At 51.0% G+C, this 69,741-nt stretch overlaps 4 protein-coding genes and 1 non-coding gene across 5 annotated transcripts; 2 read left to right on the top strand and 3 right to left on the bottom strand.

The window, feature by feature from the left end:
• Nucleotides 1-3,267: 3,267 nt before the first annotated feature.
• TMEM256 (transmembrane protein 256) lies at nucleotides 3,268-9,257 on the top strand. Its single transcript, XM_038768879.1, has 4 exons — nucleotides 3,268-3,352; nucleotides 7,084-7,121; nucleotides 8,278-8,358; nucleotides 8,725-9,257. The coding sequence occupies exons 1-4, from the start codon at nucleotides 3,268-3,270 to the stop codon at nucleotides 8,866-8,868; spliced, it is 348 nt and encodes a 115-aa protein (XP_038624807.1). The 3' UTR covers nucleotides 8,869-9,257.
• A 5,424-nt stretch (nucleotides 9,258-14,681) lies between these two features.
• LOC119946768 (extensin-like) lies at nucleotides 14,682-15,603 on the bottom strand. The gene is made up of 2 exons (XM_038768218.1): nucleotides 15,424-15,603; nucleotides 14,682-15,215 (listed from the first exon to the last, which is right to left on the bottom strand). Exons 1-2 carry the CDS (start codon nucleotides 15,601-15,603, stop codon nucleotides 14,682-14,684), a joined length of 714 nt encoding a protein of 237 aa, XP_038624146.1.
• Nucleotides 15,604-16,023: 420 nt separating this feature from the next.
• On the top strand, nucleotides 16,024-25,737 carry PLSCR3 (phospholipid scramblase 3). Its single transcript, XM_038768822.1, has 8 exons — nucleotides 16,024-16,110; nucleotides 19,777-19,817; nucleotides 21,599-21,798; nucleotides 22,559-22,601; nucleotides 23,387-23,607; nucleotides 23,966-24,127; nucleotides 24,210-24,371; nucleotides 25,305-25,737. Exons 2-8 carry the CDS (start codon nucleotides 19,811-19,813, stop codon nucleotides 25,365-25,367), a joined length of 858 nt encoding a protein of 285 aa, XP_038624750.1. The 5' UTR covers nucleotides 16,024-16,110; nucleotides 19,777-19,810; the 3' UTR covers nucleotides 25,368-25,737.
• A 46-nt stretch (nucleotides 25,738-25,783) lies between these two features.
• TNK1 (tyrosine kinase non receptor 1) lies at nucleotides 25,784-66,583 on the bottom strand. Its single transcript, XM_038768836.1, has 15 exons — nucleotides 66,569-66,583; nucleotides 65,189-65,209; nucleotides 61,891-61,978; nucleotides 50,030-50,297; nucleotides 47,835-47,905; nucleotides 42,736-42,936; nucleotides 39,899-40,066; nucleotides 34,160-34,434; nucleotides 32,556-32,829; nucleotides 30,976-31,070; nucleotides 29,547-29,756; nucleotides 28,553-28,623; nucleotides 28,172-28,452; nucleotides 27,984-28,079; nucleotides 25,784-27,337 (listed from the first exon to the last, which is right to left on the bottom strand). Exons 3-15 carry the CDS (start codon nucleotides 61,963-61,965, stop codon nucleotides 27,224-27,226), a joined length of 2,199 nt encoding a protein of 732 aa, XP_038624764.1. The 5' UTR covers nucleotides 61,966-61,978; nucleotides 65,189-65,209; nucleotides 66,569-66,583; the 3' UTR covers nucleotides 25,784-27,223.
• On the bottom strand, nucleotides 35,986-36,058 carry TRNAK-CUU. Its single transcript has one exon. It is a non-coding gene; the product is annotated as a tRNA-Lys (tRNA).
• Nucleotides 66,584-69,741: the final 3,158 nt, after the last annotated feature.

The raw sequence follows: 69,741 nt of genomic DNA, 5'->3' as shown, positions 1-69,741 counted from the left end.
GGAAAGAGCCCGGGCTTGAGAGTCAGAGGTCGTGGGTTCTAATCCCGACTCCGCCACTTGTCAGCGTGTGACCTTGGGCAAGTCACTTAACCTCTCTGGGCCTCAGTGACCTCATCTGGAAAATGGGGATAATAATAATGATGGCATTTCGTAGGCGCTTACTATGTGCCAAGCACTGTTCTAAGCGCTGGGGGAGATACAATAATAATAATAATAATGTTGGTATTTATTAAGCGCTTACTATGTGCCAAGCACTATTCTAAGCGCTGGGGAGGTTACAAGATGATCAGGTTGTCCCATGGGGGGCTCACAGTCTTCATCCCCATTTTTACAGATTTTACAGATTAAGACTGTGAGCCCCCCGTGGGACAACCTGATTACCTTGTATCTACCCCAGCGCTTAGAACAGTGCTTGACATACAGTAAGCGCTTAACAAATACCAACATTACCTACTGAGAGCTCACCTCCTCCAGGACACCTTCCCAGACTGAGCCCCCTCCTTCCTCTCCTCCTCCCCCATCCCCCCCGCCTTACCTCCTTCCCCTCCCCACAGTACCTGTATATATGTATATATCTTTGTATGTATTTATTACTCTATTTATTAATTTATTTATTTAATTTGTACATATTTATTTTATTTACTTCAATACATTCTGTGCTCTGCACCCAGTAAGCACTCAATAAATACGATTGAATGAATGATTATTATTAGTGTATCTCCTCCAGCGCTTAGAACAGTGCTTGGCACATAGTAAGCATTTAACAAATACCAACATTATTATTATTATTAAAACAAAACAAGTATGTATTACTCTATTTATTTAATTTGTACATATTTATTCTATTTCTTTTATTTTGTTAATATGCTTTGTTTTGTTCTCTGTCTCCCCCTTCTAGACTGTGAGCCCACTGGTGGGTAGGGACTGTCTCTCTATGTGCTCTGCACATAGTAAGCGCTCAGTAAATACGATTGAATGAATGAATGAATGATTACTATTATTGTATCTCCCCCAACGCTTAGAACAGTGCTTGGCACATAGTAAGCGTTTAACAAATACCAACATTATTATTATTAAAATAAAACAAGTATTCATTGCTCTATTTAATTTGTACCTATTTATTCTATTTATTTTATTTTGTTAATATGTTTTGTTTTGTTCTCTGTCTTCCCCCTTCTAGACTGTGAGCCCACTGTTGGATAGGGAACCGTCTCTATATGTTGCCAACTTGTACTTCCCAAGCACTTAGTCCAGTGCTCTGCACACAGTAAGTGCTCAATAAATACGATTGAATGAATGATTATTATTAGTGTATCTCCCCCAGCGCTTAGAACAGTGCTTGGCACATAGTAAGCGTTTAACAAATACCAACATTATTATTATTATTAAAACAAAACAAGTATTCATTACTCCAATTTGTACATATTTATTCTATTTATTTTATTTTGTTAATATGTTTTGTTTTGTTCTCTGTCTCCCCCTTCTAGACTGTGAGCTCACTGGTGGGTAGGGACCGTCTCTATATGTTGCCAACTTGGACTTCCCAAGCGCTTAGTTCAGTGCTCTGCACACAGTAAGCGCTCAATAAATACGATTGAATGAATGATTATTATTAGTGTATCTCCCCCAGCGCTTAGAACAGTGCTTGGCACATAGTAAGCGTTTAACAAATACCAACATTATCATTATTATTAAAACAAAACAAGTATTTATTACTCTATTTATTTACTTATTTTATTTGTACATATTTATTCTATTTATTTTATTTTGTTAATATGTTTTGTTTTGTTCCTTGTCTCCCCCTTCTAGACTGTGAGCCCACTGGTGGGTAGGGACCGTCTCTATATGTTGCCAACTTGGACTTCCCAAGCGCTTAGTCCAGTGCTCTGCACACAGTAAACGCTCAATAAATACGATTGAATGAATGAATGAATTATTATTATTGTATCTCCCCCAGCGCTTAGAACAGTGCTTGGCACATGGTAAGCGTTTAACAAATACCAACATTATTATTATTATTAAAACAAAACAAGTAGGGAGGTCTCCTGCCACCCCTGGCTGTATTAAGCGCTTAGTATAGTGTTTCTAGACTGTAGGGACTGTCTCTACATGTTGCCAACTTGGACTTCCCAAGCGCTTAGTCCAGTGCTCTGCACACAGTACGCGCTCAATAAATACGATTGATTGATTGATTAGTTGATTGATTGAGGATGGGCGAGGAGAGGGAGGGGGAGCAAATCGGGATTCCCACTGTTGGGTAGGGACTGCCTCTATATGTTGCCAGCTTGTACTTCCAAAGCGCTTAGTACAGTACTCTGCACACAGTAAGCGCTCAATAAATACGATTGATTGATTGATTGATTGATTGACTGAGGATGGGCGAGGAGGGGGAGGGGGAGCAAATCGGGATTCCCACTGTTGGATAGGGACTGTCTCTATATGTTGCCAGCTTGTACTTCCCAAGCGCTTAGTACAGTGCTCTGCACGCAGTAAGCGCTCAGTAAATACGATTGATTGATTGATTGATTGATTGATTCCCCGGGTTGGAGGCGGGGCTGGTGGGGGGGAAAGAGGCGGGAGCCTTTCAGGGCGGCGGCCCAATCGCTGAGCTCCGATTGGCTTTCCTTGGTCCCGCCCCCCCGGCGCGCCGTTCCTATTGGTCCCTCCTGTTCCGCCGCGCTTCTTCACCAATCGGCAGCCAGTCCCTAAAGTAGCACGTCACGTGGCCAACGGACGGGGTCAAGAGACAGCAGAGCCGGGGGTAGGAGCGTCTGTACGTCTGGGGAAACCGGGGGAATTTAAGGGAAGGGGTTGAAGACGGCATTTTGTTGGTTAGGAATATAAACTGCGGTGGTGGTAGGCGGGGTGTTTGGGGGATAATAGCCCCGTCGAAAACCGATTTTAGCCTGTGAGCCCACTGTTGGGTAGGGACTGTCTCTATATGTTGCCAGTTTGTACTTCCCAAGCGTTTAGTACAGTGCTGTGCACATAGTAAGTGCTCAATAAATACGATTGATGATGATCTTCCTTCCGCCCCCCCCCCCTCCTAGTGGGACCGTCCGCCGGGCGCCTCCTCCAATCGCCAGCCGCCTCCCAAAGAGGGCGCCCCACCCGGGCCCTCGGAAGAAACGGCGCCTCGGATTGGCCGCATTTGCGTACGAGGCCCGGATTGGCGGGCCGCCCGGAGGGGGCGGGGCATCGCTGCATTATTCATGAGGGCGCCGCCGCCGTCATGAATATGCAGGAGGGGCCGGCACTTCCGCCGTCATGGCCGGCCTGGCGCTCGCCTTCCGCCGCCTGGGCGCCCTGTCGGGGGTCGGGGCGATGGGGCTGGCCACCTACGGGGCGCACGGTCTGCGGGACGGGACGGGACGGGGGAGGAGGAGGAGGGCGAGGATGTGTGTGTGGGGGTGTGTGTGGTTGTAGAGAGGGTTAGCCCCCTCCCCCAGTGGATTCTGGGTAATTCAGCCTCCCCAGTGGATTCTGGGTAATTCAGCCTCCCCACTGGATTCTGGGTAACCCAGCCTCCGCACTGGATTCTGGGTAACTCGGCCTCCCCACTGCATTCTGGGTAACTCAGCCTCCCCACTGCATCCTGGGTAATCCAGGCTGATTAGGGCCCAATCATTCATTCATTCAATTGTATTTATTGAGCGCTTACTATTTATTTTATTTTGTTAATATGTTTGGTTTTGTTCTCTGTCTCCCCCTTTTAGACTGTGAGCCCACTGTTGGGTAGGGACCGTCTCTAGATGTTGCCAACTTGGACTTCCCAAGCGCTCAGTCCAGTGCTCTGCACACAGTAAGCGCTCAATAAATAGGATTCCCCCTCTCCACCCCCTCATCTTACCTCCTTCCCTTCCCAACAGCACCTGTATATATGTATATATGTTTGTACCTATTTATTACTCTATTTATTTTACTTGTACATATCTATTTATTTTATTTTGTTAGTATGTTTGGTTTTGTTCTCTGTCTCCCCCTTCTAGACTGTGAGCCCACTGGTGGGTAGGGACCGTCTCTCTATGTTGCCAACTTGGACTTCCCAAGCGCTTAGTACAGTGCTCTGCACAAAGTAAGCGCTCAATAAATACGATTCCCCCTCTCCACCCCCCCATCTTACCTCCTTCCCTTCCCCACATCACCTGTATATATGTTTGTACATATTTATTGCTCTATTTATTTTACTTGTACATATCTATTCTATTTATTTTATTTTGTTAGTATGTTCGGTTTTGTTCTCTGTCTCCCCCTTTCAGACTGTGAGCCCACTTGGGTAGGGACTGTCTCTATATGTTGCCAACTTGGACTTCCCAAGGGCTTCGTACAGTGCTCTGCACACAGGAAGCGCTCAATAAATACGATTGATTACCGTGTGCAGAGCACTGGACTAAGCGCTTGGGAAGTCCAAGTTGGCAACATAGACGGTCCCTACCCAGCAGCGGGCTCACAGTCCAGAACCTAATCGGTTCAGGAATCAAGCAGTGGCCTTTATGGAGCGCTTACCAGGTGCATTCAAGGATAATAATAATAATAATAACGGCATTTATTAAGCGCTTACTATGTGCAAAGCACTGTTCTATGCACCGGGGAGGTTACAAGGCGATCAGGTTGGCCCACGGGGGGCTCACAGTCTTCATCCCCAGTTGACAGATGAGGTCACTGAGGCCCAGATAAGTTAAGTAATAACAATAATAATGGCATTTATTAAGCGCTTACTATGTGCAAAGCACTGTTGTAAGTGCTGGGGAGGTTACAAGGTTATCAGGTGGTCCCACAGGGGGCTCACAGTCTTCATCCCCAGTTGACAGATGAGGTCACTGAGGCCCAGAGAAGTTAAGTAATAATAATAATGGCATTTATTAAGCGCTTACTAAGTGCAAAGCACTGTTCTAAGCACTGGGGAGGTTACAAGACGATCAGGTGGTCCCACGGGGGGCTCACAGTCTTCATCCCCAGTTGACAGATGAGGTCACTGAGGCCCAGAGAAGTTAGTTAATAATAATATTGGCATTTATTAAGCACTTACTATGTGCAAAGCACGGTTCTAAGCGCCGGGGAGGTTACAAGTTAGGTTGTCCCACCAGGGGCTCCCAGTCTTCATCCCCATTTTACAGATGAGGGAACTGAGGCCCAGAGAAGTGAAGGGACTGGCCCAAAGTCACACAGTTGACAGTTGGCGGAGCCGGGATTTGAATCCACGACCTCTGACTCCAAAGCCTGTGCTCAAGCCGTGTGACCCAGTGGCTAGAGCCCGGACCTGGGTTTTCATCCCTGCTCACGGTCTGTTTGTGTGACCTTGGGCCAGTCCCTTCACTTCTCTGCGCCTCAGTTCCGTCGGCTGGAACATGGGGATTAGCGATAATGAATCATTATGGTACTTGTTAAGCACTTACTATGTGCCAGTCACTGTTTTAAGCGCTGGGGTGGATACACGCTAACCCCAGGTTGGACACAGTCCGTGGCCCACATGGGGCTCTCAGTCTTAATCCCCATTTTACGGATGAGGGAACTGAGGTCCCAGAGAACAATAATAATAATATAATAATAATGATGGCATTTATTAAGCGCTTACTATGTGCCAAGCACTGCTCTAAGCACTGGGGAGGTTACAAGATGATCAGCTTGTCCCACGTGGGGCTCACAGTCTTAATCCCCGTTTTACAGATGAGGCAACCCCAGAGAAGTGAAGTAACTTGCCCAAAGTCACACAGCTGACAGGCCTGGATTTGAACCCATGACCTCTGACTCCAAAGCCCGTGCTCTTTCCACGGTGCCACGCTGCTTCTCTAAAATTAAGTGTGCGAGACCGAGGTGGAACAGGGATTGTGTCCAACCCGACGAGCTTTGGTCTAGCCCAGTGCTTAAGTAAGGTGCCTGGCACATAGTAAGCACTTAATAATGATCATAAGTATTATTATTATTTCATGCCTCTGGGGTTTAGCGTCCTCCATCTGAAAAATGGGGATTCAGCCAGCCAATTGTATTTTTTTGAGCGCTTACTGTGTGCAGAGCACTGGAGCAGAGCGTTTGGGAGAGTCCAATGTAGCAGACACGTTCCCTGCCCAAAATGAGCTTACAGCCCAGAGCGGGAGACCGACGGGAATCGAAATAAATCAGTGATGGATGTGGACATAAGTGCTGTGGGGCTGGGAGGGGGGGGATGAATAAAGGGAGTGAGTCAGGGTGAGGCAGAAGGGAGTGGGAGAAGAGGAAAGCCGGGTTTAGTCGGGGAAGGCGTTTTGGAGGAGATGGGCCTTCAGTAAGGCTCTGAAGGCTGGGAGAGTCATTGTCGGACTCAATCCCTGTTCTCCCTCCTATTTAGATGATTGTGAACCCCATGTGGGACCGCGTTGGCTTGAATCTACCCCAGTGCTTAGTACAGGGCTTGGCACATTGTAAGGGCTCAATAAATACCATTATTACTATTATTATAGTACTACAACAGCTAGCAGGACTTTTAGACTGTGAGCCCACTGTTGGGTAGGGACTGTCTCTATGTGTTGCCAGTTTGCACTTCCCAAGCGCTTAGTACAGTGCTCTGCACATAGTAAGCGCTCAATAAATACGATTGATTGATTGATTAGGAGGAGGGTCCTTCCTCTCCCCCCCACTCCATCCCTCCTGCCTTACCTCCTTCCCTTCCCCACAGCCCCTGTATATATGTTTGTACATATTTATTACTCTATTTTACTTGTACATATCTATTCTATTTTATTTTGTTAATATGTTTTGTTTTGTTCTCTGTCACCCCCTTCTAGACTGTGAGCCCACTGTTGGGTCGGGACCGTCTCTGTGCGTTGCCAACTTGTACTTCCCAAGCGCTTAGTACGGTGCTCTGCCCACAGTAAGCGCTCAATAAATGCGATTGATTGATTGATTGGTGGGGCCTGAAGAGGCCCCTCCCCTTCCAAGACTTCTGAGGGGCAGGATCGTTACCGCCCTTACGCCTACCTGTTCCTAATTGACTACAGAGAAGACAATCTAATGGTTCCCCCTTCCCCACTAGCAGGAGCGGGACTTTATAAGCATAAGGCGCCCAGATTGGCTACCACACTTCAACCCTTCATTTGCCACCCACAGGTTTCGACTTGCGCTCCCCGGACGAATACCGCAGGGAGGTGAGTTTTGACCCCATCTCCTCATCCGGGATAATAATAATCCATCAATCGTATTTATGGAGCGCTCACGGTCTGCCAAGCAGTGTACTGAGAGCTTGGGAAAGTACAGTACCAATAATGATCATTGTGATGTTTAAGTGCTTACTGTGGGGTCGGGTGCTGTACTAAGCGCTCGGGTAGAAACAAGCAAGAGGGGTTGGACACGGTCCCTGTCCCACACGGGGCTCACTGTTCTAAGCGCTTGGGAGCGGACAATAGAACAGAATTGGCCGCCGCGTTCCCTGCAGTTAGCTCAGTAATGGTTATCATCATCAATCATCAATCGTATTTATTGAGCGCTTACTGTGTGCAGAGCACTGTGCTAAGCGCTTGGGAAGTACAAGTTGGCAACATATAGAGACAGTCCCTACCCAACAGTGGGCTCACAGTCTAAGAGAGCCTCTTAGAGTCTAAGAGTTATTTAAAAGTGTGGGGTTTGTAAAGCACTTACTATGTGCCAAGCCCTGTACTAAGCGTTGGGGATAGATCCAAGACAATGAGGTCCCCTCTGGGGCCCACAATCTAAGCAGGAAAGAAAACGGATCTCGAATCTACATTTTGCAGCTGAAAGAACCGAAGTCCAGGGAAGTTAAGATTTATTTTATTTTGTTAGTACGTTTGGTTTTGTTCTCTGTCTCCCCCTTTTAGACTGTGAGCCCGCCGTTGGGTAGGGGCTGTCTCTATATGTTGCCAACTTGGACTTCCCAAGTGCTTAGTACAGTGCTGTGCACACAGTAAGCGCTCAATAAATACGATTGATTAATCAATTGGACTACCAGATTAATCTGGTAGTTCTCTGATTGATTAAGTGCCCAAGATCTCACAGCAGACAATTGGAGGAGTCAAGATTAGAATCCAGGACCACAGACCCATTGATAATAGTAATAATGATGGTGTTTGTTAAACGCTTACTCGGGGCCAAGCACTGTTCTAAGCACAGGCTCTGAGCTGTGAGGAAGGGGAAGGGGGGCAACTCCCATGTCCCAGGGGGGAAGCAGGTGTGTGGGTGCGATTTGGGGGTGGGGGCTGTCGTTGGAAAGCTAGGCTTTGGGGGGCTGGAAGAACACCTGAGTCCCTAGGCGAAGCATGGCGTGACCTGGTGTCCACTCCTCTGCAGCTCTTCGACAAAGCCAACAAGCACCACTTCCTGCACAGCCTGGCACTCCTCTCTGTGCCCCTCTGCCGCAAGCCCCTCTTGGTAAATCTCTCCGACAACCTCCCCGAGAACCCCCCCACCCCATCCCCTTTGAAGGGAGGGCAGGAGGAGGAGGTGGCGGGGGGCGAGGGAAGGGGGGAGGCGGGCGGAGGAAGGTGGTGGCAGTTTTCCTAGTAGATGGGAAGCCGCCTGTGGGATGCTTGAGTCCCCGGGATGAGTGGGAGCTGGAAAGGGATAAAGGAAGGGGGCGGGAGAACAAAACTCTGGGAAGGGGGTGAGAGGAGGGGGCTGAATGACACGGCCTGCCCTCCATCTCTTCCATCCCTCCCTCCATCTCTTCCATCCGTCCTCTCCCATCCCTCCCGTCTCCTCTGGCACCCCTTTCCCCCCATCCCTCCCCTCCCACAGTCCGGCTCGCTGCTCGGCTCTGGAATGATCCTGTTCTGTACCAGCTTCTACTACCACGCCATTACCGGGGACCCCTGCCTCGTGAAGGCCGCCCCCGTTGGAGGCTCCCTCCTCATCCTGGGCTGGCTGTCCATGGCCCTCTGAGCCCCCCACCACCCCCCAACACTTGGAGGAAGGCGGAGGTCGGAGGAAACCACGCCGGCCCTGTTGACAGACCTTCCCCCAGACTCACAAATGGCAAGTTTATTCAGTGCAGGAGGAGGATTCCGAGTCACCCAGCTCGACTGTTAGCCCCCCTGGGCCACCTCGCTTCCGAAAGACGGCAAGAATTGGGACCAGTCCCTGCAGACACAGAGAACCGGAAACCTGTCTTGTCCTGTCTGCGTTGTGGGCAGGGCCTGTTACGCTGTTATCTTGTACTCTCCCAAGCGCTTAATACAGTGCTTTGCACACTGTAAGCGCTCAATAAATCCGATTGAGTGAATGAATGAATGGTAGACCGGCCGAAGCCAGGCAGAAAAAGCAAAGGGGCATTGGTGGGGTGTGGCGGGGGGGGGGGTGTCAGGAGTCATGCCTGGCACATAGGAAGCGCTTAAATACAATTATTATAATAATAATGACTCGACTCACTGATTAGACTGTGAGCCCACTGTTGGGTAGGGACTGTCTCTATATGTTGCCAATTTGCGCTTAGTACAGTGCTCTGCACATAGCGCTCAATAAATACGATTGACGCTGATGATGATTAGAGGGAAATAATGATACTGCTAATGGTGGTATTTGGTAAGCGCACACTCTGTGCCACACACTGTGATCGACAGAGCACAATCAAGTCCCTGTCTCATATCGGTCAGTCACTCGTATTTAGTGAGCGCTTACCGTGCAGGGGACCGGACCAAGCACTTGGGAGAGAGCAGTGTAACAGACACACATAGTAAGCGCTCAATAAGTACGATTGGATGAATGATTGAATGAATTCCCTGCCCATTTGGGTGTCTGTTATATGGCTGTATTGGACTCCCCCAACTTCTTTGTCCAGCGGTCTGCACACAGTAATCACTCAAAAAATACGATCGACTGACCAAATGGGGCTCTTGTCTGAGGGAGATTATTTTTCCCCCCTGGGGTATTTGTGAAGCGCTTACTATATGCCAGGCGTTGTACTAAGTGCTGGGGTAGATGCAAGATAATCAGTTTGGACAGGGTCCCCTGTCCCACATGAGGCTCACAGTCTTAAATACCCATTTTCCAGATGAGGGAACTGAGGCCCAGAGAAGTGAAGTGACTTGCCTGAGGTCACACGGCAGGCCCAGGGCAGAGCTGGGATTAGAACCCAGGTCTTCTGAGTCTCATAATAAGAACTGTGGTATTTGGTAAATCTACTGGGATAGATATAAGATAATCAGATTGAACACAGTCTCTGTCACACATGGGGAAGGGGGATCGGGGATTGATATTCTAGGGGATTTGAATCCCAAGATGAAATAGCCAAATATATAATAGAATGGACAAAATGAAAACTAATGGGTGTGCATAATTGAGGATAGGCATGAAATATATATATATATATATTTTATGGCATTTATTAAGCACTTACTATGTGCAAGGCACTGTTCTAAGCGCTGGGGAGGTTACAAGGTGATCAGGTTGTCCCTCGGGGGGCTCACAGTCTTAATCCCCATTTTCCAGATGAGGTAGCTGAGGCCCAGAGAAGTTAAGTGACTTGCCCAAAGTCACACAGCTGACAAGTGGCGGAGCCGGGATTTGAACCCGCGACCTCTGAATCCAAAGCCCGGGCTCTTTCCACTGAGCCACGCTGCTTCTCTAAAGCACAAATATATGTGCTAAAGGGTAGCTCGGATTGACACGACAAGGGTAATAATAATAAAAATTATGGTAGGCATAATAGAGAGGCAGCGTGGCTCAGTGGAAAAGAGCCTGGGCTTTGGAGTCAGAGGTCGTGGGTTCAAATCCCAGTTCCGCCACTTGTCAGCCGTGTGACTTTGGGCAAGTCACTTCACTTCTCTGGGCCTCAGTTCCCTCATCTGTAAAATGGGGATTAAGACTGTGAGCCCCATGTGACACACCTGGTCACCTTGAAACCTCCCCAGCGCTTAGAACAGTGCTTTGCACACAGTAAGCGCTTAATAAATGCCATTATTATTATTGTTAAGCGCTTAACTGCGTGCCAGGCACTGAACTAAGCACTGGGGTAGATAAAAAGTAATTGGGTTGAACACGGTCAGTCAAGGAAGACCGCCTGGAGAAGGTGGGATTTGGGAGGGAGGGCTTTAAATCAATCAGTGGTATTTATTGAGTGCTTACCGTGTGCAGAGCACTGGACTAAGCTCTTGGGAGAAAACGATACAACATAGAAGGAAGACACTTTCCCTGCCCAAATGGAGAACTGGAACTGAACAAAAAGAGAACTGCTGCCTGGAAGATTATGAGGGTGGAGAAAGTTCTCAGGACGGAATAATAATAATTGTGGTATTTGTTAAGCACTTTAGGTCACTCACTGTTCTATGCACTGGGGCAGATACAAAACAAGCAGGTTGGGCACAGTCCCTGTCCCATTTGTTTAGTACAGTGCTCTCCCCATTTTACAGATGAGGTAACTGAGGCCCAGTGAATAAATACAATTGAATGAATGAAAGTGACTTGCCACTTAATCCCCATTTTACAGATGAAGCTACTGGGGCCCAGAGAAGTGAAGTGACTTGCTGAAGATCACACTGCAGAAAGGGTGGCGGAGCGGGATTAGAACCCACATCCTCTGACTCCCACGCCCGTAATCTCTCCATTAGGCTGCTTCCTGTGAACAGAAACTCCTTACTGTTGGCTTTAAGGCACTCAGTCACCTTGCCCCATTCCTACCTGAGAGAAGGAGCGTGGCTCAGTGGAAAGAGCCCGGGCTTTGGAGTCAGAGGTCACGGGTTCGAATCCCCACTCCGCCACTTAGCTCTGAGACTCTGGGCAAGTCACTTCGCTTCTCTGTGCCTCAGTTCCCTCCTCTGTAAAATGGGGATTAAGGCTGTGAGCCCCAACATGGTCACCTTGTAACCTCCCCAGCGCTTAGAACAGTGCTTTGCACATAGTAAGCGCTTAATAAATGCCATTATTATTATTATTATTATTTCACCTCTCTGATTTCCTACTCCAGCCCACACATTTGGCTCCTCTAACGCCAACCCCCTCACTGCACCTCAATCTCATCTTTCTCCCTGCCGACCTCTCGCCCAGTCCTGCCTCCGTCTTGGAACTTAATAATAATAACGGCATTTTTATTAAGCACTTACTATGTGCAAAGCACTGTTCTAAGCGCTGGGGGGGATACAAAGTGATCAGGTTGTCCCACGTGGGGCTCACAGTCTTAATCCCCGTTTTACAGATGAGGGAATTGAGGCTCAGGGAAGTTAAGTGACTTGCCCAAGGTCACACAGCAGACATGTGGCGGAGCCGGGATTCGAACCCATGACCTCTGACTCCAAAGCCCGGGCTCTTTCCACTGAGCCACGCCGCTTCTCCACTTCCTGCGCCTTCATACCTGACAGGTGATCAACGCTCCCCACCTCAAAAACCTTATTAAGAGCTCCTCTCCTCCAAGAGGCCTTCCCAGACTAAGCCTTTATTTCTTAGACTGTCAGCTCGTTGTGGGCAGGGAATGTGTGTGTCTGTTTATTGTTATAGTGTCCTCTACCAAGGGCTTAGTACAGTGCCCTGCACACAGTAAATGCCAACAAATACGATCGAGTGAATGAATTTTTCCCACTCCCTCTGCATCGCCCTCACACTTGGATTGGCACGCTTTATTCACCCCACCCTCAGCCCCGCAGTACTTTTGTCTCTATAATATATAATAATGGCATTTATTAAGCGCTTACTATGTGCCAATCACTGAACAGTGCTATCTGAACTCTATCCATCATGTGTTGGGTAGGGTCCGTCTCTATGTGTTGCCAACTTGCTCTTCCCAAGCGCTTAGGACAGTGCTCTGCACACAGTAAGCGCTCAATAAATACGATTGAATGAATGAATCAATCAATCATATTTATTGAGCGCTTGCTGTGTGCAGAGCACTGTACTAAGCGCTTGGGAAGTACAAGTTGGCAACAATGAATGTATGTGTTTATTCGTATTAATGCCAGTATCCCTCTCTAGACTGTTACCTCTTTGTGGGCAGGGGACGCGACCACCGACTCTGTATTATTGCCCTCTCCCAAGCGCCTAGTACAGTTCTCTGTACAGAGTAAATGCTCAATAAATACCTTTGATTGAGTGAGGGTTTGGAGGCAGCGTGAAAAGAGCACAGGCCTGGAAGTTGAGGATGTGACTTCTAATCCTGGCTCTGCCACTTGTCTGCTGCCTGACCTTAGGGCAAGTCACTTAATTTCTCTTTGCCTCAGTTTCCTCATCTATAAAGTGGGAATGAAGAACTGACGTAGTGGATAGAGCCAGGGAGACAGAAGGTCATGAGTTCTAATCCTGCCTCTGCCATTTGTTTAGTACAGTGCTCTCCCCATTTTACAGATGAGGTAACTGAGGCCCAGTGAATAAATACGACTGAATGAATGAAAGTGACTTGCCAAAGGTCGCACAGCAGACAAGTGGCGGAGCCGGAATTAGAACCCAGGGCCTTGTGATTCCCAGGCTCATACTCTGTGGACTAGGCCACGCCGATTGGAAGCAGTCAATCAATAGTATTTATTTAGGAAATTATACAAGAGCATCGTACAAGGCACTTGGGAGAGTACAGTCTGAGTTGATGGACACATCCCAGGCTCATACTCTGTGCTCTAGGTCACGCCGATTGGAAGCAATCAATAGTATTTATTTAGGAAATACTTTATACAAGGGCATTGAACAAGGCATTTGGGAGAGTACAATCTGAGTTGATAGACACATCAGCCCTACTGAGAGCTCACCTCCTCCAGGAGGCCTTCCCAGACTGAGCCCCCTCCTTCCTGTCCCCCTCCTCCCCCCCAATCAATCAACCGATCGTATTTATTGAGCACTTACTGTGTGCAGAGCACTGTACTAAGCGCTTGGGAAGTACAAGTTGGCAACATATGGAGACGGTCCCTACCCAACAGTGGGCCCCCACCTTACCTCCTTCCCCTCCCCACAGCACGTGTATATTGTATATATGTTTGTACGTATTTATTACTCTATTTTATTTGTACATATTTATTCTATTTATTTTATTTGGTTAATATGTTTTGTTTTGTTGTCTGTCTCCCCCTTCTAGACCGTGAGCCCGCTGTTGGGTAGGGACCGTCTCTATATGCTGCCAACTTGGACTTCCCAAGCGCTTAGTCCAGTGCTCCGCACACAGTAAGCGCTCAATAAATACGATTGATTGATTGATTCCCAAGCGCTTAGTACAGTGCACACAGTAAGTGCTCAATAAATACGACTGACTGATGAATGAATCAGCTGGGCCTAGTGGACAGAATGCACACAGTAAGCGCTCAGTAAATACGATTGAATGAATGAATCAGCTTGGCCTAGTGGACAGAACCCGAGCCTGGGAGCCAGAAGATCTGAGTTCTAATCCCGACTCCGCCGCTTGTCGGCCGTGTGACCTCGGGCAAGTCCCTTCCCTCCTCCGGGCCTCAGTTCCCTCATCTGTAAAATGAGGATTGGGATGGTGAGACAGATCCACGTGGGACTGGGTCAGTCAATCAATCAATCAATCGTATTTATTGAGCGCTTACTGTGAGCAGGGCACTGTACTAAGCGCTTGGGAAGTCCAAGTTGGCAACATAGAGAGACAGTCCCTACCCAACAGTGGGCTCACAGTCTAAAAACCTGATTGTCCAACCTGATTGTCTCGTATTTTCCCCAGCGCTTAATGCAGTGCCCGGCACGTAGTAAGCGCTTAACAATCCCCTGATTATTGTTAATTAAGCGTTCAAAAGACAGGGCTAATTGAGGGGAGCGCCTCAGGGATGCGGTCACGGCCCTGCCCGTCTCCGGCCTCCTCCCTTGACAACGGTCGGGGGCGTGGCCACGGACGTCGGGGGCGTGGCCATGCGCGTAGGGGGCGTGGCCAGGGATCTCGGGGTGTGGCCGTGTACGTCGGGGGGCGTGTCCATGAGCGTCAGGGGCGTGACTATGGACGTCGGAGTGTGGCCATGGACGTCGGGGGCGAGTCCAGGGACATCGGGGCGTGGCCATTGACTTCGGGGGCGTGTCCAGGGACCTCGGGGTGTGGCCAGGGACGTCGGGGCGTAGCCACGGACGTCGGGGGCGTGTCCAGGGGGCCTCGGGGTGTGGCCATGGACTTCGGGGGCGTGGCCATGGACGTCGGGGGGGGCAATGGACTCGGGGCGTGGCCATTGACGCCGGGGGCGTGTCCAGGGACCTCGGGGTGTGGCCATGGACGCCGGGGGCGTGGTCAGGGGCGTGGCCGTGGGCGTCGGGGCTGGCAATGGATCGGGGCGTGGCCATGACGTCAGGGGCGTTTCCAGGGGCCTTGGGGTGTGGCCCTGGACGTCGGGGGCGTGGCCAGGAGCGTCGGGGGCGTGGCCATGACGTTAGGGGCGTGTCCAGGGACATCGGGGGGTTGACCGTGAGCCCACTGTTGGGTAGGGACTGTCTCTATATGTTGCCAACTTGTACTTCCCAAGCGCTCAGTACAGTGCTCTGCACACAGGAAGCGCTCATTAAATACGATTGATTGATGGATTGATTGACCGCGGACGTGGGGGCGTGGCCATGGACGTCGGAGGCGTGGTCAGGGTCGTGGCCATGACGTCGGGGGATGTCCAGCAACCTTGGGGCGTGGCCGGTGGCAATGGCTCGGGGCGTGGCCACTGACGTCGGGGGATGTCCAGCGACCTTGGGGCGTGGCCATGGACGTGGGGGCGTGGCCATGGACGCCGGGCGTGGCCGTGACGTTAGGGGCGTGTCCAGGGCCCTCGGGGCGTGGCCATGAGCGTCAGGGGCGTGGCCACGGACGTTGGGGGCGTGTCCAGGGACTTCGGAGGGGCCATGGACGTCGGGGCGTGGCCACGAGCGTCAGGGGCGTGACCACGAACGTCGGGGCGTGGCCATGGGCGTCGGGGGCGTGACCATGGACGTCGAGGGTGTGGCCAGGGACGTCTGGGGGCGTGGCCAGGGACGCCGCGGGCTATGGGGGCGGAGAAGGCCGGCGCGGTGGCTCCGCCCCTTTCTCCTGCGCAGGCGCGCGGGGCGCCGCCCGTCGAAGGGGGCGTGGCCAGGAGCCGGAGTCCCGCCCTCAAGGGGGGGACGACACCGGCGCCGTGTGTGTGTGTCTGTGTGTGTGTGTGTGTGTGTGTGTGTGCGTCTTTGTGTGTGTGTGTTTGCGCAGGCGCACGGGGCGGGCTCGGGGTCGGCGGCGCCGTCGGGGCTCGGCTGCAGGTAGGACCGGATTCCCCCCCCCATCCCCCCCGCTCCTCTGGGTCTTTATCTCTGTGTCTTTCTCTTTTTGTGTCTCCGTCTTTAATAATAATAATGATGATAATAATAATAATAATAATGCTGGTATTTGTTAAGCGCTTACTATGTGCAAAGCACTGTTCTAAGCGCTTGGGGGGGGGGATACAGAGTGATCAGGTTGTCCCACGTGGGGCTCGCAGTCTTCATCCCCATTTTACGGATGAGGTCACCGAGGCTCAGAGAAGTGAAGTGACTTGCCCAAGGCCACACAGCAGACATGTGCTGTGTGAAGTAATTTGTACTTCCCAAGCGCTTAGTCCAGTGCTCTGCACGCAGTAAGCGCTCAATAAATACGATTGGTGATGATGGTGTGGAGGAGGCGGGATTCGAACCCATGACCTCTGACTCCAAAGCCCGGGCGCTTTTCCACTGAGCCACGCTGCTTCTCTAATATGCCATAAGATGATGGCACTTATTAAGCGCCTACTATGCGCCAAGCACTGTTCTAAGCGCTGGGGAGGTTCTCTGTCTCCCCCTTCTAGACTGTGAGCCCACTGTTGGGTAGGGACTGTCTCTATATCAATCAATCAATCAATCAATCGTATTTATTGAGCGCTTACTGTGCGCAGAGCGCTGTACTAAGCGCTTGGGAAGTCCAAGTTGGCAACATATAGAGACAGTTAATCAATCGTATTTATTGAGCGCTTACTGTGTGCAGAGCACTGTACTAAGCGCTTGGGAAGTCCAAGTTGGCAACATAGAGAGACGGTCCCTACCCAACAATGGGTTCACAGTCTAGAAGGGGGAGACAGAGAACAAAACAAAACATATTAACAGAATAAAATAAATAGAATAGATATGTACAAGTAAAATACATAAATAGAGTAATAAATATGTACGAATATATATACAGGCACTATATGTTGCCAACCTGTATTTCCCAAGCGCTTAGTACAGTGCTCTGCACACAGTAAGCGCTCAATAAATACGGTTGATAGGGACCGTCTCTATGTGTTGCCAACTTGGACTTCCCAAGCGCTTAGTACAGTGCTGTGCACACAGTAAGCGCTCAATAAATACGATCGAATGAATGAATGAAGTTACAAAGTGATCACGTTGCCCCACGGGGGGCTCACAGTCTTCATCCCCATTTTACAGATGAGGTCACTGAAGCTCTGTGTCTTTATCTCTGTCTCTCTCTGCGTCTCCGTCTCTGTCTTTAGTAATAATAATAATAATAATAATGGCATTTATTAAGCGCTTACTATGTGCAAAGCACTGCTCTAAGCGCTGAGGAGGTTACAAGGTGATCAGGTTGTCCCACGGGGGGTTCACAGTCTCCATCCCCATTTTACAGATGAGGTCACTGAGGCCCAGAGAAGTGACTTGCCCAAAGTCACACAGCTGACAATTGGCCGAGCCGGGATTTGAACCCGTGACCTCTGACTCCAAAGCCCGGGCTCTTTCCACTGAGCCATGCTGCTGTCTTTTTGTCTGTCTCTGTGTGTCTCCGCCTGTCTCTCTATCTCTGTGTCTCTTTGTGTCTCCGTCTTTCCCTCTGTCTCTGTGTCTCTGTCTCTGTATAATAATAATAATAATGATGACATTTATTAAGCGCTTACTATGTGCAAAGCACTGTTCTAAGCGCTGGATGTGTCTCTGTGTCTCCGCCTCTGTCTCTCTGTGTCTTTATCTCCATCTCTGTGCCTCTGTCTCTCCGCCTCTGTCTCTATCTCTGTATTTCTGTCTCTGTGTCTCTATCTGTCTCTCTATTTTATTTGTACATATTTATTCTATTTATTTTCTTTTGTTAATATGTTTTGTTTTGTTCTCTGTCTCCCCCTTCTAGACTGTGAGCCCACTGTTGGGTAGGGATCGTCTCTAGATGTTGCCAACTTGGACTTCCCAAGCGCTTAGTACAGTGCTCTGCACGTAGTATGCGCTCAATAAATACGATTGAATGAATGAATGAATGAATGTCTGCCTCTGCGTGTCCGTCTTTGTCTCTCTGTCCGCCTCTGTCTCTCTCTGGGTCTTTGTCTCTTCGTCTTTATCTCTGTCTCTGTGTTTCTGTCTCTGTCTCTCTGCCTCTGCATCTCTCAGTGTCTCTGTCTTTGCCTCTGCGTCTCTCAGTGTCTCTGTCTTTGTCTCTCTGCCTCTGTGTTTCTGTGTCACCGTCTCTGTGTTTCTCTGTGTCTCCATTGATTGATTGATTTATAGCTTTACTTCTATTTATTCTGATGACACCCTGTGTACATGTTTTGTTTTGTTGTCGTTCTCCCCCTTCTAGACTGTGAGCCCGTTGTTGGGTAGGGACCGTCTCTATATGTTGCCAGCTTGTACTTCCCAAGCGCTTAGTACAGTGCTCTGCACGCAGTAAGTGCTCAATAAATGCGATGGAATGAATGAATGATTGATTGATTTATAGCTTTACTTTTATTTATTCTGATGACACCTGTGTACATGTTTTTTTTTGTTGTCTTCTAGACTGTGAGCCCGCTGTTGGGTAGGGACTGCTTCTATATGTTGCCAGCTTGTACTTCCCAAGCGCTTAGTACAGTGCTCTGCACACAGTAAGCGCTCAATAAATACAATTGATTGATTGTCGTTCTCCCCCTTCAAGACTGTGAGCCCGCCGTCGGGTAGGGACCGTCTCTAGATGTTGCCGACTTGGACTTCCCAAGCGCTTAGTCCAGTGCTCTGCAGGCAGTAAGCGCTCAATAAATACGATTGAATGAATGAATGTCTCTGTGTCTCCGCCTCTGTCTCTGTGTCTCCATCTGTCTCTCATCTGCCTCTGTCTTTGTGTCTCTCTGTGTCTCTCTTTTTGTCTCTCTGCCTCCCTCTGGGTCTCTGTGCTTTTGTCTCTGTGTCTCCATCTTTGTCTCTCTCGTCGGCCTGTGTGTCCCTGTGCGGTGTCTCCGTCAATCACTCAGTCAATCAATCGTATTTATTGAGCGCTTACTGTGTGCAGAGCACTGGACCAAGCGCTTGGGAAGTACAGGTTGGCAACATATAGAGACAGTCCCTCTCTCGTTATCTCCGTCGCCGTCTCTGTGTACTTTGCACTTCCCAAGCGCTTAGTACAGTGCTCTGCACATAGTAAGCGCTCAATAAATACGATTGATGATGATGATGATGATGTGTGCGTGGGTGTCTCTGTCCGGCTTCCCGGCCTCCTGCCCCCGTGGGTGTGAGCAGCCGTGACTCAGACCCCGGGGCCGAGCCGTTTGTTCTCATCCCGCCTCCACCCCTCATCTCCCCCGAGACCTTGGGCGAGTCACCTCCCTGGGCCTCATTTCCCTCGTCTGGAAAATGGGGCGCAAAACTGTGTGTCCAACCAGATGAGTTTATTCTACCCCAGCGCTTAGAACGGTGCCAGGCACCTAGTGAGCGCCTCACAAGTAGCAGAAAAAAGGTAGCAAGGAGCCGGTGTGCTGTTGGAATCACTAGAGTTGGGGGGGCTATGTAGGAGGCGCCTCCCCCTAGCACACCGGTCCACCGAGGACGGAAGGGCCTTGCAGATGGCAGTGGGTGGTGCGCCCCAGGATGGGGAAGGGGCTGGTTTCCTGGCTTTCCCTCTCCCCCCCCACCCCACCAGGGGAGGTGGGGTGGGTGGTCCCTGACTTCACCCTTCCTCCCCACCAGGGCCTGCCGCCCCGGAACCTAGTGGACGCCTCCGATGGCAGGTGAGGAGAGGGCTTGGGCTGGAAGGGGCGGAGAGGCCTTGGGGGTGGGGGATCTGGGGGGCTGGTGAGCCCACTGTTGGGTAGGCACCGCCCCTCTATGTTGCCAACTTGTACTTCCCAAGCGCTTAGTCCAGTGCTCTGCACACAGTAAGCGCTCAATAAATACGACTGACTGAATGAATGAATGAATGAATGAGATTCCCGGAAGAAATGTTTGGGACAGGCCCTGCCCTTCCCTGACCCTCCCCAGTCCTGCCTCCCTCGTGTTCCTAGCTTTGCCCAGTGTCTTTTCATCTCTCGGGACGGTATTTGACACATGGTAAGCGCCGAACAAAATACCATTAAAAAGTCTTTGTGTCCCTCCGTCCCTCCGTGGTCTGCCACTTTTCCGGCCCCACCTCCCTCCCCGCCTCTCGTTGGCAAGGCCCCAGACAGTGGGTTTGGGTTCCTTGGACAAAGGGCGAAGCAGAGAAATGGAGAAGCAGGGTGGCCTGGTGGATAGAGCCCTGGCCCGGGTGTCAGAGAACCTAGATTCTAATCCCAGCTCTGCCACTTGTCTGCTGTGTGATCTCGGACACGTCGCTAAGCTTCTCTGGGCCTCAGTTCCCTCCTCTGTTAAATGGGGAGTAGGACCGTGGCCCCACGTGGGACACCGGCTGGGTCCAACCTGATTCATTCAATTGTATTTATTGAGCCCTTACTTTGCGCAAAGCACCGTGCTAAGCGCTTGGTGACTACCGGCTGAGCCCAACCTGATTCATTCAGTTGTATTTATTGAGCACTTACCGAGTGCTTGGTGACTCGTTTGGCTCTATCCCGGTGTGTGGTACCTAGTCAGCGCTTAACAAAAAACATTAAAAAAAAAAATCGGTGACATCAATCAATCGTATTTATTGAGCGCTTACTGTGTGCAGAGCACTGGACTAAGCGCTTGGGAAGTACAAGTTGGCAACATATAGAGACAGTCCCTACCCAACAGTGGGCTCACAGTGTAGAAGGGGGAGACAGAGAACAAAACAAAACATATTAACAAAATAAATAGAATAGATATGTACAAGTAAAATAAATAAATAAATAGAGTAATAAATAAGTACAAACATATATACACATATACACATATATATACATCATCATCAGTCGTATTTATTGAGCGCTTACTATGTGCAGAGCACTGGACTAAGCGCTTGGGAAGTACAAATTGGCAACATATAGAGACAGTCCCTACGCAACAGTGGGCTCACAGGCTAGAAGGGGGAGACAGAGAACAAAACAAAACATATTAACAAAATAAAATAAATAGAATAGATATGTACAAGTAAAATAAATAAATAGAGTAATAAGTACAAACATATATACATATATACACATATATATACATCATCATCAATCATATTTATTGAGCGCCTACTATGTGCAGAGCACTGTACTAAGCGCTTGGGAAGTACAAATTGGCAACATATAGAGACAGTCCCTACCCAACAGTGGGCTCACAGTCTGAAAGGGGGAGACAGAGAACAAAACCAAACATACTAACAAAATAAAATAAATAGAATAGATAGGTACAAGTAAAATAAATAGAGTAATAAATATGTACAAACATCTATACATATATACAGGTGCTGTGGGGAAGGGAAGGAGGTAAGATGGGGGGGGATGGAGAGGGGGAGAGGAAGGAAGGGGACATCACTAGCTGCCGTGGTGCTGGAGGTTGAGGTCTTGAGATCTGAGGGTCCCCCCGCCCCCAAATCCTCCCCAACCCCTTTCTTTTTGTTTCTCCCCAGGTTATGTGCCCAAGGGGTACTCGTCACCCCCCTATCCTGCCGCCCCAGTCCTGTACCCCGAGCCCCCGGCTCCCCCAGCCCCCGGCTTTTCCCTGTTCCCCTCCCCCGGAGCCCCCGCCCCGCTTGAGCCAGTGGCCCCCAGTGGGCCCTACCTGCCCCTCAGTACTCACGTCCCCCCCGGGCTCGACTGCCTCATCCAGGTGAGTGTGGCTGTGGGATTTGGGGGGGCGGCGTGATGCCGGTGGCGGCCGGGAAACTGATCCCCCACCCTTTACTCAGCCCCGAGGGGAGTCAGAGGGGCCCTGCGCTCTCCCCTGGCCTCCCACCCATCCCTAAGTTTTGCAGTTTAGGGATTGGAATTGAGAAGCCTAGTGGATAGAGCCTGGGCCTGGGCACCAGAAGGACCTGGGGTCTGATCCTGGTTCCACCCCTTGCCTGCCGCGGGACCCTGGGCGAGTCATTTTCCCTTCCCTGGGACTCAGTCACCTCATCTGTAAAATGGGGATTGAGGCCGGGAGTCCCATGTGGGGAAGCAGCGTGGCTCAGTGGAAAGAGCCCGGGCTTTGGAGTCGGAGGTCAGGGGTTCAGATCCCGGCTCGGCCACTTGTCAGCTGGGTGACTTTGGGCAAGTCACCTAACTTCTGTGTGCCTCAGTTACCTCATCTGTAAAATGGGGACTAAGACTGTGAGCCCCCCGTGGGACAGCCTGATCACTCTGTAAACTCCCCATTAGCACATAGTAAGCGCTTAATAAATGCCATTGTTATTATTTATTATTATTATGTGGGACAAGGACTGTGTCCAACCTGATTATCTTGGACCCACTCCAGCGGTTAGTATAGTGCCTGGCCATTAGTAAACGCTTAACAAATCCCACTGTTATTATTATTACTATTAACGTCTATAATTCTGCCTCGGGGGCGTCTCTCTTGGTCTCTGTGTGTGTCTCTCTCCGCCCAGATTGACCAGATCTTGATCCACGAGAAGGTCGAGCAGGCGGAAGGTGAGGAGAGGGGGCTGGGGGCTGGCTGGAGCCCTGGGGAAGGGAAGGAGAAATTTGAGGGGGACGGCAGGCGGGGTGGAGGGCCCCTTGAAGTCAACCCCTTCCTTCGTGAGGGGCGGGTTGGATTTCTTCCACCCCCTCGCCAACCAGTTGGGGTGGGGAATAATGCTAACGGCGGTGCTCGTTAAAGCGCTTTCTATGTATCGAGCACCATACAGAGTGCTGGAGTCCCCGACCCCCATGGGGCGAAAGTGGAGGGAGAACAGGGATGGAATCCCCACTTTACGCCCCACTTCCCTCATCTGTAAAATGGGGATTAAGACTGCGAGCCCCCTGTGGGAACAACCTGATCACCTTATCTATTTGTATTAACGCCTGCCTCCCCCTCTAGAACGTGAACTCCTTGTTGGGTAGGGACCGTCTCTATATGTTTCCAACTTGGGCTTCCCAAGCGCTTGGTACAGTGCTCCGCACCCAGTAAGCGCTCGATAAATACGGCTGAATGAATGAGGAAACTGAGGCCTAGAGGAGTCAAGTGACTTGTCCCAAGGTTGCCCAGCAGGCAGGCGATGGAGCTGGGATTAGGACCCGGGTGTCCCGATTCTCAGGCCAGGGCTGTGCCCACTAGGCCCGGTTCAGGGGCATCTGGGTGCCTTCTGTCCCCACCCGCGTCCCAGACCGGAAGGGAGCGGGGCCTGGGGCGAGCGCGGGAGCGGGAGGCTCGTGGTCCCGGGTCAGCGTCCCCCCACCTCCCCGGGCCGCGCTGCCCGTCTCGCTCCCCGCAGGCTTCCTGGGCCGCCGGAGCTGCCGCCGCTACGAGCTGCGCGGGGGTCCGGGCTGGGGGCCGCTGCGGGCGGCGGAGGAGTCGGCCCTGTGTGCCCGGCTCTGCTGCGGGACCCGCCGCCCCCTCCGGCTCCGGGTGGCCGACGCCTCCGCCCGCGAGGTCCTGCGGCTCAGCCGCACGCTGCACTGCGGGGCCTGCTGCTTTCCCTGCTGCCTTCAGGAGGTGAGGCCCGGAGGACCGGGAGACCGGGCGGGCGACGGGAGCGGCGCCGGCCGTGGGGCCGGGAGAGGAAGAAGAGGGCTGGGAGCACCCGGCCAGTGGGATCAGGGAGAGGAGAGTTGGGAGACGCCGGCTGGGGGGCGGTGGGTAGAGGGGGAGGAGAGCCAGGAGCGACCGGTGCAGGACCGTCTCTCTATGTTGCCAACTTGGACTTCCCAAGCGCTTAGTACGGTGCCCCGCACGCAGTAAGCGCTCAGTAAATACGACTGAATGAATGAAAAGGTGGGCCTCGGGTGAGGAGCCACGGTGGGGAAGGGGCGATCTGGGTACCGAGCCTTCTCTCTGTGCCCCCTTCCCGCAGCTGGAGGTGCAGGCCCCACCGGGCACCACCATCGGGCACGTCCTGCAGACCTGGCACCCCTTCCTGCCCAAGTTCTCCGTCCAGGACGCCGAGCGCCAGACGCTGCTGCGCATCGTGGGGCCCTGCTGGTCGGGCAGCTGCGGGAGCGACACCAACTTTGAGGTGCCGGGGGACGGGCTGGCGTCCCCGGGGGGGTGTGTGTGGCTGGGGGGGGGTCCCCCTCACCCCCGCACTGTGCCCGCAGGTGAAGACGAAGGACGAGTCGCGCAGCGTGGGGCGGATCAGCCGGGACTGGGGCGGGCTGGAGCCCGGGGCCGCCAGCCGCACGGACGTCTTCGGCCTGCAGTTCCCGCTCGACCTGGACGTGCGCGTGAAGGCGGTGCTGCTGGGGGCCGCTTTCCTCATCGTGAGTTCTCCCCCCGACCCTCAGACGCTTTTGCTCTCGCTCTGCCCCCTCCCCCCCGGCACCTCCCCCAATCAACCCGGCAGTGGTATTTATTGAGCGCTTCCCGGGCGCAGAATGCTGTACTAGGTGCTCAAGAAAGTCCAGTAGAACGGACTTGGTAGGCCCCACCCCTGCCCACACAGAGAAGCAGCGTGGCTCAGCGGAAAGAGCATGGGCTTTGGAGTCGGAGGTCGTGGGTTCAAATCCCGGCTCCGCCAGTTGCCAGCTGTGTGACTTTGGGCAAGTCACCTCTCTGGGCCTCGGTGACCTCATCTGTAAAATGGGGATGAAAACCGTGAGCCCCCCGCGGGACAGCCTGATCACCTTGTAACCTCTCCAGTGCTTAGAACAGGGCTTTGCACATAGTAAGTGCTTAATAAATGCTGTCATAGAGAAGCAGCGTGGCTCAGTGGGAAGAGCATGGGTTTTGGAGTCAGAGGTCATGGGTTCAAATCCCTGCTCCGCCACTCGTCAGCTGTGTGACTTTGGGCAAATCACTAAACTTCTCTGTGCCTCAGTTACCTCACCTGTCAAACAGGGATTAAGACTGTGAGCCCCACATGGGACAACCTGATCGCCTTGTAACCTCCCCAGCGCTTAGAACGGTGCTTTGCACATAGTAAGCACTTAATAAATGCCATCGTCATTATTATTATAAGGAGGTGATAGTCTTCCCTCTGAGAAGGGGGAAGAGAATGAGGAGGCTGCGTGGCACAGGGGGTGCGGGGGTGGAGCTCAGAGGAATGGGTTGGGAGTGTTGCTCAATGGGAGCAAGAGATGGGGACAGTCAGAGGGGCCTCTTCACGTTGGTACTCTCCCCATTCGTACCTTCCTTGGCCTCTCTTCGTTGACACCCTCCTCACTGACGCCTTTCCGGGCCCCTTCTCTTCCTAGAACTATATGTTCTATGAGAAGTCAGGAGAAAAGACCTCAGCCTCCCCAGTCGTGACCAGTTAGAGAATCTCCTCTCCGCGTCCATCCGAGACGACCGAGATGGCCGCCGCCCACCTGACCCGGCTCCACGGCCCGAGGCGGGCCCGCCCGCCCTCCGTCCGCGATGGCCACTTGCGTCCTTCCGCGACGGCGGCTCCCTGAGGACACCAAGGGCGTGGATCCGACCGTTGAGGCCCTAAGGCGGCGGATGGGTCCGGATCGTGGGGAGACCGAGCTGGAGGTTGGAGCTCCAGGGGCCCTCCTCTTCCTCAGGGCCGGGGGCCGGGTATCTGCTGCATGCGCTCATTGCTAAGGGTCTTTGTATCGGGACCCTCCCCTTCCCATCACCTCCCTTCCCCTTCCGTGGGCTCTTCCCATTTTCTTAGTCAATCAATCAATCAATCGTATTTATTGAGCGCTTACTGTGTGCAGAGCACTGGACTAAGCGCTCGGGAAGTACAAGTTGGCGACATATAGAGACAGTCCCTACCCAACAGTGGGCTCACCCCCCACTGCCCTGGTATCTGAGGTGGTAGAGGAGACTCCTGCCTCCTCTTTCTCCCTCCGCCTACTCTGTCTCCCCTCCTTCCTCCGTACCCTCTGAGCCTTTCACCCGCTCTCAGTCCCTGTCACCCATTTCCTTCTCCTCTTCTGTAACCAGAGGGGTCAGCGAGTCCACTCGGCTCGTCACCACCCACGGAGGAAAGTGCCTTCAGCATTCAGGGACTTATCAGATGCCCGCATCCGGGGTCACCCTACCTTCAAAAGCCCCCCAACTCTTCTTTATTGGTGCTCACTGCAGCTTCCTGTGTGCCTTATTTAACCGTCCCCCTCAGCCGTGCCCCGCCGTGCCAAAGGCCGACGGAGGGGGAATGTACCTTTGTATTGCGTATAAACATTTTAACTTTTTGGATGTCGGAAGTGCCGTGCATTGAGGGGAGGGGATGGCCACCCCGAGCCGGTCGGGAAAGTGGAGGAGGCCGTGTTAGCGGTCCAGGCGGTTCTCTCCCTAGTCCAGGAGGACGGCTGGTGCAGTTTAAGGTGGCGGGCCTTCGCGTAACCAGAGATTCACTCTGTTGCTCTCCCGTACCCAGCTTGGATTCAAGACGGGAGTTTCCAGAAGGTGGTCCGACAAGGCCGCTCTCACCGTCCAAGAAGGCGGCCTCCACGGCGTGGTCCGACACGGCCACTCTCCTCATCCTAGATGGCTGCCTCCAGAGAGCAAAATGAACTCCCTTAAAATCCAGTAAGGTCTCCCTCGACGCCCGTCGTGGCAGCGTCAGTCCCCAGGCTCAGTCCCGTAAGGCAATGAGCAGGGAGTGGGGGCATTTGGGAGATGCCGTACCCCGCCTCTTTCCACGATTCCTGGAGAGGAGGGAAGCAGGAGTGACTTCCCATCCATCCTCCCTTCCTCACTGAACAGGCCCTCAGGACCACCGCCCCGATCCATCCAGGCTTTCTGCTAGGAGGTGGCCTGATAGCAACGGCGCTGAGCACTCTACTGAGCGCTGGAGTAGATAGAAGATGGTCAGACCTCACATGAGGCTTCAAATCTAAGTAGGAAGGAGCATAGGTCTCGAGTCCCCGTTTTGCACGTACGGGAACCGAGGCTCAGAGAGGCGAAGCGACTTGCCCGAGGTAGCTCAGCAGGTAACTGGCGGAGCCGGGATGAGAACCCAAGTCCTCTGTCTCCCAGGCCGGGGCTCTTTCTGTGAGACCGCGCTGCTGCTTCAGCGTAGCCCTCTTCCCTTGGTCCGTTGTGACGAGCCCGTGGTTGGCAGGACGGGTCCTCCCGGGATGGGGGGGCCGTGCCGGAGGGCGAAGTAACAGCACCCCCGCCCCCCCGTCCGGCTCCCGGGGAGCGGCGGGCGCGGGGAAGGTCAAGGGTGAGCCAGGATGTAGCGGCTGGCGGCCGACAGGTCCCACTGCTTGCGCTCGAGGAGGCGGCGACAGTAGTCGCGAGAGTGATTGCTAAGGTGGAACAGCTGCTCGACCTGGAGGAAGAGTCAATCAGTTATTGGTGGGGGGGCGGGGGGAGGCAGGCACGGGCTCAAACTGCAACCTGAGAGGATGATAATAATAACTGTGGTATTTGCTAAGCGCTCACTAGGGACCAGGCGCGACTAAGCGCCGGGGTGGATAGAAGCAAATTGGGATGGACACAGTCCCTGCCCCACGTGGGGCGCATAGTCTCAATCCCCTTTTAATGGATGAGGTAACTGAGGCACAGAGGAGCTAAGTGACTTATAATAATAATAATAATGGCATTTATTATGTGCAAAGCACTGTTCTAAGCACTGGGGAGGTTACAAGGTGATCAGGTTGTCCCACGGGGGGCTCACAGTCTTAGTCCCCATTTTACAGATGAGGTAACTGAGGCACAGAGAAGTGAAGTGACTGGCCCAAAGTCACACAGCTGACAATTGGCGGAGCCGGGGTTTGAACCCATGACCTCCGACTCCAAAGTCCGTGCTCTTTTCCACTGAGCCGTGCTGCTTCCTGGTCACACAACAGACATATGGAGGAGCCGCGATTAGAACCCAGGTCCTTCTGAGGGCCAGGCCCGGGCTCTATCCATTAAGCCCGTGGTTGGGGGAGGGTGTGCAGGAGCCCGAAGGGCAGGACGCTTGGGTCTTTTACCTTGAGATTCTGGATGGCGGCGGGCACTGCCCCACCCGCGGCTCTCAGGGCCTCCTGGCACTCCTGCCGGGTGACGCCGTGGACGCTCGTTTCTACCTGTGAGAGGATGGCACAAGGAAAAAGGGAGGGAGTTTTGGAGCAGAACCCTCAGTCAGGGGACCCCCCTCTCCCCTTGTGCCCCGCCTCACCTCCTTAATCTTCCTCAGCAGCTCCGGGTCAGGGCGGGGGCTGGCATTAGGGACGGCCACCGGTGCCCGGCTGCCCCCCGGGGGCGTCCAGGGGTCAGGGGGCCGGTCGGACGGGCCGGGGTCCCGCTTGGGGCGGACCCTCTCCTGGGGGGACTGGGAGAGGGAGGAGGCCAGGCCCTCCAGGGGTACGGCGCTCATGCGGCAGGCATCCGGGGGGCATCGCCGGGCGCGAGGCGGCACGGGGTCCGAGGAGGGGATGGATTCCAGGCTCTTGGAGAGACCTGGAGGTGGGGTGATGGGGGAGGAGGCGGTGGTCGCTGGGGGATCCAGGAGTCCCCACCCTCCCGGGGCTCCCCAACATTGTGCTCTCCCTGGGTTCACCTTTCATCTGGCGGAGCGGCATCCCGCCGGCCCGGCCCGCTGCTGCTTCCCGCAGCCGCGCTCTGCCCCTGCTGGGAGACATGGGGTTAACTCGTTGAGACCCCCAGGACCCCCCCCCCTCTGTGTCCACGACCCCCCCCACTAGTTTTGGCTACACCCCCTCCCTGTATTACCCTACGCTGGCCCCTTCCCCTCAGGCCCCACTCTCCCATTACCCTGCGCCTTACCAATACTAATGATGGCATTTGTTAAGCGCCATGTGCAAAGCACTGTTCTAAGCGCTGGATTCATTCATTCAGTTGTATTGAGCACTTACTGTGTGCAGAGCACTGTACTAAGCGCTTGGGAAGTACAAGTTGGCAACATATAGAGACGGTCCCTACCCAACAGTGGGCTGGATCTTGGCGGACTTAACCAGTCCCACCCCTTACTGCCAAAATCAGGTCCTCCCCCCAAGGATCCGCTCAGCTGCCCTCACCCAGCCCCAGCCCTTTATTAATAATAATAATAATAATAATTTGGCATTTGTTAAGCACTTCACTACGGGCCAGGCACTGTATTAAGCACTGGGGTAGATACAAGCAAATCGTGTTGGACGCAAAGTCCCTGTCCCATGTGGGGCTCACAGTCTCCATCCCCATTTTATCATCATCAGCATCAATCGTATTTATTGAGCGCTTACTGTGTGCAGAGCACTGTACTAAGCACTTGGGAAGTCCAAGTTGGCAACATATAGAGACAGTCCCTACCCAACAGTGGGCTCACAGTCTAAAAGGGGGAGACAGATGAGGGTACTAGGCCCAGAGAGTAAAGTGAGCTGCCCAAGGTCACACGGCGGCAGAGCGGGCATTAGGCCCGTAACCACCCAACTTCCAGGCCCGTGCTCTAGCTATTCCGCCACGCCGTTCTTTCCTTTGCGTGCTGGTGCCCTTTCCCCCACCAATCTGGTGGGCGGCCCTCGCCCAGCCCCGTCCCCCTCCGGTCCGGTCCTCACTCCTCCATCCTTTCGTGGCCGGCCCAGCTCCGCTCCAGAAGCCTGTGGTCGCCGTGGGCCGTGTGCTGGAAGGTCCCGCGGATGGGCAGGCTGATCCGGGGGGCCGCCGGGCCGGGGGCTCCCGCCTGGACCGGGCTCACGGCCGTCGCGGGGAAGGGTCCCGACTTCAGCGTCCGGCCGTTCTGGCCCCTCCAGATGGGGAGGTCGGGGCTGGGGGTGGAGAGAAGGGGAGGGGGTCATGGTGAGCTCGGAGGGCTGGAGTGGGCGGCGATACACAATGAGCATTGTGAGCGGAGAGTCGGAGAGCTGGGAAGGAGCGGGATGGATGGGAGGGAATCCATCCTAATAATAAAGGGCTCGGTTAAGCGCTTTTTCTGGGCTTCAGTCAATCAATCGAGTTTACTGAGCGCTTTACCACATGCGGAACACTGTAATAATAATTAAGTGATAATAGTAATGGTATTAAGCGATTACTACAGGCCAAGCACCAGCTCTGGGGTGGGTCTAAACTCATCAGGTTGTCCCACGTGGGGCTCACGGTCTTAATCCCCCTTTTACAGATGAGGTCACTGAGGCACGGAGAAGTTAAGTGACGGGCCCGGGGTCACACCTCAGACAAGTGGCAGAGCTGTGATTAGAGCCCCCGTCCTCTCACACCCAAGCCCGTGTTCTTGCTGCTTCGGAGCACGCCAGAATTAGCAGGCACGTTCCCTGCCCATGACGACCTCACAGTCTAGAGCCCTGTACTAATCACTGGGGTAGACGCAACAGTGTCAGTCGATCGTATTTATTGAGCGCTTACTGTGTGCAGAGCACTGTACCAAGCGCTCGGGAGAGTACGATATAACAATACACAGATACATTCCCTAGCCGCAACAAATTTACAGGTAGAGTCCCTGTCCCACACGGGGCTCTCAATCCAAGGGCCGGGAAAACCGGGTATTTAAATCCCATTAAGTGGTGGGGAAGATACAAGCTAATCGTGTTGGGCACAGTCCACGTCCCACGTGGGACTCATCGCTGTCATCCCCATTTTACAGATGAGGAAACTGAGGCCCGAGAAATTAAGTGACACAGCAGGCCAACGATGAAGCTGGAATGAAACAACTCAGGTCTCGCCTGTGCTCTTTCCTCTTGGCCTCATGTCTTCACTAAGCATCCTCCCCCAGGCGCTTCTCCGTGCCTCAGTGACCTCATCAGTAAAATGAGGATTAAGAAAGTGAGCCCCATGTGGGCCATGGACTGTGTCCAACCTGATTAGCTTGAATCTACCCCAGCACTTAGTACAGTGCCCGGCACATAGTAAGCGTTTAACAAATCCATTTTAAACGAACACCAAAGGCAGGAGGGGGTGGCAAAATTTTCCCTGGCTTGGTCGGGGAGGGACGTGGGAATGGGAGAGGTGGGGATGGGGGAAGGGGGGGCTCACCTGCCATCGATGACAGTGATCAGGTCTCCCGGTTCCATCCTCAGAGCCCCTGGCTCGTTCAGTTCCCGCACACACCGTACTTCCAGAGGCCATGCCTGGGGTGGGGGGGGCACACACAATGGCATTTGCTGAATGAATGAATGAAGGCATTCCCCCTCTCCCCCTCCTGCAGGTGTAGCATTGGTCAGGTCTGGGGAAGTGGAAAGGCGGCGGGAAAAGAGGGAGTTGGGGAGACGGGGGCCGAAAGGATGTCTCTAGAGACCGTAAGTTCATCTCTAGATGTTAAGCTTGTGGGCAGGGAATGTATCTGTTCTCCTGTCCCCCTCTCCATCCCCCCCATCTTACCTCCTTCCCTTCCCCACAGCACCTGTATATATGTATATATGTTTGTACATATTATTACTCTATTTATTTTACTTGTACATATCTATTCTATTTATTTTCTTTTGTTAGTAGGTTTGGTTTTGTTCTCTGTCTCCCCCTTTTAGACTGTGAGCCCACTGTTGGGTAGGGACTGTCTCTACATGTTGCCAATTTGTACTTCCCAAGCGCTCAGTACAGTGCTCTGCACATAGTAAGCGCTCAATAAATACGATTGATGATGATGATTACTCTATTTATTTATTTTACTTGTACATATCTATTCTATTTATTTTATTTTGTTAGTAGGTTTGGTTTTGTTCTCTGTCTCCCCCTTTTAGACTGTGAGCCCACTGTTGGGTAGGGACTGTCTCTACATGTTGCCAATTTGTACTTCCCAAGCGCTCAGTACAGTGCTCTGCACATAGTAAGCGCTCAATAAATACGATTGATGATGATGATTACTCTATTTATTTATTTTACTTGTACATATCTATTCTATTTATTTTCTTTTGTTAGTAGGTTTGGTTTTGTTCTGTCTCCCCCTTTTAGACTGTGAGCCCACTGTTGGGTAGGGACTGTCTCTACATGTTGCCAATTTGTACTTCCCAAGCGCTCAGTACAGTGCTCTGCACATAGTAAGCGCTCAATAAATACGATTGATGATGATGATTACTCTATTTATTTATTTTACTTGTACATATCTATTCTATTTATTTTATTTTGTTAGTAGGTTTGGTTTTGTTCTCTGTCTCCCCCTTTTAGACTGTGAGCCCACTGTTGGGTAGGGACTGCCTCTCTATGTTGCCAATTTGTACTTCCCAAGCGCTCAGTACAGTGCTCTGCACATAGTAAGCGCTCAATAAATACGATTGATGATGATGATTACTCTATTTATTTATTTTACTTGTACATATCTATTCTATTTATTTTATTTTGTTAGTAGGTTTGGTTTTGTTCTCTGTCTCCCCCTTTTAGACTGTGAGCCCACTGTTGGGTAGGGACTGCCTCTCTATGTTGCCAATTTGTACTTCCCAAGCGCTCAGTACAGTGCTCTGCACATAGTAAGCGCTCAATAAATATGATTGATTGATTGATTGATAGTCCGGTGCTCCGCACACGGTACGTGCAATTCAACGAATGATGGGAAGGGAGGGAGAAAAAGGGAGGGAAGTGGGAAGTGCTGATTTGGGAAAACTGGGGGGTCGGAGGGGGCCCACCTCACGGAGCAGCCCGTCCAGCTGGCAGAAGGTGGGTCTGTCGGCGGGCACGGAGGCCCAGCAGCAGCGGGCGAGGCCGTAGAGCCCCCGAGGGCAGAGCTGAGGCCGCTCCAGCCTGAGCCGGTCCCGCTCCAGCCGCTGCAGGATCTGGTGGGCGCTCAGCCCGGCCCACGGCTCCCGGCCACCGGAGAACATCTCCCACAGGGTCACCCCGAACATCCACACGTCCGACGCCGACGAGAACGCGCCGAGCCGCAGGCTCTCGGGGGCACACCTGGATGGGGGGCGGGGGGAGCGGACGGTTCAGTGGGGAGGGTCTTCACATTTCCCTCCCAAGTACTTTCCCCCTCCTTCCCTCGCAAACCTCTCTCTTTCCTCTATAAGTGACCTTTATCAACCAATCGGTGCTATTTATTGATTGGTTGACTGCAAGCTCTAGACTCTAAGCTAGGCGTGGGCAGAGAATGGGTCCATTTATTAATAATAATAATAATAATAATAATGTTGGCATTTGTTAAGCGCTTACTATGTGCAAAGCACTGTTCTAAGCGCTGGGAGGGTACAAAGTGATCAGGTTGTCCCACGTGGGGCTCACAGTCTTAATCCCCATTTTACAGATGAGGTCACTGAGGCTCAGAGAAGTTAAGTGGCTTGCCCAAGGTTGCACAGCAGACATGTGGTGGAGCCGGGACTTGAACCCATGACCTCTGACTCCAAAGCCCGTGCTCTTTCCACTGAGCCACGTATTACTGTATTTGCCTCTCCCAAGTGCTTAGTACAGTGCTCTGCACACAGTAAGCGGACAATAAATAGGACAACGAATGGAGCACTCAATACTAATTAAGAATAATTATGGTATTCACTGAGTGTGTACTATGTGTGAGAAACACCGTTCTTAAGCCCTGGGATGGATATGAGCCAACTGGGTTGGACGCAGTCCCTGTCCCACTTTACCTCCCCATTTAACAGATGAGTTAACTGAGGTACAGTGCTCTGCACACAGTAAGCGCTCAATAAATGCAATTGAGTTGCAATAAATGCAACTGAGTTAACTGAGAACTGAAGTGACGTGCTGAAGGTCCCACAGCAGACAATAATAATAATAATAATGATGATGATGGTATTTATTAAGCGCTTACTATGTGCAAGGCACAGTTCTAAGCGCTGGGGAGATGACAAGGTGATCAGGTTGTCCCACGTGGGGCTCCCAGTCTCCATCCCCATTTGACAGACGAGGTCACTGAGGCCCAGAGAAGTGAAGTGACTTGCCCAAAGTCACACAGCTGACAATTGGCGGGGCCGGGGGGTTTGAACCCGTGACCTCTGACGCCGAAGCCCGGGCTCTTCTCCACTGAGCCACGCTGCTTCTTGGTGGAGGCAGGATTAGAGCCCAAGTCCTTCTGACTCTCAGGCCTTACTATGCGCCTAACAGATACCCCAATTACTATTATTGTTGCGCTCACCCAAGCGCTTAGTACAGTGCTCTGCACACAGTAAGCGCTCAATAAATGCAATTGAGTGATAGGCCTGGCTGCTACCTCTCCCGGTCCCTCCTCCCGTCCGCCCCGGCCTTTCCTTTCCCCGCGCCCCCCGGCCCCTCTCACCAGGCGTAGGGGATCGGCCGGGGCCCCCCCATGATGTAGCGGCCCCCGGGCCCGCCGAGGTGTCGCACCAGCCCGAAGTCGGCCACCTTGAGCACGTCGGGGGCCGCCAGGAGAAGGTTCCGGGTGGCCAGGTCCCGGTGAACCAACCCTCGGCCCTCCAGGTAGCTCATGGCGTCCACCAGCTGGCGCAGGAAGAGGCAGAGAAGCGGCAGGGGCATCGGGGGCGACGCCGCCAGGCAGGACTCCAGGGATCCCAGGGGGGCTAACTCCATCACCTGCAACGGGCGGGAGAGAGGCGTCGCCGAGGAGAGCCGGAGAAAGACCCGGAGGCGGACGAGCGTCTGCGGAGATCTCCCAACTGTACAATCTCAATTTGCACTTCCCAAGCGCTTAGTACAGCGCTCTGCACATAGTAAGCGCTCAATAAATACGACTGATGATGATGATGATCTCCCTTTCCCCGACGAAGCCTCCCCTTCCTCTTCTCCCACTCTCTGCTGTGTCACTCTGACTCCCTCCCTTTATTAATAATAATAATGATGATGATCGTATTTGTTAAGCGCTTACTATGTGCAAAGCACTGTTCTTAAGAGCTGGGGGAGGTTCCAAGGTGATCAGGTTGTCCCCCGGGGGGCTCACAGTTTAAACCCCCATTTTACAGATGAGGGAACTGAGGCACAGAGAAGTGAAGTGACTTGCCTAAAGTCACACAGCTGACAAGTGGCGGAGGCGGGGTTTGAACCCATAGCCTCTGACTCCAAAGCCCGGGCTCTTTCCTTCCACTGAGCAACGCTGCTTCTCACCCCCCCCCCCCCGTCCCAGCCTCACAGACTTAATACTGATAATGATGGCATTTGTTAAGCGCTTACTATGTGCAAAGCACTGTTCTTAAGAGCTGGGGGAGGTTCCAAGGTGATCAGGTTGTCCCCCGGGGGGCTCACAGTTTAAACCCCCATTTTACAGATGAGGGAACTGAGGCACAGAGAAGTGAAGTGACTTGCCTAAAGTCACACAGCTGACAAGTGGCGGAGGCGGGGTTTGAACCCATAGCCTCTGACTCCAAAGCCCGGGCTCTTTCCTTCCACTGAGCTACGCTGCTTCTCACCCCCCCGTCCCAGCCTCACAGACTTAATACTGATAATGATGGCATTTGTTAAGCGCTTACTATGTGCAAAGCACTGTTCTTAAGCGCTGGGGAGGTTCCAAGGTGATCAGGTTGTCCCCCGGGGGGCTCACGGTTTAAACCCCCATTTTACAGATGAGGGAACTGAGGCACAGAGAAGTGAAGTGACTTGCCTAAAGTCACACAGCTGACAAGTGGCGGAGGCGGGGTTTGAACCCATGACCTCTGACTCCAAAGCCCGGGTTCTTTCCACTGAGCGACGCTGCTTCTCACCCCCCACCCCGTCCCAGCCTCACAGACTTAATACTCATCATCATCAATCATATTTATTGAGCGCTTACTGCGTGCAGAGCACTGTACTAAGTGCTTGGGAAGTACAAGTTGGCAACATATAGAGACAGTCCCTACCCAACAGTGGGCTCACAGTCTAATACTGATAATGATGGCATTTGTTAAGCCCTTACTGTGTGCAAAGCACTGTTCTAAGTGCTGGGGAGATTACAGGGTGATCAGGTTGTCCCACGGGGGGGCTCACGGTCTTGATCCCCATTTTACAGGTGAGGGAACTGAGGCCCAGAGAAGTTAAGTGGCTCGCCCAAAGTCACACAGCTGACAGTTGGAAGAGCTGAGATTCAAACCCATGACCTCTGACTCCAAAGCCCGGGCTCTTTCCACTGAGCCACGCTGCTTCTCTAAAATTAGTCACCCGACGTGGGGCTCGAACCCACGACCCTGAGATTAAGAGTCTCATGCTCAACCGCCTGAGCTAGCTGGGCGGAGCACTTATGTTCCTATCCATCATTCATTTATTTCTGTTCACGTCTGGCTCCTTTTCTAGACGGTAAGCTCCTTATGGGCAAGGAGAGTGTCTGCTTATTGTTCTATCGCACTCTCCTATGTGCTCAGTACAGTGCTCTGCACACAGTAAGTGCTCAATCTAAACGATTGAATTGAATGGATGAAAGTCGTCCCTTCCTCCTTCTTGCTGCATCTTTTTTAATGGCATTTGCGAAGTGCTTACTATGTGCCAGACACTGCACTAAGCCCTGAAGTAGATACCAGATAATCACAGTGGACAGAGTCCCCCGTCGGACAGTCGGTCGTATTTATTGAGTGCTTCTGTGTGAGGGCATGGTACTAAGCGTTTGGGAGACTACGCTAGAACAATCAACAGACACATTCCCTGCCCATAACGAACTTAAGTCTACAGTCCCACGTGGGGCCCACAATCTTAATCCCCATTTTACAGACAAGAGAACTGAGGCCCGGAGAAGTGAAGAGACTCGGCCAAGGGCCCAGGGCAGATGGCACAGACTACTAGAGAGAGCCTGGGCCCGGGAGTCGGAAGGACCTGGGTTCATTCATTCAATCGTATTTACTGAGCGCTTACTGTGTGCAGAGCGCTGTACTAAGCGCTTGGGAAGTACATCATCATCATCATCATCATCATCAACGTATTTATTGAGCGCTTACTGTGTGCAGAGCACAGTACTAAGCGCTTGGAAGTACAAGTCGACAACATATGGAGAGGGTCCCTACCAAACAGTGGGCTTACAGTCTAGAACAGTGTTCTAATCCCAGCTCCTCCACCTGTCTGCTGGATGACCTTGGGCAAGTCACCTCACTTCTCTAAGTCTCAGTTCTCTCATCCGTAAAATGGAGATTAAGACTGAGGGGCCCATTTGGGACATGGATTGTGTCAACCTGATTAGCTGGTACCCTTTTAGACTGTGAGCCCACTGTTGGGTAGGGACTGTCTCTATATGTTGCCAATTTGTACTTCCCAAGCACTTAGTACAGTGCTCTGCACATAGTAAGCGCTCAATAAATACGATTGATGATGATGATGATGGTACCTACCCCAGCGCTTAATACAGTGCCTGGCACACAGCGCTTAATAATAATAATAATAATGTTGGCATTTGTTAAGCGCTTACTATGTGCAAAGCACTGTTCTAAGCGCTTGGGGGATACAAAGTGATCAGGTTGTCCCACGCAGGGCTCACAGTCTTAATCCCCATTTTACAGATGAGGGAACTGAGGCTCAGAGAAGTTAAGTGACTTGCCCAAGGTTACACAGCAGACATGTGGCGGAGCCGGGATTCGAACCCATGACCTCTGACTCCAAAGCCCGGGCTCTTTCCACCGAGCCACGCTGCTTCTCTAATACAGTGCCTGCCACACAGTCAGCGCTTAACGAAGAACCCCCCCCCCCTCCAAAAAAAAAGTGGCAGATCTGGAATTAGAGCCAACAGATCCTTTGACTCCCAAGCTAGGAGTCTTTGCGCTAGATTATCAATCAATCGTATTTATTGAGCGCTTACTATGTGCAGAGTACTGTACTAAGCGCTTGGGAAGTACAAATTGGCAACACATAGAGACAGTCCCTACCCAACAGTGGGCTCACAGTCTAAAAGGGGGAATTTTTAGAATTAAAATAGAATTAGATTATGCTGTTTCTCTGCTCGCATTCTTGGCCTTTCCCTCCCACGGGGCTGGGAAATGCCGGGTCCCTTTCCCTCCCTGGATTTGGGAACTGGAAGCCCCAGGTCTCTCCGGAGGCAAGGCAGAGAGCTGCATTAGCGGAGTCGATCAATCAATCGTATTTATTGAGCGCTTACTGTGTGCAGAGCACTGGACTAAGCGCTTGGGAAGTGCAAGTTGGCAACATATGGAGACGGTCCCTACCCAACAGTGGGCTCCCAGTCTAAAAGGGGGAGTCAACTCCAAAAAACCAAAAACCCGATTCCATCGATTCACCTGCTCCCCGGTCCAGCCGCTGGCACTACAGGTGGGTACATTTTCATAGTCCCCTGCCAATGGATCTGGAAGAGTCCATCCAGTGACGGACATCATCATCATCAATCGTATTTATTGAGCGCTTACTATGTGCAGAGCACTGTACTAAGCGCTTGGGAAGTCCAAATTGGCAACATCTAGAGACAGTCCCTACCCAACAGTGGGCTCACAGTCTAGAAGGGGGAGACAGAGAACAAAACCAAACAGACTAACAAAATAAAATAAATAGAATAGATATGTACAAGTAAAATAAATAGAGTAATAAATGTGTACAACCATATATACATATATATACAGGTGCTGTGGGGAAGGGAAGGAGGTAAGACGGGGGAGATGGAGAGGGGGACGAGGGGGAGAGGAAGGAAGGGGCTCAGTCTGGGAAGGCCTCTGGGAAGGCCACACTCTTATCGGGTCGGTCCGCCCAACCGCGCTCCTCCCCGGCCCCTGCCCTTTGACTCCTTCCCCGGGGGGTCGGGGGAGGAGGAGGAGAACAGGAGGAGGAAGGGAAGGAGGATGGGGATTTATTTATTTTGTTTGGTTAACGTTAGTTTTGTTCATTTTGTTAATGATCAATCAATCAATCAATTTGATCGTAATGATGTGCACCTAGCTTTATTTCTATTTATTCTGATGACTTGACACCTGTCCACATGTTTTGTTGCATCGTCTGTCTCCCCCTTCTAGACTGTGAGCCCGCTGTTGGGTAGGGACCGTCTCTATATGTTGCCGACTTGTACTTCCCAAGCGCTTAGTCCAGTGCTCTGCACCCAGTAAGTGCTCAATAAATACGATTGAATGAATGAATGAAGAGGAGGAGGGGGAAGAGGGAGGAAGGGAAGGAGGATGGGGATTTATTTATTTTGTTTGGTTAACATTAGTTTTGTTTATTTTGTTAATGATGTGCACCTAGCTTTATTTCTATTTATTCTGATGACTTGACACATGTCCACATGTTTTGGTGTGTCGTCTGTCTCCCCCTTCTAGCCTGTGAGCCCGCTGTTGGGTAGGGACCGTCTCTATATGTTGCCGACTTGGACTTCCCAAGCGCTTAGTCCAGTGCTCTGCACCCAGTAAGCGCTCAATAAATAGGATTGAATGAATGACTGATTTTTATTTTGTTAATATGTTTTGTTTTGTTCTCCGTCTCCCCCTTCTAGACTGTGAGCCCGCTGTTAGGTAGGGACCGTCTCTATATGTTGCCGACTTGGACTTCCCAAGCGCTTAGTCCAGTGCTCTGCACCCAGTAAGCGCTCAATAAATAGGATTGAATGAATGACTGATTTTTATTTTGTTAATACGTTTTGTTTTGTTCTCCGTCTCCCCCTTCTAGACTGTGAGCCCACTGTTGGGTAGGGACCGTCTCTATATGTTGCCAACTTGGACTTCCCAAGCGCTTAGTCCAGTGCTCTGCACCCAGTAAGCGCTCAATAAATAGGATTGAATGAATGATTTTTATTTTGTTAATATGTTTTGTTCTCCGTCTCCCCCTTCTAGACTGTGAGCCCACTGTTGGGTAGGGACCGTCTCTATATGTTGCCAACTTGGACTTCCCAAGCGCTTAGTACAGTGCTCTGCACACGGTAAGCACTCAATAAATACGATTGAATGAATGAGTGAATAAAGAGGAGGAGGGGGAAGAGGAGGAAGGGGAAGAGGAGGAAGGGGAAGAGGAGGAAGGGGAAGAGGGAGGAAGGGGATGAGGAGGAAAGGGACGAGGGAGGAAGGGGACGAGGGAGGAAGGGGACGAGGGAGGAAGGGGACGAGGGAGGAAGGGGACGAGGGAGGAAGGGGAAGAGGAGGAGGGATAATGTTCTAACCATGTGTAGCTGGGTCCCTAGCACGACCCCGTAGAGCTGCAGCAGGTGTGGATGGTTCAGGCCCAGCATTACGGTCACCTCCTGCAGGAAGTCACCCAGGGCGGGGCCTCCAGCGCCCGCGGCCGCCACCGTCGCCCCGCTCCTCAGAGACTTCACGGCCACCGGCACCTGGCAGGCGGAAAGGGAGATCGCCATAATAACGCTCCCGGGGGACTGGTTCAAGTGCCCGCTACGTCCCAAGCACCAGGTCAGGTATGATACAGTCCGATCGGGTACGGTCTGGGACCGGGCGTTCCACCCCCATTTTACAGATGAGAACACCGAGGCCCGGAGGAGGTTATGCTGCGGGTGGGTGGTGGAGCCAGGGGTGGGAAGTTGGGGCTCCTGACTCCCAGGAGTGTGGCCTAGTGGAAACAGTACAGGACGGAGGGGCGGAGGAGGAAAGAAAGAGACACAGGGGAGAGAGCTTAGTACAGCACTCTGTGCATAGTAAGCGCTCATTAAATATGACTGACTGACTGCGGGACAGAGGAGAGATGGGGTGCAGCTAGAGTCCATGAGGAGTGACAGGTCAGGTAGATAAAAACAAACCCAAAACTTTGGTGAGCAGTTTCCTCAGTTTACTACACACTCGGATGGGTATCCATTAAGCACTCTGGTACTTTGGGGGAAGCAGAAAGACCTTGTGGACACAGCCCATGCCTGGGAATCAGAAGATCTGGGTTCTAATCTTGGCTCTACCACTTGCCTGCTGTGTGACCTTGGGCAAGTCACTTCACTTCTCTGGGCCTCAGTTCCCTCATCTGCAAAATGGGGATGAAGACTGTGAGCCCCATGCGGGACAAGGACGACGTCCAACCTGATCATTTTGTATCCACCCCGGCTTTTAGAACAGTGCCAGACACATCGTAAGCACTTAAGAACAACAATAATACACTTAGCTTTCCAAAGGCATTGACAGGTTTTCACACCCAATTCACGGGATTGAAGGGAACGCTACATATTGAAATAATGATGATGATGTTAATGGTATTAAGCGCTTCCGACGTAACGCACCGCTCTAAACGCTGAGGTGGATACAAGATAATCAGGCGAGTCACAATCCCTGCCTCAGTCTAAGGAGGAGCGAGAACAGGTATTGAAATCCCATTTTGAAGATGAGGAAAATCTTTACTGAGGCACAAAGAAGGTTTTTTTTGTGTGTGGAATTTATTAAGTACTTACTATGTGCCAGTCATTATACTGCTGGGGCAGATCCAAGCTAATCAGGTTGGCCATAGTCCCTGTCCCCCACGAAGCTCACAGTTTTAATCTTCATTTTCAGATGAGGGAACCGAAGCCCAGAGACGTAAAGTGACTGGCCCAAGGTCCCACAGTAGACAAGTGGCGGAGCCAGGATTAAAGCAAGGTCCTCCAACTCCCAGACCTGGGTTCCTTCTGCGAGGCCACACTGCTCCAAGCAGAAAATTTTGTCTCTCCCCAAACCTTGAGCCCGACGTAGGTCAGGGCCTGTGTGCGACCTGCGCATCTTGAATCTGCTACAGTGCTTGGCCCGTAAATGCGCTTAACAACTACCAAAATTACAATTAGGTAACAAAGAGAAGGGATAAAGAGGCCCTGTTCCTGGTGGAGAACGTTAGCCGTCTTGTGGCTTCCTCCCAAACCACGAATCAGATCCCTCGCCTGGTACAACTCCAAAAAGAGGTGGTCGAGTTGTGGTTCTCCTCGCCACTTCTTCCACCCATCTATAAATCCTGTCAGTGTCGCCCGTCTTCCCGGGCCCAGGAAGAGAGCTCCGGGAGGACAGGTGTCAGAGGGGGCCGCCTTCGCACATTTCCTCAGAGCTTCTTCTACTGCTGTTGGCGGAGGCAGCGCACTTGGTCTGACTCAGAAAAGGTTCAGCTAATGGGAAGGAATATACACCGCGTGGCTCACTGGAAAGAGCGTGGGCTTTGGAGTCAAATCCCGGCTCCGCCAATTGTCAGCTGTGTGACTTTGGGCAAGTCACTGCACTTCTCTGTGCCTCAGTTACCTCATCTGTAAAATGGGGATTAAGACTGTGGGCCCATGTGGGACAACCTGATCACCTTGTATCCCCCCCAGTGCTTAGAACAGTGCTTTGCACATAGTAAGCGCTTAAGAAATACTATCATCAAGGGACAGGGAAAGAGAACTGGGGAGAGACAGAGAGAACTGGAGAGAGAATTGGCGAGAGAGAGAGACAGACATGGGTCTGAAAAGGCCTGGCTAGTATAGAGACAGGGACAGAGAACTGGAGATAGAGATACAGAGGGGATTATGCGTCAGAAAAAGCCCAGCCGATATACAGGAACCGAGAGAGACAGAAGGGATCGTGAGTCAGAAAAGGCCCAGAAAGGATAAAGAATTGGAGATAGAAGGAGACACAGAGGGAACTGTAGGTCAGAAAAGTCCCAGCTAATATACATGGCGAGAGATAATTGAAGATACTGACAGAGGGGATTGCGGACCAGAGGAGGGCCAGCTAAAATATAGAGAGACAGAGAATTGGATAAAGAGAGAGACAGAGGGGACTGTGGGCCAGAGAAGTCCCATCTACTGTGAAGGACTGGAAGAGAGACAGAAGGGACTGTAGGTTAGAAAAGGCCCAACTAATATTTCAGGGGCAAAGAGTAGGAGAGAGAGCAGAGACAGAGGGGACTGTGGGCCAGAAAAGGCCATCATCCAGTGGGAAGAGGTGATCAAAGAGCCTGTGGGGGACACAGAGCTGGGGGGCTGAGGGTGGCCGAGGGGCAAGGGGATAAGGAGAGGCCACGGGGAGTGAGGGGGCAGGGAGGGCTGGGGTCTTGGGGACTCACGGTCTTCCCCCCGGGGAGGGTCCAGATGGCTCGATGAACGACCCCAAAGCAGCCGGCTCCCAGCTGCTCCCCGAGCCGCACGTTCTGCTCGGGAATCAAACACTTGAGGGCTCCATCCGGCTCCGAGGACGGGGGCCTGAGGCCGCCTTCCGGCGAGGAGCCTTCGCCCTCCTTCGGCTCAGACCCCCGGGCCCCCAGGATCTGTAAATATAGATTTATATTCATTTATTGATAATAATTACGTACTTATGTTAATGTCTGTCTCCTCCTCTAGACTGTACGCTCACTGTGGGCAGGGAATGTGACAGTTATAGTGCTCTCTCCCAAGCACTTAGTACAGTATCCTCATAATAAGCTCATCCTCTAGACTGTAAGTTTGTGGTGGGCAGGGAATGTGTCTGTTTATTGTTGTTTTGTACTCTCCCAAACACTTAGTACAGTGCTCTGCACCCACTAAGTGATCAATAAATACAACTAAATGAATAGTCAGTCAATCGCATTTATTGAGCACTTACTGTGTGCAATCAATCAATCAATTGTATTTATTGAGCGCTTACTGTGTGCAGAGCACTGTACTAAGCACTTGGGAAGTGCAAGTTGGCAACACATAGAGACGGTCCCTACCCAGTGGGCTCACAGTCTAGAAGGGGGAGACAGAGAACAAAACAAAACATATTGACAAAATAAAATAGAATAGATATGTACAAGTAAAATAAATAGAGTAATAAATATGTACAAACATATATACAGGTGCTGTGGGGAAGGGAAGGAGGTGTGCAGAGTACTTTACTAAGCGCTTGGAAGAGTACTACAACAATAATAACTGGGGTATTTATTAAGTGCTTACTAGATTCATTCATTCAATCGTATTTATTGAGCGCTTACTGTGTGCAGAGCACTTTATAAAGCGCTTGGGAAGTACAAGTTGGCAACATATAGAGACGGTCCCTACCCAACAGCGGGCTCACGGTCTAGAAGGAAGATGCCAGGCACTGTACTAAGCACTGGGGTGGATACCTGCCAATTGGGTTGGACACAGTCCCTGTGTCCCACATGGGCCTCACCATCTTAATCCCCATTTTACCTGAGGGAATTAAGGCACAGAGAAGTGAAGTGACTTGCCCAAGGTCACCCAGCAGACATGAGATGAGAACCCAAGGCCTTCTGACTCTCAGGCCCGGACTCTATCCACTAGGCAGTCAGTTAATCATATTTATCGAACGCTTACCGTGTGCAGAGCACTCTAAGAGCTTGGGAGGAGGAAGGGAAGGAGGATGGGGATTTATTTATTTTGTTTGGTTAATGTTAGTTTTGTTCATTTTGTTAATGATCAATCAATCGTATTGATCGTATTGATCGTAATGATGTGCACCTAGCTTTATTTCTATTTATTCTGATGACGACACCTGTCCACATGTTTTGTTGTGTCGTCCGTCTCCCCCTTCTAGCCTGTGAGCCCGTTGTTGGGTAGGGACCGTCTCTATATGTCGCCGACTTGTACTTCCCAAGCACTTAGTACAGTGCTCTGCACCCAGTAAGCGCTCAATAAATAGGATTGAATGAATGACTGATTTTTATTTTGTTAATATGTTTTGTTTTGTTCTCCGTCTCCCCCTTCTAGACTGTGAGCCCGCTGCTGGGTAGGGACCGTCTCTATACGTTGCTGCCTTGTACTTCCCAAGCGCTTAGTACAGTGCTCTGCACCCAGGAAGCGCTCAATAAATACGATTGAATGAATGAAATGGGAGCGGACAATAGAACAATATCACCTACACATTCCCCACCCACAGTGGGCTTAGAGCCTAGAGGAGACAGACATTAATATAAATTAAATGAATTCCAGATATGGACAGACAGTGTAGCTGGACCACACGGCTATTCTGCGCACAGTAGGTGCTCAATAAATAGGATCGATGGATCTGCGTTTGGCAGGAGGAGGGGGAGAGCATCAGCCATGGGGCCGGGTCTCGGGCACACCGGATCCCTCCCTCGGCCCTGGTCAAGTCATCATCATCATCAATCGTATTTATTGAGCGCTTACTGTGTGCGGAGCACTGGACTAAGCGCTTGGGAAGTACAAATTGGCAACATACGAGACAGTCCCTGCCCAACAGTGGGCTCACAGTCTAAAAGACTAAAGTCCGGCCTTCCTGTCCCCCCCGGCTCCAACCTCAGAGCCTGGGCCTCACTTAGGGGTTTGTGTAGCTTCCCCAAGGTTTCGTTAAGAGCCCGTCATCAGCTTGAAAGCAGTCCATCACGTCGCTCCCTCCTACCTCACCTCGTTACTCTCCTACTCCGACCCGGCCCGCACGCTTCGGTCCTCTACTGCCAACCTACTCCCTGTACCTCCATTTCGTCTATCATCATCATCAATCGTATTTATTGAGCGCTTACTATGTGCAGAGCACTGTACTAAGCGCTTGGGAAGTACAAAGTACACAGAGACGGCGACGGAGTCTATCCTGTAGCCAACCTCTCGCCCACATCCTGCCTCTGTCCTGCAACGCCCTCCCTCCTCATATCCAACAGACCGCAGCCCTCCCCGCCTTCGTCCTCATCAATCGTATTTATTGAGCGCTTACTATGTGCAGAGCACTGTACTAAGCGCTTGGGAAGTACAAATTGGCAACATATAGAGACGGTCCCTTCCCAACAACGGGCTCACGGGCTAGAAGGGGGAGACGGACGACACAACAAAACATGTGGACAGGTGTCAAGTCATCAGAATAAATAGAAATAAAGCTAGGTGCACATCATTATGATCAATACGATTGATTGATTGATCATTAACAAAATGAACAAAACTAACATTAACCAAACAAAATAACCTACAAACCCGCCTTCAAACCTTATTGAAGGCCCATCTCCTCCCAGAGGCCTTATAATAATAATATCATTTATTAAGCGCTTACTATGTGCAAAGCACTGTTCTAAGCGCTGGGGAGGTTACAAGGTGATCAGGTTATTTATTAAGTGCTTACTAGATTCATTCATTCATTCCATCGTATTTATTGAGTGCTTACTGTGTGCGGAGCACTGTACTAAGCGCTTGGGAAGTACAAGTTGGCAACATATAGAGACGGTCCCTACCCAACAGCGGGCTCACGGTCTAGAAGGGAGATGCCAGGCACTGTACTAAGCACTGGGGTGGATACCTGCCAATCGGGTGGGACACAGGGACTCACAGTGCCCACGGGGGGCTCACAGTCTTCATCCCCATTTGACAGATGAGGGAACTGAGGCCCAGAGAAGTGAAGTGACTTGCCCAAAGTCACACAGCTAACAAGTGGTTAGCTCCCTCGTCCCCTCGTCTCTCCATCCCCCCCATCTTACCTCCTTCCTTTCCCCACAGCACCTGTATATATGTATATATGCTTGTACATATTTATAACTCTATTTATTTATTTTACTTGTACATATCTATTCTATTTTATTTTGTTGGTATGTTTGGTTTTGTTCTCTGTCTCCCCCTTTTAGACTGTGAGCCCGCTGTTGGGTAGGGACTGTCTCTATATGTTGCCAACTTGTACTTCCCAAGCGCTCAGTACAGTGCTCTTCACACAGTAAGCGCTCAATAAATACGATTGATGATGATGATGAAGTGGTGGAGCTGGGATTTGAACCCATGACCTCCGACTCCAAAGCCCGGGCTCTTTCCCACTGAGCCACGCTGCTTCTCTGGCCTTCCCACCCACCGCCCCCGTCCCGTTTTGGAGGCCAGAGGAGCGTGAGGGGGAAGGGGAAGCACCTATGAGGCATCACTGTGGAACGAGGCGGGGAAGGAAAGATTTCCGGGCAAATGCCTGAAATTTTGATTGTGTTTTAAGTGGGATTTGTTCAGCGCTTACTATCTGCCAGGGATAGAACTAAGCAAGTGCTGAAAGTTAGTCAACTGTAGTTATTAAACATTTACTGCGTGCAGAGCACTGTACTAAGTGCTTGGGAGAGTACAAAAGAACAATATAACAGACATTCCCCGCCTAGGATGATCTTACAGTCTAGAGACAGGTCCCAGCATAATAATAATAATAATAATGGTATTTATTAAGCGCTTACTACATGCAAAGCACTGTTCTAAGCGCTGGGGAAGTTACAAGGTGATCAGGTTGTCCCACGGGGGGCTCACAGTCTTCATCCCCCCTTTTAGACTGTGAGCCCACTATTGGGTAGGGACTGTCTCTATATGTTGCCAACTTGTACTTCCCAAGCACTTAGTACAGTGCTCTGCACACAGTAAGCGCTCAATAAATACGATTGATGATGATGATGATGATCCCCATTTTACAGATGAGGTAACTGAGGCACAGAGAAGTGAAGTGACTTGCCCAAAGTCACACAGCTGACAACTGGTGGAGCCGGGATTTGAACCCATGACCTCTGACTCCAAAGCCCGGGCTCTTTCCACTGAGCCACGCTGAGCATCCCCAAGGGCTGACGACGCACGTGCAGTAATGGCGTCCAGAATAATAATAATAATGATGGCATTTATTAAGCGCTTACTATGTGCAAAGCACTTTCTAAGCGCTGGGGAAGTTACAAGGTGATCAGGTTGTCCCACGGGGGGGGCTCCCAGTCTTCATCCCATTTTACAGACGAGGTAACAGGCACAGAGAAGTGACTTGCCCAAAGTCACATAGCTGACAGCTGGTGGAGCCGGGATTTGAACCCATGACCCCTGACTCCAAAGCCCGGGCTCTTTCCACTGAGCCACGCTGAGCATCCCCAAGGGTTGACGACGCACGTGCAGTAACGGCGTCCAGAAGGGAGATCTACCACCGGGCCCACTTTCGGTCTGGAACCAGCCCAGACCCAGCAGATGCCACGGTGCTGGGGCTCCTTGGCGGGGCAGTGGGCCCGGACCGGGAGGATGGGACGCCAGGACTCGAAAACAGAGTCTTCCCGCCACAATCAAGTCTCTGACTTGATTTTAGACTGTGAGCCCACTGTCGGGTAGGGACCGTCTCTATATGTTGCCGACTTGGACTTCCCAAGCGCTTAGTCCAGTGCTCTGCACACAGTAAGCGCTCAATAAATACGATTGATTGATTGATTGACCACCCTGTCCCACCCCGCCTCCCCTCCCTGCTGCCGTTCGTTACCTTATAGACCCAGTTCTTGGGTTTCAGCCCCGGGCGTTGTCTCTTCACGGCCTCAGCCAGTCGGCGCTGGGCTAGGGGAGAACACAGGGTGAGAAGCACAAAACCCATGGGTTCAGTTGGCATCTGGGGTAAGACACTGATAGGACTAGAAGGGAAGGAGCAGTTCATTCATTCAATCGTATTTATTGAGCGCTTACTGAGCGCTTACTTTATTGAGCAGTGTGGTCCACATCTATCCCCCCCGCCTTACCTCCTTCCCCTCCCCACAGCACCTGTATATGTTTGTATGTATTTATTACTCTATTTATTTGTACATATTTATTTATTTTATTTTGTTAATATGTTTTGTTTTGTTCTGTCTCCCCCTTCTATCAATCAATCATCAGTCGTATTTATTGAGCGCTTACTGTGTGCAGAGCACTGGACTAAGCGCTTGGGAAGTACAAGCCGGCAACATATAACTGTTGGGTAGGGACTGTCTCTATATCATCATCATCAATCGTATTTATTGAGCGCTTACTGTGTGCAGAGCACTGTACTAAGCGCTTGGGAAGTACACGTTGGCAACATATAGAGACGGTCCCTACCCAACAGTGGGCTCACAGTCTAAAAGACTGTGCCATCTATACGTTGCTGTCTTGTACTTCCCAAGTGCTTAGCACAGTGCTCTGCACACAGTAAGCGCTCAATAAATACGATTGATTGATTTAGACTTCTAGACTGTGAGCCCACAGTGTATATATATGTATATATATATATATATATATGTATGTATATAGGTATATGTGTTTGTACATATTTATTACTCTATTTATTTTACTTGTACATATCTATTCTATTTATTTTATTTTGTTAGTATGTTTGGTTTTGTTCTCTGTCTCCCCCTTTTAGACTGTGAGCCCACTGTTGGGTAGGGACTGTCTCTATATAATAATGATGGCATTTATTAAGCGCTTACTATGTGCAAAGCACTGTTCTAAGCGCTGGGGAGGTTACAAGGTGATCAGGCTGTCCCACGGGGGCTCACAGTCAATCCCCATTTTACAGATGAGGTAACTGAGGCCCAGAGAAGTTAAGTGACTTGCCCAAAGTCGCACAGCTGACAAGTGGCAGAACCGGGATTTGAACCCACGACCTCTGACTCCAAAGCCCGGGCTCTTTCCACTGAGCCACGCTGCTTCCTATATGTTGCCAACTTGGACTTCCCAAGCGCTTAGTCCAGTGCTCTGCACACAGTAAGCGCTCAATAAATACGATTGATTGATTTTTGGGTAGGGACCGTCTCTATATGTTGCCAACTTGGACTTCCCAAGCACTTAGTACAGTGCTCTGCACACAGTAAGTGCTCAATAAATACAATTGAATGAATGAATGAATAATGGATAGAGCATGGGCTTGAGAGTCAGAAGGATCTGAGTTCTCCTGTCAGTTCTGCCTTTTTTTAATGCTACTTCTTAAGTGCACTGTTCTAAGCGCTGGGGTAGATACTAGGTAATTAGAGGTAGATACTAGGTAATTAGATTGGGCACAGTTGCTGTCCCACATGGGGTTCACAGTCTCAATCCCCGTTTTACAGGTAGGAAACTGAGGCACAGAGAAGTGAAGTGACTTGCCCAAGGTCACACAGCAGACCAGCAACAGAGAAGACTTCTAGACTGTGAGCCCACTGTTGGGTAGGGACCGTCTCTGTATGTTGCCAACTTTTACTTCCCAAGCGCTTAGTCCAGTGCTCTGCACACAGTAAGCGCTCAATAAATACGATTGAATGAATGAAGTAAGAACCCAGAGCCTTCTGATTCCCGGGCCCAGGCTCTAGCCACTAGTCCAGGCTGCACTTGGGCAAGTCACTTCACTTCCTCTGGGCCTCAGTTCCCTCCTCTGTAAAAAAAAAAAATGGGGATTAAGACTGAGCCCCATGTGGGATATAGACTGTGTCCATCCTGATGATACTGCATCTACCCCGGTGCTCAATTCAGCTCCTGGCACACAGTAAGCACTTAACAAATACCACAAAAAACCACAAACAACAAAACTAAAACAGACCAAGGCCCAGAAATTTCCACGGAGGCGGGGCCGGGAAAGGGAGGATGCCAAGGGAACCAGTTCGGAGGGGGCGATCCCGGCCCGTTGGGAACCCGGAGTGGGTGGAACACGTGCCGGGGGGGCGGACGCAGAGGGGGTGAGGCCGAGCGTACCGGGCTTGCCCATGCCGATGCCATCGAGGTCGCTGGGCTGTACGAAGTCGAAGTGCTCGGCCCGCGTGACGTTGAGCTGGTCGCGGATAGGGACGTAGAACTGGTCCAGCTGGAGGGTCCGCAGAAACTCCAGCAGCCAGGGGCTGCCCGCCTCATGGAGCATGGCGGGGGCCGGGACCCCCGAGGCGTCCGGGAAACTCACCTTGGGCCACGATCGCTCAGTCCTCCGAAGGGATCTCTTGCACTCCTGCTGTGTGGGACCACTGGGCTGCTCCCAGGTAATAATAATAAAAAGAATGACGGTACTTAATAATATAAGCGCTTACCATGTGGAAAGCACTGGGAAGGTTACAAGGTGATCAAGCGACATACTTGTTAAGCACTATGTGCTAAGCACTCTTCTAAGCACTGGGGCAGAGCCAAGTGAATCACATTGGACACAGTCCCTGTCCCACACGGAGCTCACACTCTTAATCTCCATTTTACAGATGAGGGAACTAAGGAACAGAGAATCATAATAATTATTATTATTGTTGTTATGGTACTTAGTGCTTACTATTGTGCCAAGCACTGTTCTAATCACTGGGGTGGATTCAAGTTATTCAGGTTGGACACAGGCCCTGTCCCACACGGGGCTCACACTCTTAATCTCCATTTTACAGATGAGGGAACTAAGGATCAGAGAATCATAATAATAATTATTATTATTGTTATGGTACTTAGTGCTTACCATTGTGCCAAGCACTGTTCTAATCACTGGGGTGGATTCAAGTTATTCAGATTGGACACAGGCCCTGTCCCACACGGGGCTCACACTCTTAATCTCCACTTTACAGATGAGGGAACTAAGGATCAGAGAATCATAATAATAATTATTATTGTTGTTATGGTACTTAGTGCTTACTATTGTGCCAAGCACTGTTCTAATCACTGGGGTAGATTCAAGTTATTCAGGTTGGACACAGGCCCTGTCCCACACGGAGCTCACACTCTTAATCTCCATTTTACAGATGAGGGAACTAAGGATCAGAGAATCATGATAATTATTATTATTGTTGTTATGGTACTTAGTGCTTACTATTGTGCCAAGCACTGTTCTAATCACTGGGGCAGATTCAAGTTATTCAGGTTGGACACAGGCCCTGTCCCACACGGGGCGCACACTCTTAATCTCCATTTTGCAGATGAGGGAACTAAGGATCGGAGAATCATAATAATAATTATTATTATTGTTATGGTACTTAGTGCTTACTATTGTGCCAAGCACTGTTCTAATCACTAGGGTAGATTCAAGTTATTCAGGTTGGACACAGGCCCTGTCCCACACGGGGCTCACACTCTTAATCTCCACTTTACAGATGAGGGAACTAAGGATCAGAGAATCATAATAATTATTATTATTATTGTTATGGTACTTAGTGCTTACTATTGTGCCAAGCACTGTTCTAATCACTGGGGTGGATTCAAGTTATTCAGGTTGGACACAGGCCCTGTCCCACACGGAGCTCACACTCTTAATCTCCATTTTACAGATGAGGGAACTAAGGATCAGAGAATCATAATAATAATTATTATTATTGTTATGGTACTTAGTGCTTACTATTGTGCCAAGCACTGTTCTAATCACTGTCTCCCCTCTGTGCAACCTTCATTCCTTTCTCATACGTAACCCCCATACCTGTCAACCAGGCAACCCCCCACTATCACCCAAGAAATCCCCCTCTCTATGATTCAGGGAACCCCCTCCCCTTCACCTTGATGGCTGCATCAGCCTCCTCGCTGACCTCCCTCCCTCCTGTCTCTCCCCACTCCAGCCCATACTTCACTCTGCTGTCCGGAGGTCATGCGGTGGGGTCAGAATTAGAACCCAGGACCTTCTGACTCCAAGGCCTATGCTCTCCCTATTAGGCCACACTGCTTCTTAATGAATAATTACCATGGTCAGAATGCTGTTCTACGTGCTTGGGACAGTCCAATAGAGTAACGAGATACGATACCCGCTCTCAACAGTTTTTTGTGAGGAGGGGGGAGAGAGGAGCGTGTGTATGTGTGACAGAGTTCTCCTCGGCAACCTTATTCATCGCCACATAACCTTGTCCATATCCTTAGATTCAGTTGCTTCTCCTACATTTAATATATTTTAATACGTCTCCCCCGCTAGCTCGTAAGCTCTTTGAGGGCAGGGATCATATCTATTTTATTGCACTCTTCCAAGGACTCAATACAGTGCTCTGCACACAGTAAGTGCTCAGTAAATACCATTGCTTTGATTGATTGACTGTCTGAAATCTGTAATTTATTGTTTTATCTATTTGTATTGATGTCTGTCTCCCCCTCTAGACCGTGAGCTCGTTGTTGGGTAGGGACCGTCTCTATATGCTTCCAACATGTACTTCCCAAGCGCTTAGTACAGTGCCCTGCACACAGTAAGCTCTCAATAAATACGATTGAATGAACGAATGAATTTTTCTACGAAAACGTTCAGCCCACGTTTCCGTGCTCCTCAGGACCCTCCGGCGGTTGCCCATCCACTTCTGGATCCAACAGAAACTCCTCACCACCGGCTTTAAAGCGGTCAATCCCCTTGCCCCCTTCCCACCTCACCTCCTACTCCAACCCGGCCCACTCCATTTGCTCCTCTAATGCCAACTTCCTCACCGTACCTCGATCTCATCTAGATCATCATCATCATCAATCGTATTTATTGAGCGCTTATACTGTGTGCAGAGCACTGTACTAAGCGCTTGGGAAGTACAAATTGGCAACATATAGAGACAGTCCCTACCCAACAGTGGGCTCACAGTCTAAAAGGGGGAGACAGAGAACAAAACCAAACATACTAACAAAATAAAATAAATAGAATAGATAAGTACAAGTAAAATAGAGTAATAAATCTCACCGCCAACCCCTCGCCCACATCCTCCCTCTAACCTGAAACTCTCTCCTCCTTCATAGCTGTAGACAATGACTCTCCCCACCTTCAAAACCTTATTGAAGGCGCATCTCCTCCAAGAGGCCTTCCTCGACTAAGCCCTCATTTCCTCTTCTCTCTCACTTCATTCATCCCACCCTCAGCCCTACTGCACTTATTATGAATAATAATAATAATATTTATCTCTTCATGTTAAGGTCTGCCTCCTCTTCTAGCCTGTAACTTGTAATCTGTAATCTGTAATTCATTCATTCATTCAACCGTATTGATTGAGCGCTTACTGTGTGCATTCATTCATTCAATCGCATTTACTGAGCGCTTACTGTGTGCAGAGCACTGTACTAAGCACTTGGGAAGTACAAGTCGGCAACATATAGAGACGGTCCCTACCCAACAGTGGGCTCACAGTCTAGAAGACTGTGACACTTTTTTCATCCAAGACAATAGCTTGCACTTCTGTGGTATAGACCAAAAACTAAAATTATAGTTATACGATTTTTCCTTCACTACTATTTCTTCACCCTAAAATTCTGCATATTTCTTCATCTTAGCAACACAGTACTTTTTAAAAGCTATGATATTGCAGATTTACAGACAAGGCAACTGTGCCTTATAAGATCTGCATAGCTGTGTTATAAAGTTACATACTTTTTGCAGGCAGAAAGATTATTTTCTTGAGCTTCCTTGTTCACTTAGTTAATGCACTTACGTAGTCATTAAAATAATACTGCAGGAATTTTAGAGACTCCTATAATACTACTCACCAAGATATGCTGAAAAATATACAAAACACACCCAGGAAAATGAGGTTGCCCCCCAAGACCATGGCAACACCTCTAATTAAGGCACCCCCCAAAAACCCACCCTCTGAGGGGGCAGGTAGTGGTGTCACCCTCCCCACCCTCCAACTATATAACGCCACAAGGAGGAAGAGGAGGGACACGGCTAGAAGCAGGAAGTCGGGGGAAAGTTTTAGGACAGCAAAGGAGACCAACTCTCCCCCTCCTCATACTAATGGCATTTATTAAGCGCTTACTATGTGCCAAGCACTGTTCTAAGCGCTGGGGAGGTTACAAGGTGATCAGGTTGTCCCACGGGGGGCTCCCAGTTTTAATCCCCATTTTCCAGATGAGGTAAGTGAGGCCCAGAGAAGTGAAGTGACTTGCCCAAAGTCACACAGCTGACAGTTGGCGGAGCCGGGATTTGAACCCATGACCTCTGACTCCAAAGCCCGGGCTCTTTCCACTGAGCCACACCGCTTCTCCTCATCCCCCCGCCTTACCTCCTTCCCCTCCCCACAGCACCTGTATGTTTGTACAGATTTATCACTCTATTTATTTACTTATTTTACTTGTACATGTTTATTCTATTTATTTTATTAATATGTTTTGTTTGTATCTGTACAGACTTATTACTCTACTTATTTTACTTGTACATGTTTATTCTATTTATTTTATTAATGTTTGTATCTGTACAGATTTATTACTCTACTTATTTTACTTGTACGTTTATTCTATTTATTTTATTTTATTAATATGTTTTGTTTGTATCTGTACAGATTTATTACTCAATTTACTTATTTTACTTGTACATGTTTATTCTATTTTATTAATATGTTTTGTTTTGTCGTCTGTCTCCCCCTTCAAGACTGTGAGCCCGCTGTTGGGTAGGGACCGGCTCTCTGTGTTGCCAACTTGGGACTTCCCAATCGCTTAGTACAGTGCTCTCTCTATGTTGCCAACTTGGGCCTTCCCAAGCGCTTAGTACAGTGCTCTGCACACAGTAATGGCTCAATAAATACTACTGAATGAATGAATAAATGAATGAATGAAAGAGGGGACCCCAAGGGGAGGCCTGGGGAGGGACCCAGGGCAATACGCGAACCAGGTAGCAAGTCAGGAGGAGGGGGCTGCAGAAGCTTCCCCCAGTGGGGGTCTCCTGGCCTGTCAATCAATCAATCAATCAATCGTATTTATTGAGCACTGTGTGCAGAGCACTGTACTAAGCGCTTGGGAAGTCCAAGTTGGCAACATATAGAGACAGTCCCTACCCAACAGTGGGCTCACAGTCTAGAAGGGGGAGGCAGAGAACAAAACCAAACATATGAACAAAATAAAATAAATAGAATAGATGTGTACAACTAAAATAAATAAATAGAGTAATAGGTACAAACATATATACAGGTGCTGTGGGGATGGGAAGGAGGTGAGACGGGGGGGGATGGAGAAGGGGAAGAGGGGGAGAGGAAGGAGGGGGCTCAGTGTGGGAAGGCCTCCTCTCCCGTGGAGGGTTGGAGGGGAATAGAGGGGGGATCCCGGGATCTCACCTGAGAATGTGACGGTGGCGGAAGCAGGAAGAGGCAGGGTTAGGCCCTGCCCTGCCTTGCCTTGCCCGGGCCTTTATTTCCGGCCAGGAAGAGGGAGGAGGAGGAGGAGGAGAAGCAGGAAAAGGGGCAGGGCCGAGGTAGGCCTGCACAGGACGAAGGTAGGACCGGGAGGGGAGAGGACCAGGGCGACGCACGGGAGGGGGCGGGGACAATTTTATTACTCTATTTTATTATAATGATGGCATTTTATTAAGCGCTTACTATATGCAAAGCACTGTTCTAAGCGCTTGAGAGGTTACAAGGTGATCAGGTTGTCCCTCGGGGGGGACTCACAGTCTTAATCCCCATTTTCCAGATGAGGGAACTGAGGCCCAGAGAAGTGAAGTGACTTGGCCAAAGTCACCCAGCTGACAAGTGGATTTGAACCCATGACCTCTGACTCCGAAGCCCGTGCTCTTGTACATATGTATATATGTTTGTACGTATTTATTATTCTATTTATTTTATTTGTACATATTTATTCTATTTATTTTATCTTGTTAATACGTTTTGTTTTGTCATCTGTCTCCCCCTTCTAGACTGTGAGCCCACCGTTGGGTAGGGACCGTTTCTATATGTTGCCAACTTGTACTTCCCAAGCGCCTAGTACAGTGCTCTGCTGACAGTAAGTGCTCAATAAATACGATTGAATGAATGAATGAGTCAGGGGTCATGGGTTCAAATCCCACCTCCGCCAATTGTCAACTGTGTGACTTTGGGCGAGTCACTTCACTTGGGGCTTGGCCGGAGTGGGCGGGGCTTGATCGGGGGTGGGCGGGGCGATGATTGGATCGGGCGGTGATTGGACGGGGCTTTGTTAGAGAGTGGGTGTGGATAGTATAGGGGCGGGGCTTGGTCGGAATGGGCGTGACCTGTCATTGAGTGGGCGGGGCGATGATTGGAGCCGGCAGGGGATTGGGCGGGGCTAGGGTAGGGGCGGGGCTTGATCAGAGTGGGCGGGGTGATTGGAGCAGGAGGGGGATTTGGTGGGGCTTTTATTCGAAAATGGGCGTGGCTAGGATAGGGCGGGGTTGGTTGGAGTGGGCGGGGCTTGATCTGGGTGGGCGGGGCGATGATTGGAGGAGGTGGGGATTGGGCTGGGATTTGGTTCGAATGTGGGCGTGGCTAGAATTTGGGCGGGGCTTGCCATGGGGTGGGCTGGGCAATGATTGGGGCAGGAGGGGGGGTTGAGCTGGGCTTTTGTTAGAAAGTGGGCGTGGCTAGAATTGGGGCGGGGGCTTGATCTGGGTGGGCGGGGCGATGATTGGAGCAGGCGGGAGATTGGGCGGGGCTTTTGTTCTAATGTGGGCGTGGCTAGAGTAGGGGCGGGGCTTGATCGGAGTGGGCGAGGGTTAATCGGGGGTGGGCGGGGCGATGATTGGAGCAGGCGGGGATTGGCTGGGCTTTTTCTCTAATGTGGGCGTGGCTGGAATAGGGGCGTGGCTTGGCCGTAGTGGGCGTGGTGATGATTTGGAGCCGGCGGTGATTGGGCGGTGCTTTATTCAAGTGTGGGCGTGGTTAGAGTAGGGGCGGGGCTTGGCGGAAGTGGGCGGGGCTTGATCTGTGTGGGCGGGACGATGAATTGAGTAGGCGGGGGATTGGACGGGGCTTTTATTCATTCATTCATTCATTCAGTCGTATTTATTAAGCGCTTACTGTGTGCAGAGCACTGTACTGCGCGCTTGGGGAGTCCAAGTTGGCAACATATAGGGACGGTCCCTACCCAACAGCGGGCTCACAGTCTAGAAGGGGGAGACAGGGAACCAAACAAAACATATTAACAACATAAAAGAAATAGAATAAATATGTACAAATAAAATAAATATAGTAAATCCGTACAAACATCTATACATATAGACAGGTGCTGTGGGGAGGGGAAGGAGGTAAGGCAGGGGGGAAGGAGGGGGCTCAGTCTGGGAAGGCCTCCTCATTCATTCATTCATTCAATAGTATTTATTGAGCGCTTACTATGTGCAGAGCACTGTACTATGCGCTTGGGAAGAGCAAGTTGGTGACATATAGAGACAGTCCCTACTCAATAGCAGGTTCACAATCTAAAAGGGGGAGACAGACAACAAAGCAAGACATATTAACAAAACAAAATAAATAGAATAGTAAATATGTACAAGTAAAATAGAGTAATAAATCTGTACAAACATATATACAGGTGCTGTGGGGAGGGGAAGGACGTAGGGCGGGGGGGATCATCATCAATCGTATTTATTGAGTGCTTACTGTGTGCAAAGCTCTGTACTAAGCGCTTGGGAAGTACAAGTTGGCAACATATAGAGACAGTCCCTACCCACCAGTGGGCTCACAGTCTAAAAGGGGGAGACAGAGAACAAAACCAAAAATACTAACAAAATAAAATAAATAGAATAGATATGTACAAGCAAAATAAATAAATAAATAGAGTAACAAATATCATCATCATCATCAATCATATTTATTGAGCGCTTACTGTGTGCAGAGCACTGTACTAAGCGCTTGGGAAGTACAAGTTGGCAACATATAGAGACAATCCCTACCCAACAGTGGGCTCACAGTCTAGAAGGGGGAGACAGAGAACAAAACCAAACATACTAACAAAATAAAATAAATAGAATAGATATGTACAAGTAAAATAAATAAATAAATAGAGTAACAAATATGTACACGCATATATACATATATACAGGTGCTGTGGGAAAGGGAAGGAGGTAAGATGGGGGGGGGATGGAGAGGGGGACGAGGGGGAGAGGAAGGAAGGGGCTCAGTGTGGGAAGGCCTCCTGGAGGAGGTGAGCTCTCAGTAGGGCCTTGAAGGGAGGAAGAGAGCTAGCTTGGCAGATCATCATCATCAATCGTATTTATTGAGCGCTTACTATGTGCAGAGCACTGTACTAAGCGCTGGGAAGTACAAATTGGCAACATATAGAGGGCAGAGGGAGGGCATTCCAGGCCTCCAGGAGGAGGTGAGGCTAGAATAGGGGCGGGGCTTGTTCATGGATGGGGGGGGCTCACCCTTTTCCGAGCGGCGACAGTGCTCTGCACACAGTAAGCGCTCAATAAATACGATTGAATGAATGAATGAATGAATGGCGCCGTTACTGCACTGGCCCGGGGCCCGGACGCCTGGGGAAGGGGGAGGCAAGAGCCCCGCCCCCACAGCTCCTTCCCACACTTGACGATGAGCAATCAAATCAGAATTATAATGACCATAATAATGGGATTTGCTAAGCGCTTACACTTAAGTGCAGAGAAGCAGCAGCGTGGCTCAGTGGAAAGAGCCCGGGCTTTGGAGTCAGAGGTCATGGGTTCAAATCCCGACTCCGCCAATTGTCAGCTGTGTAACTTGGGGCAAGTCACTTCACTTCTCTGGGCCTCAGTTCCCTCATCTGCAAAATGGGGGTTAAGACTGTGAGCCCCCTGTGAGGCAACCTGATCACCTTGTAGTCTCCCCAGTGCTTTGCACATAGTAAGCGCTTAATAAATGCCATCTTTATTATTATTATTACTCTGTGCCAAGCTCTGTTCTAAGAGATGGAGTAATGATAATCATTTTGGTATTTAAGAGCTTACTATAAAAATAATGTGGGGCTCGCAGTCTTAAGCTGTGCAAGGAAATCTGAACAAGGAAATGCGGTAACTGAGGCCCAGAGAAGTTAAGTGACTCGCCCAAAGACACACAGCTGACAATTGGTGGAGCCGGGATTTGAACCCACGACCTTGGACTCCAAAGCCCGGGCTCTTTCCACTGAGCCACGCTGCTTGCCCAAGGCCACCCAGCAGACGAGCTTCAGATACACCGCCTGCCCGCAACAAACTCTGTAGAACTAGTGAAGAGGGTTAGATTTAGATTCATCCCCACAGCACCTGTATATATGTATATATGTTTGTACATATTTATTACTCTATTTATTTTACTTGTACATCTCTATTCTATTTATTTTATTTTGGTAGTACGTTTTGTTTTGTTCTCTGTCTCCCCCTTTTAGACTGTGAGCCCACTGTTGGGTAGGGACTGTCTCTATATGTTGCCAACTTGTACTTCCCAAGCGCTTAGTACAGTGCTCCGCACACAGTAAGCGCTCAATAAATACGATTGATTGATTGATTAATCCCCATTTCACAGATGGGGTAACTGAGGCGCAGAGAAGTGAAGTGACTTGCCCAATGTCACACAGCTGACAATTGGCGGAGCCGGGATTTGAACCCATGACCTCTGACTCCCAAGCCTGGGCTCTTTCCACTGAGCCACATTGCTTCTCTTAATAAGCGCTAGTAAGCTGTGGGAAAGGGACTGTGTCCAACCTAATTGCCTTGTATCTGCCCCAGCGCTTAGTAAGGTACCTGGCACATAGTAAAGCGCTTAACAAACACTACTGAAGAAAAAGAATGGACCTGAGTTTTAATCCAGCCTTTGCTGCCTGTCTGCTGCGTGACCTTGGGAAAGTCACTTCCTTTTTTTCTTTAAGTGTTATTTGTTAAGTGCTTTCTATGTGCCCTGTTCTAAGCGCCGGGGTAAATACAAGTTTAACGAATTAGATATTAGAAGCAGCGTGGCTCAGTGGAAAGAGCCCGGGCTTTGGAGTCAGAGGTCGTGGGTTCAAATCCCGGCTCCGCCAATTGTCAGCTGTGTGACTTTGGGCAAGTCACTTCACTTCTCTGTGCCTCAGTTACCTCATCTGGAAAATAGGGAGGACAAAACAAAGCATATTAACAAAATAAAATAAATAGAATAAATATGCACAAATAAAATAAATAAATAAATAGAGTAATAAATTCACTCACTCTGCCTCCCAATTCTCCGGTATGCCCCCGGTTCCCTGTCTCTGCATCTCTGTGCGTGTCTCTCTCCTAATCCACCCCTGCCTGTGTTCGAGCCCCCCCACCCCCAGGGCCTAGTGTCTGATTTTTCTGGGGATTCAGATGTAAGAGTTGGGAAAACGAGAAGCGTTTGCCTGCTTTAATAATTATCATTGTGGTATTTGTTAAGCGCTTACTATGGGCCAGGCACTGTACTAAGCACTGGGGTGGACCTTTTTTTTTAAAAAAAAAAAGACATAACAGGTGGGAACAGCTTTGAAGGGCAAAGACAAACTGAGCTGAGGTCCCAGGGATGGGATAGGGCACATGTGGGGGTCTGAGAGAGGAAAGGGAGGATCGGGGTTCAATCCAAAAGGCGGCTCTGGAAATGGGTAACAGGAGGCGTTTAATAAATCAGCGGGATTCGATTCCAGGCGGGAAGAGGCGGATCCACTGGGCAGGGCCGGATTCCCGGACTCCCAAGCAGGGACAGGGGCCAGCAGAGAGGGAGGGAGAGATAACGGCCCCACCGCCCAAGGGAAATGAGGTGAGGGTTTTTTTCCATCATTGAGAATTTTCCTGGCAACAGTAGCCAACCCCCATCCCACTGGCTGGACGGTCAGAGGGGTGGATCTTCCCACCCTGGAAATCGGGGGTGCGGGGAGGCTGGAGGCCGGTATTCCTGGGTTGTGGGAGCAGTGGGAGCCGGGTGGGGAGAACTGGGGGGTCGGGGGCAGGATGCCTGGGTCCTTCGCTGGTCTGGGGAGTCACCAGTGGATTTGAGGGGTGCAGTTGAGGATCACACGTTGCCGTCTTCCGGGAGGTAGCGGGATCTGGGGTGGGGGGAGAGGGAAGCTGGAGACCCCTGGGAGGGTCACTGGGGGATAGAGGGGAGAGGGGAGGCCAATCCAGACCAGAAAAGGGAGGGAGTGTAGGGGGGGAAGGATCTGGGTGGAAAGAGGAGGGGGGCCAGGTGTAGGGAATCTTCATTCAGTGGTATTTACTGAGTACTTACCATGTGCAGAGCACTGGACTAAGCGCTTGGGAGAGGGCAATAGAACAATAAACAGACACATTCCCCGCCCACAAGGAGCTGAAGGTCTAGAGTTACTTTGGGGGGGCTAGGGGAGAGAACAATAGAAGAATAAACAGACACATTCCCTGCCCATAAGGAGCTGACAGTCTAGAGTTACTTTGGGGGGGGGGGGGGCTAGGGGAGAGAACAATAGAAGAATAAACAGACACATTCCCTGCCCACAAGGAGCTGACAGTCTAGAGTTACTTTGGTGGGGGCTAGGGGAGAGAACAATAGAACAATAAACAGACACATTCCCTGCCCACAAGGAGCTGATAGTCTAGAGTTACTTTGTGGGGGGGCTAGGGGAGAGAACAATAGAACAATAAACAGACACGTTCCCCGCCCACAAGGAGCTGACAGTCTAGAGTTACTTTGGGGGGGGGGGGGCTAGGGGAGAGAAAAATTGAACAATAAACAGACACATTCCCTGCCCACAAGGAGCTGACAGTCTAGAGTTACTTTGGGGGGGCTGGGGAGAGAACAATAGAACAATAAACAGACACATTCCCTGCCCACAAGGAGCTGACAGTCTAGAGTTACTTTGGGGGGGCTAGGGGAGAGAGTGACAGGGGAGCCCAGCGACAGGAGTGGGAGTGAAGGTGATGGATAACATCCCTATCATCCCCTTTCTTCCCCCACCCGGTCGAGGCTCCGCCATGGGGACCCCACCCCTCCCCGACCCCCGACCCCAAGACTCACTCCACGAAGCAGCTGACGAAGCCGAGAAAAACGGAGGCGCCGGAGACGGACAAAATGGATATCATTGCACCCCATAAGCCTTTGTGCTCTGGATAGGAGGGAAAGGAAAGGGGCCCATTGGGGCCTAGTAAGTGGGAGAAGAGTTTCCATTCAATCAGTCAGTCAATAGTATTTATTGAGCGCTTACTGTGTGCACAGCACTGTATTAAGCGCTTGGGAGAGGACATATTTATTTTATTTTCTTAGTATGTTTGGTTTTGTTCTCTGTCTCCCCCCTTTAAGACTGTGAGCCCACTGTTGGGTAGGGACTGTCTCTATATGTTGCCAATTTGTACTTCCCAAGCGCTTAGTACAGTGCCCTGCACATAGTAAGCGCTCAATAAATACGATTGATGATGATGATGATGACAGTGCGACAATAATCAGGCACATTCCCTGCCCACAACAAAGTCGTCTGGGCCGTCTGCAGGACAGGCGAGCCAGGCCGGGGGAGAGGAGAAGACGGGGATCGCTTTTTTGTGTTTTGTTTTTTAAAATGATATTTGTTCAAGCGTTTAGTACAGTGGCTGGGATGGGGGAGGGGTTGTTTTGTTTTTTTAAAAGCGGCATTTGTTCAAGGGCATAGAACAGTGCTCGGCGCATAATAAACGCTCAATGAAACCATGGCTGGATTTGTTAAGCGCTTACTATGCGGCAGGCACCACACTACGCGCTGGGGTAGATAATAATAATAATAATAATAACGATGGCATTTATTAAGCACTTACTGTGTGCAAAGCACTGTAAGCGCTGCGGAGGTTACCAGGTGATCAGGTTGTCCCACAGGGGGGTCACAGTCTTAATCCCCATTTTTACAGATGAGGTAACTGAGGCACCAGAGAAGTGAAGTGACTTGCCCAAAGTCACACAGCCGACAACTGGCGGAGTTGGGATTTGAACCCATGACCTCTGACTCCCACTTTCCACTGGGCCATGCTGCTTCTCCAAGATCCTAGATCCAAGCTAATCAGGCTGGACGCAGTCCCTGTCCCCCGTGGAGCTCCCAGTCTTCACCCCCATTTTGCAGCTGAGGGAACTGAGGCCCGGAGAAGTGAAGCGGCTGACCCGCGGTCACACGGCAGACACGTGGCAGGGCCGGGATTCGAACCCAGAGTCTCGGGCCCAGAGCTCTAGCCACTAGGGCTGCCAACTCGTACTTCCCAAGCGCTTCTGCACGCTTGAGTAAGTGCTCAATAAATACGACTGAATGAATGAATGAATCAATTGTATCCTCCCCAGCGCTTCGAACAGTGTTTTGCACATAGTAAGCGCTTAACAAATGCCATTATTATTATTATTATTATTATTATTATTATTAGGGCATGCAGTGGTCGTGTTGAGGGGAGGGGAGGATGATGATGATGATGATGATGGGGGAATCAGGGGTGGGGGTGAGCCTGACCTGGGTAACATTTTTGGACACTCCAACAGCTGACTTTCTTGGCCTCACAAGTGGAGCAGTTGTACAACTTCACGCCGCCCCCTGCGAGGGACGACGGGGAGCTGTGGCCGAACAACCCGGGGACCCCCCTTTCCCCCCCTCCTGCCCCGCTCCCCTCTCCGGAGCGGACTGGAGAGCACTCAGGGGTACTTAGTGAGCGCTTACCCTGTGCAGAGCACTGTCCTAAGCGCTTGGGAGAGTGCAATACAATGGAGCTGGTAAACAGTCATTCAGTGGTATTTACTGAGCGCTTACGGGGTGCCGAGCACTGTCCTAAGCCTTTGGGAGAGTGCAATACAACAGAGTTGGTAAATTAGTCAGTCAGTGGTATTTATTGAGCGCTTACTGGGTGCAGAGCACTGTCCTAAGCCTTTGGGAGAGTGCAATACAACAGAGTTGGTAATTAATCAGTCAGTGGTATTTATTGAGCGCTTACTGGGTGCAGAGCACTGTCCTAAGCCCTTGGGAGAGTGCAATACAACAGAGTTGGTAATTAATTAGCCAGTGGTATTTTTTGAGCGCTTACTGTGGGCAGAGCATTGTCCTTAGCCCTTGGGAGAGTGCAATACAACAGATTTGGTAATCAGTCAGTCATTCAGTGGTATTTATTGAGCACTTACGGGGTGCAGAGCACTGTCCTAAGCCCTTGGGAGACTGCAATACAACAGAGTTGGTAATTAATCAGTCAGTGGTATTTATTGAGCGCTTACTGGGTGCAGAGCACTGTCCTAAGCCTTTGGGAGAGTGCAATACAACAGAGTTGGTAATTAGTCAGTGGTATTTATTGAGCGCTTACTGGGTGCAGAGCACTGTCCTAAGCCCTTGGAAGACTGCAATACAACAGAGTTGGTAATCAATCAGTAAGTGGTATTTTTTGAGCATTTACTGGGTGCAGTGGACTGTCCTAAACCCTTGGGAGAGTGCAATACAACAGAGTTGGTAATTAATCAGTCAGTGGTATTTTTTGAGTGCTTACTGTGGGCAGAGCATTGTCCTTAGCCCTTGGGAGAGTGCAATACAACAGAATTGGTAATCAGTCAGTCATTCAGTGGTATTTATTGAGCACTTACGGGGTGCAGAGCACTGTCCTAAGCCCTTGGGAGACTGCAATACAACAGAGTTGGTAATTAATCAGTCAGTGGTATTTATTGAGCGCTTACTGGGTGCAGAGCACTGTCCTAAGCCTTCGGGAGAGTGCAATACAACAGAGTTGGTAATTAGTCAGTGGTATTTATTGAGCGCTTACTGGGTGCAGAGCACTGTCCTAAGCCCTTGGAAGACTGCAATACAACAGAGTTGGTAATCAATCAGTCAGTGGTATTTTTTGAGCGTTTACTGGGTGCAGTGGACTGTCCTAAACCCTTGGGAGAGTGCAATACAACAGAGTTGGTAATTAATCAGTCAGTGGTATTTTTTGAGTGCTTACTGTGGGCAGAGCATTGTCCTTAGCCCTTGGGAGAGTGCAGTACAACAGAATTGGTAATCAGTCAGTCATTCAGTGGTATTTATTGAGCGCTTACTGGGTGCAGAGCACTGGACTAAGAGCTTGGGAGAGTGCCATACAATAGCGCTGGCAGACAGTTTCCTTGCCCACAATCGTTCATACTTATCGAGCGCTTACTGTGTGCAGGGCACTGGATTAAGCGCTTGGGAAAGGACCATACAACAGAGTCGGTAGATACGTTCCCTGCCCACGATGAGCTTCCAGTCTAGAGGAAGTAGGGCAGTAAGCACCCCCATGTCCACCGCCCCTCTCCCCCCACTCCAAGCCTGGTTCCCCTCGGGGACCCAGAGATCTCACCCCATCCCTGGACTCACGGCAGATGGGAGGACACAGAACTGAAAGAGAAAAGACAAGTCAATCAGTCGATAAATTCATTCTTTCATTAATTCATGCATATTTATTGAGCGCTTACTGTGTGCGCTCAATAAGTACAATAAGTGGGAAGTCCAAGTTGGCAACATCTAGGGACGGTCCCTCCCCAACAACGGGCTCACAGTCTAGAAGGGGGAGACAGACAACAAAACAAGACACGGGGACAGGTGTCAAGTTGTCAGATTGACTGCTTACTCAAGACTGTGAGCCCTTTGTGGGCAGGGATTCTCTCTCTTTACTGTTGCATTGTACTTTCCAAGCGCTTAGTACAGTGCTCTGCACACAGTAAGTGCTCAGTAAATACTATTGAATGAGCGAATGAAAGAATGACTAGAGGGGGAGACAGACCTGAAGAGAAATAAAGAAATGACGGAGGTGGACATAAGTGCTGTGGGGCTGGGGGGGGATGAATAAAGGGAGCACGTCTGGGCACAGCAGAATAATCACAACAATAATTATTATTATTAATTATCATTATTATGGTATTTGTTAAGCGCTTACTACGTGCCAGGCACTGTTAGTGAGAGAACTGAACTAAGCGTTTGGGAGAGGACAAGTTGTGGACAGGTGACGTTTCTACCAATTCTGTTCTATTGTCCTCTCCGAACGCTTAGTCCAGTGCTCTGCACACAGTAAGCGCTCAATAAATACCACTGATTGACAACACAACGGAGCATACACACTTGTCTACATCTCCCATTTCCCTTATTTGAATTTATTTTAACGTCTGTGTCCCCTCCCTACTAGACTGTAAGTTCGTCATGGGCAGGGAACATATCTGCTAGCTGTTATACTGAACTCTCCCAAGCGCTCAGTACAGTGGTCTGCATACAGTAAGTGCTCAATTCATTCATTATTCATTCAGTCGCATTTATTGAGCACTTACTGTGTGCACAGCACTGTACTAAGCGCTTGGGAAGTACAAGTCGGCAACATATAGAGACGGTCCCTACCCAACAACGGGCTCACAGTCTAGAAGTAAATATCATTGATTGGCCAATTGATCACAGAGTTGCTAGGGGGAGATGGACGTTATAATGGTTCACAGAGACAGGAAAAAGGATAAGTAGACACAAGTGCCGTGCAGTGCTGTGTGATCTCAGGCAAGTCGCTTCACTTCTCTGGGCCTCAGTTCTCTCATCTGTAAAATGGGGATGAAGACTGGAAGGCCCACGTGGGACATGGACTGTGTCCAATCTGATCAGCTTGTAGATACACGCTTAGAACAGTGCTCGACACATTGCAAGTGCTTAACAATACTATAAAAATTTTTAAAAAGGGTTGTAGGGCAGGTGGGTGGGTGAGAACCCCTGCTTTGCTACCTTCCTGCGTGTATTCTGGAAGTCTTCTTTCCCGAAGCCAGTGCCAGTAGGAAGGGAGAGAGGAGGCAGAATTGTTTATCTCTGCAGTTGGAGGGAGGGAGAGAGAGAGAAAGAGAGAGAAAATGTAGGGCTGTCATCCCCAGCCCTCTAACCCCCCAACTTGGGAAGTGGAGAGGAAGGATAGATGGATGGATTGAGGGAGAGCTGGGAGAGGGCGGGTGGTCGGATGGATGGATGGATGGATGGATGGATCGAAGGAGAGCTGGAAGAGGATGGATGGATGGATGGATGGATGGATCAAAGGAGAGCTGGAAGAGGATGGATGGATGGATGGATGGATGGATGGATGGATGATCAAAGGAGAGCTGGAAGAGGATGGATGGATGGATGGATGGATCAAAGAAGAGCTGGAAGAGGATGGATGGATGGATGGATGGATGGATGGATTGACAGGCACCGTCACAAAGCATCGGAAAACCAGAGAGATGACTCTGGGCAGCAGGGGCTCAAAGGCTAGGCTGCAGAGGTCGTCATCAGGGGTGGGGGGAAGTTGGGGTGATGAGAATTTGGGGGGGAGGGTAATTTGGGGACAGCTTCCTGGTTGGGGCAGGCTTTCCGAGGTAAGGAGGAGCGGGTAAACCATTTCAGGGGGGAGAGCTGGGGTGCGGGGTGGGGGATGGCAGAGGGCCTGGAGTAAGCACGCCCCCCCCCCGCTCCCGACCTTGTCCTTTCCCTCCCTCCATCCCTCCCTCCCCCCTTCCCACCCTGGTTACCCATGACCCTGAGGACTCTGTATGTCTTTTCCGTGATCCTGTCCATCGACACGGCATCTAGGCGGGAGGGAAGGAAGGAGGTGATATAGTAATAATCATAATAATACTCGATAAGCACTTAATAATCAATCAATCGTATTTATTGAGCGCTTACTGTGTGCAGAGCACTGTACTAAGCGCTTGGGAAGTAGCAAGCACTGCTGGTAGAGCCAAATAATTAGGTCAGACACAGTTCTCATCCCACCTGGGGCCCAGAGGCTAAGTGGGAGGGGCAACAGGCACTGAATCCCTGTTTTAGAGATGAGGAAACTGAGGCACAGAGAAATGAAGCATAAGCACTCAATAAATACGGTTGAATGAATGAATGAATGAATGAATGAAGACTGTGAGCCCCACGTGGGACAACCTGATTACCGCCTGTCCCCCTCGGGGCTTAGAACAATGCTTGGCACATAGTCAGCGCTTAACAAATACCATTATTACTATTATTACCTTGTATCCTCCCAGAGCTTAGAACGGTGCTTGGCACATAGTGAGCGCTTCACAAATGCCATCATTACTACTTCATCAATCCTATTTATTGAGCGCTTACTGTGTGCAGAGCACTGGAGAAGCAGCACGGCTCAGTGGGAAGAGCACGGGCTTTGGAGTAAGAGATCATAGGTTCGAATCCCGGCTCCACCACACGTCCGCCGTGTGACCTTGGGTAAGTCACTTAACTTCTCTGAGCCTCAGTTACCTCATCTGTAAAATAGGGATTAAGCCTGTGAGCCCCACATGGGACAAACTCGTTACCTTGTTTCCCCTCCCCAGCGCTTGGAACAGGGCTTTGCACATAGTAAGCGCTTAACAAATGCCGTCATTATTATTATTATTACTACTACTACTACTACTACTACTGTACTACTACTACTACTTAATGCGCCCCATAAAGAAAGAACGGCCCTGAGGAAGGAGGGCTGGGACAAGGCCTTGGGGGAAACTGAGGCCCTGGAGGGATTGGGGTTAGAGGGAGGTGTTGGGGGCCTCCCTGCACACCTAAGGCGAAGTCGGCGAAGTCCCACTGGTCCAGGCAGTTGGGGTGGTCGTGGTGGTTGGGGTTGTTGGGGTTGTTGGGTTGGGGGCGGCCCTCGGATGCCTTCACTTTGTGGCACACACGTGCCAGGAGGCCCGGCACGGCCCGTTGGCGCTGGCGGCAGAAGATGCAGGCGCGGCACACGGCCACGAGGAGGCAGCACAGAACCGCCGTCCGGGCCCCGGCCATGGGGAGGAGTCGGGTGGGCGGGGCTTTGTGGCGGTGGGCGGAGCCTGATTGGTCGCGGGCCGGGGCCCGCGGGGCCGGTGGGCGGGGCTTGTGGCGGTGGGCGGTGTCTGATTGGTCGCGGGGCGGGGCCTGTGGGGCCGGGTGGGCGGGGCCGGGAGCTCGGATGGTGGCGTCTGATTGGTCGCGGGGCGTGGCCTGTGGCTCTGGGTGGGCGGGGCCTGATGTAGCGGGGGCGGGAGCTCAGGAGGGCGGGGGCTGTGGTGGCCTCGGATGGGCGGAGCTTGCACGGGGGAGGGGCCTGTGAGTCCTGGTGGGCGGGGCTTGGGGGGCGGGGCCTGATGATGCCGGGGCGTGGCCTGTGTTGGAGGGCGGGGCCGGGAGCTCCGGGTGGGCGGAGTCTGATGGGTCGGAGGGCGGGGCCTGATGGGGCGGGAGCGGGGGCGGGAGCTCCGGGGGGAGGGGCCTGAGGGTCCTGGTGGGCGGAGTCTGGTTGGCCAGAAGGCGGGGCCTGCGGCTCCTGATGGGCGGGGGCGTGGCCTACGTTTACTGGTGGGCGGGGCCTGATGCGTTGGAGGGCGGGCCTGGAGCTCCGGTGGGCGGAGTCGGAGGCTTTGGAGGGCGTGGTCTGTTGGTCCGCGTGGGCGGAGTCTGAGGCGGCGGGGGCGGGGTCTGCGGCTCCGGGTGGGCGGGGCCTGATGCGGAGGTGGGTGGGGACCGCGGCTCCTGGTGGGCGGAGCCTGTGTCTGAGGGCGTGGCCTGAGGCTCCGGGTGGGCGTGGCTTGAATTGGGGTGGGCGGTGCCTGTGGCTCCGGGTGGGCGGGGCCTGATGCGGAGGAGGGCGGGGACAGCGCCTCCTGGTGGGCGGAGCTTGATGCGGAGGAGGGCGGGGACAGCGCCTCCTGGTGGGCGGAGCTTGATGCGGAGGTAGAAGGATCAGCGGCTCCTAGTGGGCGGAGCCTATTTTGGAGGAGGGCGGGGACAGCGGCTCCTGGTGGGCGGGGCTTGATGCGGAGGAGGGCGGGCACAGCGGCTTCTAGTGGGCGTGGCCTATTTTGGAGGGGGCGGGGACGGCGGCTCCTGGTGGGCGGAGCTTGATGCGGAGGTGGGAGGGAACAGCGGCTCCTGGTGGGCGGAGG

This window comes from Tachyglossus aculeatus, chromosome Y4 (genome assembly GCF_015852505.1).
Source record: "Tachyglossus aculeatus isolate mTacAcu1 chromosome Y4, mTacAcu1.pri, whole genome shotgun sequence".
In the NCBI taxonomy this organism is placed as follows: domain Eukaryota; kingdom Metazoa; phylum Chordata; class Mammalia; order Monotremata; family Tachyglossidae; genus Tachyglossus; species Tachyglossus aculeatus.
Note: the sequence above shows the minus strand (reverse complement) of the source record. Positions and strands in the feature narration are given on the sequence as shown.

Coding starts and splice junctions, on each gene's coding strand:
- LOC119946768 (XM_038768218.1), bottom strand. CDS start 15,603: ATGGCCACGCCCCCACGTCCATGGCCACGCCCCAAGGTCGCTGGACAT. Junction 15,216..15,423: donor GCCACGCCCCCACGTCCGCG/GTCAATCAATCC, acceptor CCCGACGTCCAG/GGCCACACCCCAAGGCCCCT.
- TNK1 (XM_038768836.1), bottom strand. CDS start 61,965: ATGGGGTGCAATGATATCCATTTTGTCCGTCTCCGGCGCCTCCGTTTT. Junction 40,067..42,735: donor CCCTCCCCGGGGGGAAGACC/GTGAGTCCCCAA, acceptor TCCGCCTGCCAG/GTGCCGGTGGCCGTGAAGTC. Junction 28,453..28,552: donor GCCGCTCCGCCAGATGAAAG/GTGAACCCAGGG, acceptor CCCCACCTCCAG/GTCTCTCCAAGAGCCTGGAA.
- TMEM256 (XM_038768879.1), top strand. CDS start 3,268: ATGGCCGGCCTGGCGCTCGCCTTCCGCCGCCTGGGCGCCCTGTCGGGG. Junction 3,353..7,083: donor GGCCACCTACGGGGCGCACG/GTCTGCGGGACG, acceptor TGCCACCCACAG/GTTTCGACTTGCGCTCCCCG. Junction 8,359..8,724: donor TCTGCCGCAAGCCCCTCTTG/GTAAATCTCTCC, acceptor CCCCTCCCACAG/TCCGGCTCGCTGCTCGGCTC.
- PLSCR3 (XM_038768822.1), top strand. Junction 23,608..23,965: donor TTCCCTGCTGCCTTCAGGAG/GTGAGGCCCGGA, acceptor CCCTTCCCGCAG/CTGGAGGTGCAGGCCCCACC. Junction 24,372..25,304: donor TGGGGGCCGCTTTCCTCATC/GTGAGTTCTCCC, acceptor TTCTCTTCCTAG/AACTATATGTTCTATGAGAA.